The following is a 51,417-nucleotide window of genomic DNA, read 5'->3' on the forward strand; positions in this document are numbered from 1 at the left end:
GTAGCTGTTAGCTAGGAGTAGAGTTGTTCTTCGCAAAGGAAAAGATGTCCAAAGATCCAAAGGCAGAAGCATACTGCAAGAACTAAAAGTAGGCAAAATTAGCCAAAGGACAAGGTGGGACCAAGCTTTGTAGGTTATTTTTGTATTTGTTATAAGGGCGATAGGAAATTCTTTTAAAATGACAATCTAAAATTGATGTTGGCAATTTTTAGTAAGCTCAGACACTGAGACTGAGAAATTTTGGGAAGACCATAGTTGATCAAGGAATATACTTTGAAATTATGACATGATTTTGTAGTTTTCTCAAGTATTAAAGACAATGCTATTTTATTTCATTTTTTAATTTTATGTGATATTTGTATACATTTAGTGAAAACCTATCAATGTTTTTAAACACCTAAAGCTCATCTTAACACATGGCACCATCACATCATCCTCTTAGGTGTTCAGGCCAAAAATTTCCCAGTCTTTGTTTCTCCTCCTTCTCTCATTCAATCCCCAAATCCTGGCCAGTAAGTATTTCTAATGTGTCTATACCATTATCCAACCTAGGCAGCCATAATCTCTCACTTGTGCTATTATAATGGGTCTGCCTGTATCCATTGTTGCTCTACACCTACCCCCCCCCCCCCCGCCTCCATCCATTCCTGATGTTAGCATTCAAAAAAAGTTAAAAAAAATTTTGTTTTTTGTTTCATTTCCATATTTAAAATCCTTCAGGAAATTTCTGTTATTCTTAGGATACTTAAAAAAAGCAAGCAAAAATCCAGCATAATATGCCTCTGCTTCATCAGATTCTGGTCCACCTTCAGCTTTCCTCTCCCCTCATTTGCTCTGGCCACCTTAGCCTGTTTCAGGTCTATGGAGGGGCTGCTGCTTACTAATGCAGAGCCTTCATATGTGGATTTTTCTTCTGCTAGGAACTGAATTTCATCTGTGTTAAAGGAGGCTTCTGTTAACGTGTACCCTTTTCCATTATTTCCCCTCAAACTTGCTCTCATAATAACCTTGGACTCTGTAGTAATTGATTACAGGGTGTTTTACCAATCTGCAAGTTTTTTGGCGACTGTATGTATGTGTACTGGTAAATCCCTTCTTTTTCGTTTCATATAAGAAGTACTTAACAGCACTTGATGGATAATTAGGTGCTAGAGATGTTTAAAATTGGCTAAGACCTCCTTTCTCCTTTGAGGGGGCTCTGCTATCTGTCAGCTTTTAGCCTAATCCTGTGTTCTTTAACCTGTTCATCTGAATTCATTGTCCATGAGACATTTTACCTCAGGTTTTTAGTGTTTTTGTGACTTCTGTGACTTTAACGGGAATGCAGCCTAACATTTGCACTTGGTTGTTCATCAATCTTCAGATTGACAACAGGAAAACTTTATTCCCAGTTTCAGTAAGCTCTGTGGGAGCCAATCCAAGGCCCTCACCAACCCAACTAATCTGTAATAATGGTCTGTGCATACAAAAGGGCAACAACAGTTTACTCAAGGTAAACTGACAGCCCATTCTTACTGGGAATTGTTCTATCATGGGGAATAATTACAGTTCCCTGCCAGTGGGTATGGATGCCTTTAGTCGGTCAGTACACCCTGTATTAAAAATTTTTCAGAAGGTTCTTCAGGATACCAGAAACCATGTATGAGCTGGTTTGAGTTGTGGCCACCCCACTGTCCCCACCAATGGGGCAAAGGATGGGAAGTAGAGGGAGAGGTTTCTCTTCACAAACCAGATTTTTTCAGAATTCTGAGCATGGGTGCATTTCTAACATTAAGCTCGTTAAGCTATGTACAATTGAAATGTTAACTGACTAAATTAATGTAGCTATTACTGAGACCAGAGTTTATATGGTATGACCCCTTTAACTGCAAGGAATAAGTTCCAAGATCCCTCTGGATGCCTGAAACTGAATAGTACTGAACCCTGTATGTACTGGTTTTTTCTATACATACATATCTGTGATAAATTTTAATTTATAAATTAGGTGAAGTAGGAAATTAACGACAGCAATAATAGAATTGGACAATTAATATACTGCAATAAAAGTTATGTGAATGTCTCTCAAAGTAACTTGTACTCATCCTTGTGATGATGTGAGGTGGTAAAATGCCTACATGATGAGATAAATGAGGTGAATGACAAAGGCATTGTTATGTAGCCTTAGGCTACTGTTGACCTCAGGATACTTTAAAAGGCAGACCATCTGCTTCCAAATCCTAGTTGACTGGATAACCAACATGAAAAGCAAAATTGCAGGTGATTGGGGGGGGGGGGGGCACTACTGTATGGATATGTCCACTGGTGCCTTTAGGAAAACCCACATGGGAAGCGAAATCATAATCATTGTGTATGTAGCCTACTCTCAAAAGGTTCAGAAAGAATGCTACATATGTAGACAGAGAAAATGATAAATTGTGGCAAAGTGTTAAAAAATGAGAGTAAAAAGGAAGTCTTTAAACTATTTTTGTATTTCTGTAGGTTTAAAATAATTTCAAAACGTTAATAAAATTGCCTCTGTAGGCCTGCTAGGTTACCTGTATGAGTGTGTTAGAGTTTTCAGCCACATATACTTGGCAAAAGGAGAAAAAATCACAGGCGAACATGCAGTAACTATTAAAGCCACTTTGTGAGAAAGAACCAGTCACTAGAAGTATTGTGGTCCCATTTATAATCCTGGGCCTGTTGAGATAAGGATCTTAGTCTGAGATACATGGTTAACTGCTCTTGATCCCATGCTCAGAAGCAAGTGTGTGAGGGGTATAAAAACAAAGGTGAGGTGTTTTTTAAGTTTATTATTTATTTTGAGAGAGCATGAGCAGGGGAGGGGCGGGGGGGGGGAGAGAGAATCCCGTTGCAGGGTCAAACTGATGAAACAATGAGACCACCTGAGCCAAAACCCAAGCGTTGGACGCTTAACTGACCAAGCCACCCAGGGGCCCCAAGAGAGGTTTTTGTTTGTTTGTTTTGTAATTTAGGATAGAGGGAAGACAAGCTTTCTGAAAAGGAGACCCTGGAATAGGAAAAAAAAGTAAAGGAGAGGTAACTGATGGAGCAGAGTTCCTGAATGGCAGAGCACAGCACAGGTAAGTGAGTTGGTAATGGGTAGAAGCAGAGGCAAGTCTTACTGTGAAATGATAGAAGGAGGTAATGCACAAAGAAATACTCATGAGCAAGATGCACTGAGATGAGGTTATTAACACTTGTAAAGCCTCTCTCCATGAAGTAGGAAGTAATGCCAACTTCTGAGAAATATGGGTCGTGAGTAAGATTGGTCTTGAGAAGTGGAATGAGAAAATGCTGTTGTATAGTATGTGTTTGGTGAGTGAATAAATAGATGGTTCATGGTTGAAGTTCTGAATGTGACTAGTAAAAGGGAGGCAAGGGAGTTGAGATTGGTGAGTATAGTTGATGCATTCTGGCTTCTGGGCTGTGTAGGAAAGGTGAAGCTAGGTCACCATTATATGTAAAGAACAGGGAGATAACAAAGAATTTGTTTTCCAGTGAGGTTCAAGTAGATATAGTGGAGGAAGGAATAAAACAAAAAGTATTTTAGACCGTGCCTAATGCTAGGGATGTTTGGAAGTAACTAGAATGGGTGGAGGTAGAGGTGAAGGTGATTGGAACTGAGGGTGGTGATCAATGTGGCTGGAAGTATCCTTTACATGGAAGATACTGTGGGTGATGGCAGAAGATCAAGGATGGAGAAGGAAATGGTAGTTGTGTCATGGATATTATATCTTGTACTTTAAACTATGCTTGAGTTCCACTAGAGCAGCTGGCATGTGTACAAAGAAGATAATGAAAACTTGGTAAATAGTTATTTCCTCATTCTGAGTTTTTAGTCAATACCTGAATCACTTAGGTATTAGAAAACATTAAGTGTGAAAGGGCCATTTAAAAAAGTACAGTAAGATTGATTGTTAAAATGTGAAAATTAGGAAATTCTCACTTTAAATTTTTTTTTCAACGTTTTTTTAAATTTATTTTTGGGACAGAGAGAGACAGAGCATGAACGGGGGAGGGGCAGAGAGAGAGGGAGACACAGAATCGGAAACAGGCTCCAGGCTCCGAGCCATCAGCCCAGAGCCTGACGCGGGGCTCGAACTCACGGACCGCGAGATCGTGACCTGGCTGAAGTCGGACGCTTAACCGACTGCGCCACCCAGGCGCCCCAGGAAATTCTCACTTTACCTGCACGTGGGGGAATGGTAAATCCATTGGATCTGTGCCTGAGAAAAGCAAGAGGCAAGGAAAATGGAAGTTGAGTTAGGCCAAGGTCTGAGTCCATAAATTCATCCCTGTAAAGCATTAGATGATATGCTTTTGTACAGACACAAGGGGGCAGAATTAGATCTCTAGTATTTGTTTCTCTGCATGACCATCTGCACTTTAAATAGGTAAACGATTCTCAAGCACAAGGATACCTCTTTGGACTTCTGTCTGTAAAATTCATTTATTCACCAAATGCTGAGTACATATGGTCTGAGTCTATGCTAAATGCTAGAGGTGTAACAATGAATAGGGTGGAACCAACAGAAATGTTAAAGAAGGTGGGAATGGAATGATTAGATTTGTTTTCAAACAACTAGCAGTAATGTAGAAGAACGTTTGGAGTGGGAAAACCTCGATGAAAGACTGCTTAAGGAGCTCTTTTCAATAGCTCAAACCAGAAGTCAGAAGGGCCTTTAGAAAAACAACAGGGATTCAGTGGAGAGGCTGGATTCAATCAATTTCTGAGGTAGATTAGACAAAATTTGGGTACCATGTACATGAGGATGGACTGTAAGGAGAGGGAAAAGTCTGGTATGATGAGATTTCCGCCCCCCTCCCCACCACCCCGTGTGAGAATTAGGAGATAGAGGAATAGGGATAGTTGGGGAAGACAATGAGTTCAGTTTGAGACTTAGCAGCCTAGAGCTGCACTGTCCAATATAGTAGCTACTAGGCACATGTGGGTATTGATCACTTGAAATGTGGCTAGTAAAACTGAGGAACTGAATTTTAAGTGGTGTTTAGTGAGGCTCATGGCTGCCATATTGGCCAATATAGGTAGAGAACATTTCCATCATCACAGAAAATTCTTTTGGGACACCCTGGGGGACATCTGGACAGATGAAGATTTCCAGTGGGTACCTGGAAATAGGAGTGTGAATCTTGGAGGAGAGATGGGGACTAGGGAGGTGATTTAGGAGTTACTGGGAAACTAGGGTGGGTGTACTAGAGAGGTTGTAGAAGTGGATGAGTTCTCTCAGAGAGTAGAAAAACAAGAAAAGCAGGCATAAGTGAAAATTCTAGAGAATACAACATTAAGGAGGCTGGCAAAAGAAGAAAAGGTTTTCAAAAGAGACCAAGAAGTATATGTACCCTGTAGTCCCATATACGTGTCTCTTCAATTTTATGTTGTATATCTTGTATCAGAGGCAGTGCCCTGCATGCAGTAGGGTATAAACAGAATTTCCAAGAGGTTAATTTTATTTTTAAGGTCTTGGGAGTTACCTTCATGTGGTCATTGAATCAGGGAATTCTGTTCTGGGTGGGGCAGATTAGGCCACCTCCAAAGATATCTAATACCATTTTTAGAATACAGGACTAGGAAGTATAATCTTTTGACCTTACTCTACCCATCACCCTCCTTCTCTATACTTCCCTTCATGCTCAGCTATGATTTTCTGGATTATGTTTAAATCATTCCCTTACAATAACCTCTTTCTAGCCCTTCTGTCTTCGTTCACTTAGTTTAGGGGTGAGCAACTTTTTCCTGTAAAGGGCCAGATGTACTCTATGTTGTATAGTCTTTTTTTTTTTTTTTTTTTTTTTTTTGTAACTCTTTGAAGATGTTAAAACAATTTTCAGCTTGTGGCCTCTTTAAAAACAAGTCACATGCCAAATCTGTCCTGCAATAGTTTGCTAACCTGTTACCTAGCAAGACCTCCATCTGGATGAACCCAGCTCTTCGGTTGTGCCTACATGCATCCTCCTGAGTGTTTTTGAAGAAAATTAGGAACTGCAGGTTGGTGTCAACATAAGAACACAATCCCAAGTGGACAAGTTTCTTTAGTGTTCTTGCTCATTGGTATAATGGGTATAGTTCACACCTTTTACTTTCTCAAACCTTCCACTTGTCTCTACCGCAGGCTTTCCATAGTGGCTGGGCAGTTCTGACCAGTGCCAGGTTTGGGCAAACACAAACCCTATCTGCTCACCAAAACAATACCCCTCTAGCATGTTAGTAGAGACATTGCCCACCCATTTGGTCTTGACTGGTTTGTTCGTCTGTCCTCAGCCAACTGGGTGGCCTGCTGATCCAGGATGGCCTCATCTGGGATTATTGGACTCTGTGTAGTCATCTTCCAGCACATTAGCCTGAGCTTGTTTACCTGGTGGTCACAGGGGTCCGAGAGAGAGAGAGAAGTGTGGAGTCTCAAGACCTGGGCTCAGAATTGACATCATCATTTCCTCTTTTTTTTTTTTTTTTTTCTCCCTATAGTAAGTCCTAAGACCAAACTGATTCTAGGGGAAGGAAAAGAGACCAGTATTGATGGGAGGAGCTACAAAGTTACATTGTAAGAGGTATAAGTATTGGGAAAAGTGAAGAATTGTAACTTTTGCATCCAACCTACCATAGCATCCAGGTTTGCTCCACTCAATGGAGAAAGCCCTCTTCATCTAGGCTTTTAGTCCTCACACTTATGTGTGCATCTGTAGCATGTGGAAGGTTTGTTAAAACATATTGCTGGGGCCCACACCTTCAAAATGTCTGGGATGCCAAGAATTTGCTTTTCTAACAGGTTTCCAGGTGGTTCTGATGTTACTGGCTGGCAGACCACAGTTGGAGAACCACTGTTCTGGGACATACACCCTCTGCATGTGCTGTGGATTTCACTTACCTCACTTTAACAGGAATTTTGATTTTTTAAATTATCCTCTTTTTTCCTGTATCTCCTGCTTTTTAGTTCCTTAGCTACATGTTACTTAGTTACTTTGCTACTCAGAACGAGGTCTGTGGACCAGCAATATCAGCATCAGCAGTGTCAGCTTCTTAGAAATGCAGAATCTCAGACTTACTAGGTCAGAATCAGTACTTTAATAAGACCTGTGAGTGATTCTTGTGCTTTCGTGTTTGAGAAGCACTGCCTGTGGATCATTCTCATCAGCAAGCGAGTATGTTCTTGATTTCCTCCTACAAGCCTTCCTGTCTTCCAACGTCCCATGCTAATAGATGGCACCCCCATTCATGCAGCTGCTCAGGCTAAAGAGGAATTTTCCTTGACTTGTTTCTCACATATCCCACATTCAGTTCATGGCCACACTTTACCACTTCCACAGCTTTGCTCCTAATCCAGGATGCCATGATCTCTCACTTGGACTAGTGCTGGTGCCAGCTTCTTACCTGGTCAGTAGGCTTCCACCTGTCTCCCTGCAGCTTGTTTTCTTCCAGTCAACCACAGTGAGCCTTTAAAAACAGGTCTTGTTATAACCCCCAAATCCTGCAATGGTTCTGCATCATATTTAAAATCAAAACCCAAACTGGGGTGTCTGGGTGATTCAGTTGGCTGAGCATCCAACTCTTGGTTTCAGCTTACGTTGTGATCTTGCAGTTTGTGGGATCAAGCCTCGCTGACAGCTTGGAGCTTGCTTGGGATTCTCTTTCTCCTCCTCTCTCAGCCCTTCCCCTGCTTGTGCTCTCTCTCCCCAAATAAATAAAAAAATCAAAACCAAAGTCATTGTGATCTGTCAGGCTGTATGTGAACTGCCTTGGCCACCTCTCTCCTCTCTTTCCCCAGCCCACTTTATTCTAGTGACTCTTCTCCCCTTCTTTTCTTTTGCAGACCTGGTTCACCCCTGTTTGTTTGTACTATGTGGTTTTTGTTTTGTTTTGTTTTGTTTTTCTCTTTGCACTTTGTTTTAGAATGCTCTTCACCCAAATGGCATGCTATCTCACTTCACTTAGGTCTTCCTTGAGTCACTCATCTAATATAAGCAGCCCTCATTACTGTTTATTCCCTTATCTTGCTTTATTTCTCCTTCCTGAACTTGTTGTTACCTAACATCTTTCTTTCACGGTAGAATACGATACGTTTTAAACCTGTCTTCTTCGGGGCGCCTGGGTGGCTCAGTCGGTTAAGCATCCGACTTCAGCTCAGGTCACAATCTCAGAGTCTGTGAGTTCGAGCCCTGCGTCGGGCTCTGGGCTGATGGCTCAGAGCCTGGAGCCTGCTTCTGATTCTGTGTCTCCCTCTCTCTCTGCCCCTCCCCCGTTCATGCTCTGTCTCTCTCTGTCTCAAAAATAAATAAACGTTAAAAAAAATAAAATAAACCTGTCTTCTTCATTTTAGTCTTGGTGCTACCATTCTCCTAGTTGCTCAAGCCAATGCCTGGAATGTAGCCTTGATTTTTTTCCCCCTCTTCCTTTTCCACTTCCTTCACTCAATCCTATGTCTAAAGTATATCTGGAACTTTTCATTTCTTATACTCTGCATTGCCACTGTCCTCATCTTTCCTCTCATCCTCTCTTGAGTCAGCTCCCATCGATCTACCCATTCCACATAGGAGCCAGAGAGAAAGTCTTTTAAAAAATGTCATCAAATTATGTTACTCCTTGCTTAAAATCCTGCAATGTGTTCCCATTGTACTTTATTCTTTGCCTTACAAGGCCCTTTCACCAATTCAGTAACACTCCATGCCATTTATCCCTTGTTCAAGAAATTCCTGATACAAATCACTTTTTCTCTTTGACTCATTTGTGCTTTCTGTCCCTTTGTATGGAATTCCCCCCCTTCCTATTTTTTTGAATAATTCATTCCTTCTCATTCTTAAGGACTCAGCTGAAGTGTGACCTACCTAGAAAGACCTACCACTGCATTAAAACAGTTTTTTTCAATCTCCTTTATTTTCTATCTCATGACTCTATTTGCTTTCTTAATATTTCACATTTGCTTGAAAGACACCTTTAAGAAAATGAAATGGTAAGTCACAGACTAGGAGAAAATATTTGAAGTACATATATTTGACAATGGGCTTATATCTAGAATAAATAACTTATAAGTTCATAATATAAAGAAAACCCAATCAGGCAAAGGATGGAAACAAATGCCTCACAAAGGAAGATATGTAAATGGCCAACAGGTACATGCAAATGTGCTCACATCATTAACTATTTGAGGAGTTAAAACTACAATAATACACTATTTCACATTGACCAAGATGGCAAATTGACCCATGTGTAGCCACTGGAGCTCTCTGACTCTACTGGTGGGAATGCAAAATAGTACATACAGTTTGGGAAACAGGTGGGAGATACCTGTTAGGTTAAACATGCAGGTAGGACCTACACAACCTGGGGGAAGCAGTTAACACTCATACACATTTTCCAAAACTCAGTGAATCATACATTTAAAATCTGTGCATTTATTGAATCTAAACTTTACTGCTATAAAAGCAAAATGAAAAAAAAAAAAAAAGTTCCCAGGGATCCTCCTCCGTCCCTCTGGGCGAGCGAGCACTTGCAGGTTGGCTAACGTCAGGAAAATGCGGTCAGGGAGGCGGGGACCTGGGGCAGCCCAGCTTCCGCGAGCCGCCAAGCCCTGGCCCGTTCGCCGCTAGTTGTGGTTTCGGTTTCCATTTCCCTTCTGCAGTTTAGGTTCCCCGGCGGCTCCGCCTCTCCGCTGGGCCAGTACACCCTCTCAGAAAATCCCTCCTGGCCGGCCGCTGGGCTTTAAAGGGAGTGGGGCACCGGTGAGGTAGGACCTCGCGGGGAGCTGAGCCACCGGGATGACGGCGGAGGAGAGGAGGAATCTGCGCGCCTTCCAGGACTATGTCATCAAGATTCTGGATCCTACCTATATCCTGAGCTACATGTCGCCCTGGTTTAAGGACGGTGAGTGGTCCCCAGCGGCCTGAGTCCCTTGAAGCAAGGAAACAGTTTAGGACTTGTTTTTCCCGTGCTTTTTCCTTTCTTTTAATCAATACAAGTAGCCTGCTAGGAACCCGGGTGTTGAGGCAAGATCCCTAAAGCATTTTTAAAAATTATTTTATTTTTTAAATTTTATTTAAATCTAAGTTAACATAGTGCACTAATGATTTCAGGAGTAGAATTTTTTTTTTATATTTTTTAATTAATTTATTTTTTTAATGTTTATTTATTTATTTATTTTTTTAATATATGAAATTTACTGGCAAATTGGTTTCCATACAACACCCAGTGCTCATCCCAAAAGGTGCCCTCCTTAATACCTATCACCCACCCTACCCTCCCTCCCACCCCCCATCAACCCTCAGTTTGTTCTCAGTTTTTAACAGTCTCTTATGCTTTGGCTCTCTCCCACTCTAACCTCTTTTTTTTTTTTTTTTTTTTTCCTTCCCCTCCCCCATGGGTTTCTGTTAAGTTTCTCAGGATCCACATAAGAGTGAAACCATATGGGATCTGTCTTTCTCTGTATGGCTTATTTCACTTAGCCAAACACTCTCCAGTTCCATCCACGTTGCTACAAAAGGCCATATTTCATTTTTTCTCATTGCCACGTAGTATTCCATTGTGTATATAAACCACAATTTCTTTATCCATTCATCAGTTGATGGACATTTAGGCTCTTTCCATAATTTGGCTATTGTTGAGAGTGCTGCTATAAACATTGGGGTACAAGTGTCCCTATGCATCAGTACTCCTGTATCCCTTGGATAAATTCCTAGCAGTGCTACTGCTGGTCATGGGGTAGGTCTATTTTTAATTTTCTGAGGAACCTCCACACTGCTTTCCAGAGGGCTGCACCAATTTGCATTCCCACCAACAGTGCAAGAGGGTTCCCGTTTCTCTACATCCTCTCCAGCATCTATAGTCTCCTGATTTGTTCATTTTGGCCACTCTGACTGGCGTGAGGTGATATCTGAGTGTGGTTTTGATTTGTATTTCCCTGATAAGGAGCGATGTTGAACATCTTTTCATGTGCCTGTTAGCCATCCGGATGTCTTCTTTAGAGAAGTGTCTATTCATGTTTTCTGCCCATTTCTCCACTGGGTTATTTGTTTTTCGGGGGTGGAGTTTGGTGAGCTCTTTATAGATTTTGGATATTAGCCCTTTGTCCGATATGTCATTTGCAAATATCTTTTCCCATTCCGTTGGTTGCCTTTTCGTTTTGTTGGTTGTTTCCTTTGCTGTGCAGAAGCTTTTTATCTTCATAAGGTCCCAGTAATTCACTTTTGCTTTTAATTCCCTTGCCTTTGGGGATGTGTTGAGTAAGAGATTGCTACGGCTGAGGTCAGAGAGGTCTTTTCCTGCTTTCTCCTCTAAGGTTTTGATGGTTTCCTGTCTCACATTCAGGTCCTTTATCCATTTTGAGTTTATTTTTGTGAATGGTGTGAGAAAGTGGTCTAGTTTCAACCTTCTGCATGTTGCTGTCCAGTTCTCCCAGCACCATTTGTTAAAGAGACTGTCTTTTTTCCATTGGATATTCTTTCCTGCTTTGTCAAAGATGAGTTGGCCATACGTTTGTGGGTCTAGTTCTGGGGTTTCTATTCTATTCCATTGGTCTATGTGTCTGTTTTTGTGCCAATACCATGCTGTCTTGATGATGACAGCTTTGTAGTAGAGGCTAAAGTCTGGGATTGTGATGCCTCCTGCTTTGGTCTTCTTCTTCAAAATTACTTTGGCTATTCAGGGCCTTTTGTGGTTCCATATGAATTTTAGGATTGCTTGTTCTAGTTTCAAGAAGAATGCTGGTGCAATTTTGATTGGGATTGCATTGAATGTGTAGATAGCTTTGGGTAGTATTGACATTTTGACAATATTTATTCTTCCAATCCATGAGCAGGGAATGTCTTTCCATTTCTTTATATCTTCTTCAATACCTTCATAAGCTTTCTATAGTTTTCAGCATACAGATCTTTTACATCTTTGGTTAGATTTATTCCTAGGTATTTTATGCTTCTTGGTGCAATTGTGAATGGGATCAGTTTCTTTATTTGTCTCTGTTGCTTCATTGTTAGTGTATAAGAATGCAACTGATTTCTGTACATTGATTTTGTATCCTGCAACTTTGCTGAATTCATGTATCAGTTCTAGCAGACTTTTGGTGGAGTCTATCGGATTTTCCATGTATAATATCATGTCATCTGCAAAAAGCGAAAGCTTGACCTCATCTTTGCCAATTTTGATGCCTTTGATTTCCTTTTGTTGTCTGATTGCTGAAGCTAGAACTTCCAGCACTGTGTTAAACAACAGCGGTGAGAGTGGGCATCCCTGTCGTGTTCCTGATCTCAGGGAAAAAGCTCTCAGTTTTTCCCCGTTGAGGATGATGTTAGCTGTGGGCTTTTCATAAATGGCTTTTATGATCTTTAAGTATGTTCCTTCTATCCCGACTTTCTCAAGGGTTTTTATTAAGAAAGGGTGCTGGATTTTGTCAAAGGCCTTTTCTGCATCGATTGACAGGATCATATGGTTCTTCTCTTTTTTTTTGTTAACGTGATGTATCATGTTGATTGATTTGCGAATGTTGAACCAGCCCTGCATCCCAGGAATGAATCCCACTTGATCATGGTGAATAATTCTTTTTATATGCTGTTGAATTCGATTTGCTAGTATCTTATTGAGAATTTTTGCATCCATATTCATCAGGGATATTGGCCTGTAGTTCTCTTTTTTTACTGGGTCTCTGGTTTAGGAATCAAAGTAATACTGGCTTCATAGAATGAGTCTGGAAGTTTTCCTTCCCTTTCTATTTCTTGGAATAGCTTGAGAAGGATAGGTATTATCTCTGCTTTAAACGTCTGGTAGAACTCCCCTGGGAAGCCATCTGGTCCTGGACTCTTATTTGTTGGGAGATTTTTGATAACCGATTCAATTTCTTCGCTGGTTATGGGTCTGTTCAAGCTTTCTATTTCCTCCTGATTGAGTTTTGGAAGCGTGTGGGTGTTTAGGAATTTGTCCATTTCTTCCAGGTTGTCCAATTTGTTGGCATATAATTTTTCATAGTATTCCCTGATAGTTGTTTGTATCTCTGAAGGATTGGTTGTAATAATTCCATTTTCATTCATGATTTTATCTGTTTGGGTCATCTCCCTTTTCTTTTTGAGAAGCCTGGCTAGAGGATTGTCAATTTTGTTAATTTTTTCAAAAAACCAACTCTTGGTTTCATTGATCTGCTCTACAGTTTTTTTAGATTTTATATTGTTTATTTCTGCTCTGATCTTTATTATTTCTCTTCTTCTGCTGGGTTTAGGCTGCCTTTGCTGTTCTGCTTCTGTTTCCTTTAGGTGTGCTGTTAGATTTTGTATTTGGGATTTTTCTTGTTTCTTGAGATAGGCCTGGATTGCAATGTATTTTCAGGAGTAGAATTTGATGATTCACTTACATATAACACCCAGTGCTCATCCCAACAAGTGCCCTCATTAATGCCCATCACTGATTTAGCCCATCCTCCCACCCAACACCCCTCCAGCAACCCTCAGTTTGGTCTCCGTATTTAAGAGTCTCTTACGGTTTGCCTTCTTCTCTGTTTTTATCTTATTTTTCCTTCCCTTGTCCTAGGTTCATCTGTTTTGCTTCTTAAATTGCCATCGCATTTTAGACTAGAAATTGCTAGGAGGAGCCTTTGGAAGTTCAGGTGGGGAACTGAGTCCCAGAAAAGTGCTATGACTTGTGTAGGGGTGCATGTCTAGTCAGGTTCAAAGCTGGATAAACCAATCATTGTCCACTTCATGTATTTCCTTTAATGGTTATGTCTAATGTGTCTTCAGCTTTGTACCAACATCGAGATTAAAGAATAAGATTTAGGTCCTTCTTTAAAATACTATGCAGCTCAAGATTTTGGGGGTGGGAGACTGGTGAGGACAGATGTACACTAATGATTACAAAATGCTATGAGAGCTCCAAGGTAATTGACCCTTACTCTTGCTGTGTCTTATTTGCAATGACTGGAAGCTTGAGAGGAGCAAGACTCTCTGGACTGAATGGCTGCAGGCTTCAATTCAGGTGTTTCTGTCTAGCTTTTGAGACACATGATGACGGATGAATGCCATATTGTAAATTTGAATCCAAGTGCCCTGTGCTGGAGATGAGCAGAGGCTTTAAGAAAAGAGGAAAAGGGAGGTGGTGCCTAGAAGGAGTTGAGATGAGAGAAGGGATCTGGCAACTCCTTTTCAGGCTCCAACTGCTGAAATATCTTTCCTGATGTGAGGCAGTTTTGGGAGATTACCTGAAAGCAGACAGGTAATTTGAAGGCTAATTTCTCTGTAAAACCAAGGGTTGTGGAGTGAGGAGTGAAAGAATACCATTAACAAAAGTGGCTTCTGCTTTCTAGTTGTGCTCAGGGAGAAGTAACAAAGTAACATTCTAATGAGCCACAGAGTTGCTTGGGCCTCTGAAGAACATAAGCCCCTGCAAGAATCTCTTCTAGAAATCTTGGAATGAATGGAACACTAACAAACTATTGTGAATCCCATTCTTTCTTGCACTCATGTGTCCATTCAATGAACAACTCATATGTTAGGCAATATGCTAGCATTGGAGAGAATTTACACACTTACTACACGTATTATCTAATAGGAAGCATCATGCTAGGAACTGAAAAATCAGTGGTGAGTGTGATAGAAATGATCCTGACCTAACAGAAATAAGAGTGTGTATGCGAAGGCAGGTTGCTAACTACACCATAAATGATGAAATGTGGTAAGTACTCTGATGGAAAACCATAGTGTGCTTTGGGAGCACATAGACAGCATAGTTTTTAATATATATAGTGGTTTTAATTTATAGTTATAGTGTAATCACAAAGTACCAAACGGGAAATAGAAAAAGCTAGCTGCAGAACGCTATAGTATTGTCTTATTTTTGAATGTTAAAGAAACAATAGAAGTTTCGTTTCCAGCTTCTTACCAAGGGCAACTGATACCATTTGGTTGGTTTATATTTTTCCTGTTCATTTCTTTATACTTTATAATGTGCACATGTATCCATAAACTTTTTTTCTTTCTTCTCATCTTTTTCAGTTTTCCGTTAGATTGATAAAGTTTCTCTATCCCCTATTTTTTTTTCTTGGATGCTTTGGAATCTCTGAATTCTATTGGTTAACCTTAATTGTGACAAGTATACTCGATCAGGATTCAGTTAGGGAGCTGAGACATGAGTGTTGTAGCTGAATATAAACTTTCTGCCTCATTTTTCCCACCTAGAAGTGGGAGCTTATCCACACTCTCCTTACGCCCAAAAATTCATTCCCCATGCACACATAAATACACCAATATGTTTAAATTACACCAGCAATATCCAATATCTCTTTTACCATAATCTTTGTCTCCACATGTTGGATATTGTACACTAGTTGAATCTTGGGAAAGGAGAATTGAAGCCATGTTTCTTCTGGAGAGCTTACATGGTCACTAGGGTGCTGCGGGGCTTTACTTATTTACTGGTTGTCCAGGATGTTTCAAGGCAGACTAGGTTGTGGGCTACAAGTTTTTTTGCAATATCGCTTTGGAGTAGAAGGCTAACCCTTATCTTGGAGGGGCCCTCCGTGAGCAGTATTCTGAGTATTTACCCATTCCTTCAGTAACATTTTCTGGACCATACATGAGCCAGATGCTTTGTTGATGATTAGAATACAAAGATGAAGACAAAAATGGATACAACATGTCCATGATCACTGTCAATGGGAAAAGATAGACACTCAGACAGTTACTGTGTACTATGCAGTGCCAGTGCTCTAGTCAGAGGCATGTAAAGAGACCAAGAAAGCACAGAAAAGAGATCAAGAAATTCTACCTTGAGAAGCTGGCTATGGCATCACAGAGTGGCCAGGATGGCAAAGGTAGTAGGAAAGTACCAAAAATAGAATTTTCCCTGCATTGAACTCCCAGTGCTTTTGAGGAAGCAGGAGATATCAGGACTAGGTAGCAGCAGGATGGACCTGACCTTGTGCAGAGTGAAGCTAACCTGCCCAGGATGCAGCAAGACAGTTTCCCTGGGAAGGTTTCAGCTGTGACTGGGACTTATCTGGACCTTCATGCGGGAGAGGCCAGTTGTGGCTGGTGGAATGTCTAAGGAAAGAATGAAGGGCAAGGAGGCCTGGGAGTAAGAACCCACCTCTAAGGATAGAGTCTAAGAACAGGATTAACTATCCCAAAGGATAGGGTACAGTTGTGTGCCCAGGGAAGTTGGGGTAGGCAACAAGATTGTGTTGTCCCTAAAAAAGGTATGTTGAAGTCTTAACCTCTACTACCTCAGAATGTGAACTTATTTGGAAATAGGATCTTTATAGAGGTAATCAGTTAAGGTTGAGGACGTGCTGGCGTAGGGTGGGATCCTAATCAATGTGGTTGGTGTCTTCATAAGAAGATAGCCATGTGAAAATACAGAGAGACAAAGAGAATGTCATGTGAAGATAGAGGCAGAGATTGGAGTGATGTGGCCACAAGACAGACAAACAGAGGGGAGAATAACATGAAGAAAGAGGCAAAGATTTGATGTGGCCACAAACCACGGAATGCTAGGAGCTGGAAGGGAAGTGGGATGTATTGTCCCTTAGAGCCTTCAGAGGAAGTGTGCTCCTGCCAGCATCTTGATTTCAGACTTTTGGTCTCTAGAACTGTAAGAGAATAAGTTTCTATTGTTTGAAGGCCACCAGTTAATGCTAATTTGTTATCGCAGCCACAGAAAACTAATATGGATAGATAAACTAAAAAACAGAAGTGTTGGCAAGGATGTGTTAAAAAATTGGAATCCTCATAAATTTCTGGTGGGAATGTAAAACAGTATAGCTCCTTTGGAGAGCAGTTTGATAATTCCTTACACTGTTAAATGGAGTTACCATATGACCCAGCAATCTCACACATAGGTATAAACTCAAGAGAAATGAATACATATGTGTACGTAAACACTTGTACATGACTGTTCATTGCATTGTTATTCAGAATAGCCAAAACGTGGAAACAACCTAAATGATCATTAACTGATGAATGGATGGACAACAGGTGGTGTATCCATACAATAGTATATTATTCAGCAATAAAAAGGAATGAATGATACAAGCTACAGCATGGATGAATCTTGAAAACGTTATGCTTAAGTGGAAGAACCCACTTACAAAGACCACATATTGTATGATTTCATTCATATGAAATCTCCAAAGTAGGCAAATCTGTAGAGACCCAAGTAGATTAGTGGTTACCAAGGGGTTAAGGGGAAGGGAGATGGGAGTGGCTGGTACAAGATTTCTTTTTACTAGTCAGAGTGTACTAAAATTAGATAGAGATGGCTCCACAACTCTAAAAACCATTGAATTTTGCACATTGAAAGTGTTAACTTTACTGTTCCAAGACAGAGACCTTGGCAGAGAAGGAGGCTATCCCTTCCTTTCTTCATTCATTCAGTGTCTATTATGTGCTGGGTCCTCTTTTAATCTCTGAGGATACAGTGGTTAACCAGTCAGGCAACTGGTTTACTTCTTGGAATTTACATTCCACTGACAATAGGGGGAAAAAAAGGGACACTATCAAGTGTCAGGTCATTTGAAGGCAACCATTTGGTCACCACCCCAGACATGGAGTTAGTGTGTCAAGTTAGCAAGACCACCAGCAGTTGGGTGGATAGTTTTCTGCTACCTGGTCTCATTGTGTTTCTGTTTAGCTTCTCTTGTGTGCCATATTTCATGCCATTCAAGCAAAAGCCTAGAAAGAGGACCATGAAAACATCACTCCATTTCTAACTCTTTCTGAGTCCAGTGTAATTAAAGATGCCATGGAGTGGTCCTATCCTCACACGCTTTTAGTCCTACAGTTAATTCAGACTTTTGAACAAGAGATTATCAAAATGTTGGAAGAAGACTTTGTTCTGACCATCTAATCCAGTGCTATAATGACTTCTTTGTTGTGGGGATGCTTTCTCAGAGATTGTTAAGAAACTCCCTTTTTAAGGGATTGCTTTAGAGCATGTTCCCAGACTTCCATACCAAACTAGAAGAAGTTTCTGGAGAGGATGGGTGGGTGGGCTTAGTTGGTGAAGAATGGCCATACTCTGCCTGAACAGAGGGTTTGCTGCCTTCTTGCCTTCCATTGCTGTGATTTGTTAAAATCACCATCCCCTTTTGATTAGGTCTGACAACCCTTTGCAGGTTTTTCTTCCAGTGATTAGTGATTCTGCAGTTTGATGAGTCACTCTCGCTTCTGTTTATAGATGAGGTGCAGTATATTCGGGCTGAGAAAAACAATAAGGGCACGATGGAGGCTGCCTCACTTTTTCTTAAGTTCCTATTGGAGCTCCAGGAAGAAGGCTGGTTCCGTGGCTTTTTGGATGCCCTTGCTCATGCAGGTTAGTTCATTATTCTTACAAATCAGAGTATGTTACTTGACTGTTTCAAAATGCTGTAAAAGTGAAACACTATTAATTTTGAGCTATCCCCATGTACTTCCTGTTTCTTAATCTGAGGCAATGTAAGGGATTATTTTCAGTCAGATAATATAATTGCCTACCTGAAATATCCACAGGGAGCTACAGAGTGATTATTGGGAGAGTTTATTATTGGGCAAGTATATTAGGTATAAGATGAAAATACAAAAATTAGTTGCATTTCTGCACCATACACAAAAATAAACCCAAATTGGATTAAAAACTTAAATGCAAGACCCAAAAGCAGAAAATTCCTAGAAGAAAACATAGGAAGTAATTTCTTTGACATCAGCCACAGAAACATTTTTCTAGATTTGTCTCCTTTGGCAAGCGAAATAAAAGCAAAATTAAACTATTAGGACTACTACAAATAAAAAGCTTTTTTTACACAGCAAAGGAAACCATCAACAAAACAAGAAAACAACCTACTGAATGGGAGAAGTTACTTGCAAATGACATATCCAATAAGAGGTTAATATCCAAAATATATGAAGAACTTCTATAACTCAACACCAAAACCCCCAAACAATTCAGTTAAAAAGTGGGCAGCAGATGTGAGTAGACATTTTTCCAAAGATAGCCAGATGGCCAACAGACACATGGAAAGATGCTCAACATCACTCATTATCAGAGAAATGCAAATCAGACCACAATGAGATAGTCCCTCACATCTGTCAGATTGGCCAAAATAAAAAACACAAGAAATAATAATTATTGGTGAAGATATGGAGAAAAAAGAACCCTTGTGCACTGTTAGTGGGAATGCAAACTGGTTCAGCCACTGTGGAAAACAGTATGGAGGTATCCCAAACATTAAAAATAGAATTACTGTATGATCCTATAATTCCACTACTAAGTATTTACCCAAGGAAAACAAAAACACTAATTCAAAGGGATATATGCACCACTATGTTAATTGCAGCATTATTTACAATAGCCAAGATATGGAAGCAAGTGTCCATTCATAGATGAATGGGTAAAGATGTAGTATATATACTATGGAATATTACCCAGCCATAAAAAAAGAATGAAATCTTGCCATTTGCAACATGTATGGATCTATAGGGTGTAATGCTAAGTGGAGTAAGTCAGGCAGAGAAAGACAAATAGCATATGATTTCACTCATAGGGGGAATTTAAGAAAGAAAACGAACAAAGAAAAAGATAAAAAATAGACTCCTAGATATAGAGAACAAACTGGTTGTTGCTAGAGGGGAAGTGGTTATGGGGAGGTGGGTGAAACAGATAAAGGGGATCGAGAGTACACTTACCGTGATAAGCACTGAGTGAGTAATGTATAGAATTGTTGAATCACTATGTTGTGCACCTGAAACTAATTTAACATTATGATAATTTTACTGAAATAAAAATAAAGCATAAAAATTGGTTGCATTTCTACGCACCAGAAGCAAATAGAAAATGTAGTCCAAAATGGATATCACTTACAATAGTCACAAAAGTTGTAATGTATTTAGGAAAAAAACCTAGCAAAAGATATGTAAGGTCTGAATGGAGAAAATGATAAAGTGTTATTGAAAGATATTAAAGAAGTCCTATTGAAGTGGAGATATATACCCATGCACATTGAGAGGAAGACTTGATACCATAAAAATATCAGCTCTCTCAACATTGATATTTATATTCAGTACAATTGTTATTCCTTCTCAGCCTTTTGACTAAAATCAAGTGTTATATTCAATACAACTTTAGTAAAAATACTACATGCTTTTTCATGCACTTGACAAATTTCTAAATGATTCTAAAATGTAAATGGAAGAAATATGATCTAAGAATAGGACATTCCTAAAGAAGACTTAAATAGGCTGGGGTTTCCTCTTCTAGATAACAAGATTTATTTTAGAGCCATAGGCATTGAGACAGCTTAACGTTGATCCTGGCATTGACCAACTGACCAATGAAATAGAATAGAGAGCCTTCAATTAAATTCCTATATTTATGAAAACCTGATATATTTGAGACCACTTGAAAGGGAGGACCATTAGGAATGGAGGGACTTTTAATAAATTGCAGTGTGCCATTATAGACAGAATGATGTTAAAAACCAAATAAACCCTAACTTACATACCCATGTAAAACAAATTTGTATTCCTTAGCTCATTCCATTCACACATACACACAAAATGAATTCACCAGAATTAAAGACTTAATTCCAAAAGGCAAAAATTTAACAATTGTAGAAAAGAATATAGAATAATAATTTATGACCTTGGGGTATAGCAGGATTTATGAAACGATACATTAAAGCATTATCCATAAAAGACAAATTGACAAATCTGATTACATTAAAAACATCTCTTTATCACAACACTAAAGAAAGTGAAAAAACAAATCACAAACTGGAGAGGATTAATAGATGAGATTAATAGATTCTAGATTAATATCTAGAATGTGTTAAAAAGGCTTTAAAATTATAAAAAGAAAGAAAACATCCACAGGGCAAAAGTGTGAACCAACATTACAAAGAATAGGAAGTAGAAAAGGTTAATGAACATAAGAAAAGATTCTCGGGGCGCCTGGGTGGCTCAGTCGGTTGAGCGTCCGACTTCGGTTCAGGTCACGATCTCGCGCTCCGCGAGTTCGAGCCCCGTGTCGGGCTCTGGGCTGATGGCTCAGAGCCTGGATCCTGCTTCCGATTCTGTGTTTCCCTCTCTCTCTCTGCCCCTCCCCCGTTCATGCTGTGTCTCTCTCTGTCTCAAAAATAAATAAACGTTAAAAAAAAAAAAAATTAAAAAAAAAAAAAAAGAAAAGATTCTCAGCCCAATAGCAATTAGGGAATTGTGAATTAGGATAGCATTTTATTAACTACTAGATAGCAAAATTTAGGAAGTCCAACAAAGTTAAGACTTGGAGAGGATATTTAATCATGGGAAATCTTAAATGTCCCTATACAGAGTATAAATTAATACAAATATTTTGAAAAACAATTTGGCATCATCTTGTATGGGTCAACTCTCTTGTATCCCTCTATCCAAGAGTTTCACTCTTAAGTATGTGCCCTAGAAAAACTCACACATAGATTCCAGAATACATATACAAGAATGGTGGTAGAACTCTTGTAATAACAAAAGCAACCAACCAACCAACCAACCAAAACTGGAAGCAACCCCAATGTCTTTCAGGAAGAAAATAGATAAATAAATTCTACAATATTGACACTTGGCCCATTATACCTCAGTGAAAATGTATGAACACAGCTACACATGACAACACAGGTGAAGCTTAGAAATGTAATATTAAACTTTTTAAAAAGCAGTGAAAATTACATTTAGTAGGATATAATTATGAAGTTCCAAACAAGCCAAACTAAACATACATTAAGGAGTTAAACATATGCTAGGCAACTATTCAAAAAAAAATGAAGGGAGTGTTACATCAAATACAGGATGGTAGTCTCTTTGCAGGGAGGGGAAGGGAGGGGTAAAAAGAAGTACACCCCCACAAAAGTCTTAGGAAACTCTAGTTGTTAAATTGGATAGTGGGTTCCCAAGTGTTCATTTTGTTGCAAGGTTCTTCCAAATAAAGAGAATGTGGGCTTTAGAGTGTGAAGCCTGGTGATTCTGTTTGAGAACCTTAGATTGAAGCATTCCTAGGTTACTACAGTTGGAGATGTTTTTCCTCCCTCAAATTTCCCTTTATACTTAATATTTTCTTTTCTTGGAGTAATGTAGAAGGTTAAGTTCCTTAGGGGCAGGAATTAAGATTTATGTTTCTTTTTGCCCACTTTGCTACTTTGCACTGGGAAGATAATGATTGTATGATGTTTTGACTCCTTGGAAGATACAGAGGTTGTAGGTGAGATCCGTGGCACACTGTGGAAGGGAGATTTTATACTGAGACCGAATGTGAGACTTCACATTATCCTTAGCACTTTCTCCTAAGAGATAATAAATGTTGCAGGACCTAAAATGTTGGGTGCCTAAAATGAATATTGAGTTTTCTTTTTGAAAGATCATTAATTATTCAGGTGGTTCACAGATACCTTTTGGGTTCTCTCACTGTACATTCAAACATGATTGTATGATGTAAATCTTCAAATATCTTTTAGTTGGTTTCATAAAAGCCCCTATTTTCTTCTTTTCAGGTTATTCTGGACTTTATGAAGCCATTGAAAGTTGGGATTTCCAAACCATTGAAAGGTTGGAGGAGTATAGGTCACTGTTAAAGCGTTTACAACCAGAATTTAAAACTACAGTTAATCCAAAAGATATCCTTCCTGAAGTATCTAAATGTTTAATTAGTCAGGAATGTGAAGAAATTATGCAGGTAATTTAATTACTATATTTAATATAATTAATTAAGTCGAATTAATTTAATATTAAATACTGAATTTTGGGGAAGTAATTTGAACATGGGAAATGTATTCTGTTTTCTCCACTGATTTAGACCCAAGAAAGATCATTGAAATCCACAAAAGTCCTCAATTCTAAGGCATAATTACCTAGAATAGTATTTTTAGTGGTGAACTGAATAATTTTTAATGTCACAGGTTTTTCAGGTTTGTCCTATTCAGTTAAAATTATTATTTTTGCGAATAATATTTTATGCAACTTTAAATTTGAACAGTTTAGCAAATAAAAAGAAAACCTATAGAGTCTAGTGGTTAAGCGTTCAGGCTTTGGACACAAATTTTGTTAGAATCCTAGTTCAACCATCTACTTGTGGTGTGATCTTAGGCAAGTTGCTTATTTTCTCTAAACCTCTTTTTTTATGTATAAAATGGAAATAATGATAGTATCTTATTAGCATGATACTTTTGTAAGGATTAAATGAGATTATATATATATATTTTATATTTTGTAAAATATTTTATATTATATATATTATATATTGTATATATATTTATATTATATATTATATATTTTTATATATTTATATTGTATATACATTTATAATTATATATATTTATATATATTTATATTATATATATTATATATATTTATAATATATATACATATTATATATATATTTATATTATATATATACATATTATATATATATATGCTTATATATGCCTAGCATATAATCATAGATGCTCAATACATTTTAGTAACAATTAATAATAAAAATCATATAGGTCCCATTACCCTGAAAAAACCATTTGTTAATATTCTGTTATATTCTTCCAAATATCTCTTTATGCTAGTGTACCCTTATTTTGAATGGTTGTCAAATGGATTGTTTCCTAACATTGCTGCTGCTGATAGATACAAGGTCTCCAAGGAGGTGAGAACACCTGGCTTGACATAGTGATGCCACGTGTAAAGACAAGGACAAAGGAAAGGGTGTCTTAAAAGGCACTATGTTGGATGGGGCAAAAATGGTCATGAATCAGACCTACTGAACCGTATTATACAATGGTTTTTAAATTAGTGCTTGAATTGATGTTTCTTCAGATTTCCTTTCCATAAAAGGAAAACTTTTGAAATGATTGATTAACTTCAGTTGTCTTGCTTAGGTTTGTTCCAACAAGGGGCTGATGGCAGGTGCAGAGAAAATGGTTGAATGCTTTCTCAGATCGGACAAGGAAAACTGGCCCAAAACTTTGAAACTTGCTTTGGACAAAGAAGAGAGCAAGTTCAGTGAACTGTGGACTGTGGACAAAGGTAGGATATTCCAGGGAAGAGCTCTGAAGGGTAGGAGGATCTGAAAACATGCTCCATCTTTCTCGTGGTTCTACTTAGGGCCTCTTTCATTCCTACATTTCTCACTCACTGTCAGAGGCATTTTGCCCTTCAGAGACCCATGGCTACATCTCAAGAGAGAGAGAGAGAGAGAGAGAGAGAGAGAGAGAGCGAGAGAGAGCAGCAGTGAGTTGAGTTCTGGGAGGTAAGTGGCTACTTCCCTGCAGAAGTAATTTGGTTGTGTCTAACCCCTAAAATGGACCAGGGCAAACTGCTCTCATCCAGAATTAGCCCATCTGGTCCAAAGGATTTGGGGAAGGCAGAGTCTGAACTCACTCTCTGGGTTTAAATTATCAGAGAAATAGCTTTAAAATTATAAGAATGAAAGGTTTGAACGCCAAGACTTGCCCCCTTTTCAGAGTAAGAATCATAATACACATAGCCTGGTTGTCTTGCCTGGGAGCCATCAGGAACTAAGCCAGAACAGGACTGAAGAAAAGAGTGTGTTGTGATGAAATATCTGTGTTGTGATGAAACCATCATTTGGTTTCCTGAAGCTAACATCTTCTCAGAGCATTGTTTCAAAGTCTGAGTTTTCTAAACCATCTGAGTGTCTGGTCTTCGCTTTTCCTAGGTTTCTTTAAATCACAAGTTGTTCTGGAAAATGTCTATATAAATACACATCTGATTTCTTGGGTTAGGTCAAGAATGGAAGACATAAATACTTGCTAAATGTTGCTTCTCTAGTGTGCATGAGAATCTTCCGGGGATTTTGTTAAAGTGCACATTCTGATTTAGTAGGGACTCGAGAGCCTGCATTCCCAACAAGCTCTGGAAGTTGCTGGCCCATGTTCTACACTTTGAATAATAAAGTCCTAAATGACTTTGGAGTTCAGACTCCAAATTGAGACATCAAACTCTAAAAGATTCTTTTGATTGTTTTAGAAGGTGAAGCAAGTGGTTATGCAAAATCTTAACAGAAGTTGAAAATTTTACTATTATGACCTCTTTGTAGGACTTGTGCTGTCAAGACAATAATCAGATCAGATGAAGATTCTGAGGTGTTTTTTGGTCTCATACAGGTGCAAAGAATATTGACGTGAAAGTTCTTGAGGATGATGAAATGGAAACTTCTGACATACAGATTTTCTACAAGGAAGAATCTGAATGCCAGAATCTTAGTCAGAATTCATGTCCATCTTCAGGTACCCAGCATTGTTCTTTTCCATAATGGTGTTCTTTAGGTATTTTGTGTAGGGACATGTCTTCCAGTGCCAAAAGCCATAGTCTTTTTTTTTTTTTTTTTTTTTTTTTAAATTTTCATTTTTGGGAGAGTGCAAGATGGGGAGGGGCAGAGAGAGGGGGACAGAGGATCCGAAGCCGGCTCTGCACTGACAGCAGTGAGCCTGATGTGGGGCTCGAACTCACAAACTGGGAGATCATGACCTGAAGTGAAGTTGGACGCTTAACCGACTGAACCACCCAGGCACCCCAGGGAAGAAATTCTGATTAATATTGAGTAGTGTTAGAAGAAAAGTGTGATTTGGGGCTAACGCTACTGTAAGAAGAAAATTTACAGATTACTTTTGCAACCAAGTGATACCAGTTTTTTTGTCATTTCTGAATAAAATCAACAAATGTAAGTTGCTTTAAATTTTTCTGATATGTAAAGGTCCTTAGCCTTTTAGAAATCTTCATTTTCTTTAAAATAGGTTGGAGTCAGTAGATAATTTCTAAGATCTTTTCTGGCAGTAACATTCTATATGCTTATCTGTTAGTGAGAAAAAGCCTCTGGTTATTCCTTGGAACTTCTGGTTCTGTTGAGAGAAGATACTATGTGAAAGCCTGCAGAATAATAAAGCATGATTGCTCATCAATATGAAATTGGTTTGAGAATTCAATGTTTACAGTTTGTTGCTTTTCAGAGACCTTGGAGGGATTTGTTGTTTTGTTCCATATAGCATTTCCTTTAACCAGTGGCCATCTGCTTGCTCTGAATTAGGCCATTCTTGCTTTAGTTTTCTCCTTACTAGATTTTGAGATTGTTTAAGAAAGAAATCTTTGTGGCTTTAAAGAAAAAAACAAAACAAAACTCTCACCATTGGCACTTTGTCATTGATAGAGGATTCTGTACTTCACATCAATGGAGAAGCTAGAATGGTTAGCAAGAGGCAAGGATTCTAAATTTTCTCAAATGAGGCCCTTCTTGCAAAGTCATAATTCCTGTCTATTTGATGATAGATAGCTATTTCTTTGATTCCTCAGAGCAGTAACTATTTGGAAATTTTGTTCCTTTTGTGTTACAGAAGTCTCTCATATTTACACCCCAGTGAAGCCAAGAAATTACCAACTAGAGCTTGCTTTGCCTGCTAAGGAAGGAAAAAACACAATAATATGTGCTCCTACTGGTAAGTTGATTGCCACTGCTTACGTGGTTTGTTTCTGTGTTTGCTTCCTTTTTTTTTTCATTTATTGAATACTGGGACAAAATGGGCAAGTGTCAATATTTTCCTTGCTCCATATGTCTTTTGAGAAGACTGTCCCAGTAATGGAGTCTCCAGGTATTTTAAGGAACTTGAGGAAGAAAAAAAAAATGCCCCCCTTTTTAGCTTGCTTTATGCCTTGACTATTTATTTGCATGTTACCTAGGAAGTAACTTGATATTTTCATGTCCTGGTGTAAATTCTGCTGCAGTTAACCCATCCACATTCTCAGTTTACCAATCAGTGCAGTGGTTTGAGGGGAGCCAACAGTAATTACCTTTCTACAGAAATATTTTAGTATACTATTAGTTACACATTTTCTTTTTCTTTTTATGTTAAAAGGTTGTGGAAAAACCTTTGTTTCACTTCTTATATGTGAGCATCATCTTAAAAAATTTCCGCAAGGACAAAAGGGGAAGGTTGTCTTTTTTGCTGTTCAACTCCCAGTGTATGAACAGCAGAAATCTGTGTTCTCAAACTATTTTGAAAGACTTGGGTAGGTATAACAGTTGGTCTTGTTTTTCTCCTCTAGTTTCATGTAACTGGTGTGTTTTTAGCTTTGTTTAGTTTTTGGAAAGCCATGATTCAAAAATTGATAGTAGATTGAGCCTTTATATAATCTATATACAATTCATTTTTCATGGATTCAAGTCTATTTTGTTAGGTACACTTGAAATCCTAAACTCCTTTGGCTAGCTCTTACAGAGTGAGTAAATGACCTGAGATAAATTTTACATTTAAATGGCACATTTAATTTTTTAATGATTTCATAGCTTATTTAACATTACTCTTTAAGTAGTATTTTCTTTCTTAATGACTTGAAAGAATTAATACATGCTAGCAACAATTATAACTAGCTTGCATTTGTTGATCATTTACTATGTGTAAGGCTCTGTGCTAAGCACTTGTCTCCAGATTCCTTTTGGAATTAGGAGAGCTTAATCAGTTGATGCTCTGATCTAGTGTTTTATATCTTTGTGGTTCCTCATTCACATTGTGGTTGGTAATAGGGAATTTCTGTCATTTCCCAGGTACAAAGTTGCAGGTGTTTCTGGAGCAACATCTGAGAATGTCTCAGTGAAACAGATTGTTGAGAACAATGACATCATCATTTTAACTCCACAGATTCTTGTGAATAGTCTTAAAAATGGGACTATTCCATCACTCTCTGTCTTTACTTTGATGATATTTGATGAATGTCACAATACTGGTAAACACCATCCTTATAATATGATCATGTTTAATTATCTAGATCAGAAACTTGGAGGATCTTCAGACCTACTGCCTCAGGTATCTCCAGATTCAGATGGATTCCTCAGAAGAGCTATAACCTTGCTAAATCCTATTTACTTACTCTTAAGACCAAATTAAGGATGTTCTTTTCAGGTGCTAAGTCCAGATTGTATAGCCCATTGATTAATTTTGATTGATTGATTGATTGATTGATTGATTCACTTAACAAACATGCCTCAGGCACCCCCCCCCCCCCCCCGCCCTGTGTTATCCATTGTGCTAGGCACTGGGGATACAAATATAAAAAGACATAGTCCTTGCTCTCAAACAGTTTAATTTCATGGGAAGCCAAACATGTAAAAATTATGTCATAACGTATGGCGATGGCACACTATAGAGATGGGTACAAGCTGTAGTAAGAACAGAAGTGAAGACTCATGTGCTGTGAAAGTAAGGCAACACCCAAAAGAAGTTAGGCAAAAGCTAACAAGAAGGTACAAATTAGATAGCTTGATGGTCTTCAGGAAAGTCTGCTATGTGTCCAAAGGCAGAGGTATGAGAGAGCATGGTGTGCCCGAGAGTCGAGAATTGTGAAGCTCTTCAATATTGTTTGAGTATAGAATGTGAAGTAGTAAATAGCAGTAGGTGAGGCAGAATGGGGATAGAGGGAATGATTGATAGAACAGGATGTCAGGGGAGACCAGAGGGTATGGGGTAAGTAGGCAGATATATGCATTAGTCCAGGAGAGTAGATAGGACACCATTTTTGGTGTCATCAGAGGTGAGGGTGTGAAAGGAGTCAAGACAGAGAGTAGTTCATAGATGGGGACAGGAAAGGTGGGGAATCCCTGGCATTTAATCTCTCTTTTCTCTTAAATGTAGGAGAGGCAGAGAGATTATTTGCTGGGAATAATCAAGATGGGAATGGAGGAGGGAGCTCGGGGTGCATGGAAAGGATTTGAAATGGGAATTGCTTGGTTACACTGGGGATCCAGATAAGGTTGGAAACCATGAATTTATAGCATGGTATACTAGTGTCACATCATATAAAGTTCTCTAGCCCTAATAACTACCTCTTTAGGAAGCACAGGTTAAAAGAAATTCAGCATGTACCCATAGACAAAATTCAGTAGCAATCACATTTTTAAAAATTTATTGTTTAATGTTTATTCACTTTTGAGAGAGAGACCAGGGGAGGGGTCGAGAGAGGGGGGGGGAGAGAGAGAGAGTGAGAGACAGACAGACAGACAGACAGACATAGAATCCAAAGCAGGCTCCAGGCTCTGAGTTGTCAGCACAGAGCCCGATGCGGAGCTTGAACTCAACAGCAGTGAGATCATGACCTGAACCCCAGTCAGATACCCAACCAACTGAGCCATCTAGGTGCCCCCAGCAATCACATTTCTTAAAGCTTCTTCTAGAAAAAAATTGGTGGTTAACTAGATTTCTTGCTAATGAGTCAGTTATTCAGTATTTACTGAGTGGCTATTCAAGTAGAACTTAAATTGTTAGGTGACCATTAAGCTAAATTTTTTATAAATCTTGTTACTGAATTCACACAACTACCATTTTAAATAGCTGTTGTTTCCCAACTTTTAGAGACAGCTGAAGATACTTGTTCAGGGACATGCAGCCAGTGTGACATGGTTGAGTTTAGAATGGAGTTGTGTCTGATTCCAGTCCCTTTCCTTTCAGTATGTTGTTCTACACATTATGGGGGGCACAAGAGTAGAGAAGAGAAGTCCTTCCTTGAAAGGGTTTCCACTCTTGGTTTCTTTGCTGATTCATGTTTACCGGATGAGTTCCGACTTTTGCATTAATCAGTGCTTTGCCTAATGGGGACCTTTCCATTTGCAATGTCATGGAAAATATCAGAAAAAATAAATACTGTTCTTGCTCTTTATGGGAAATTAGTAAAAACAAAACAAAACAAAAAATAAAACCTGACTTTAACAGGAAAGAGTTGTATGCAGGATTGTGGAAATGGCATGCAGTTTCCCAGGCATCTGATGATTTGCAATGCTCCTCACAGGTCATTGGGCTGACTGCCTCGGTTGGCATTGGGGATGCCAAAAGCACAGCAGAAGCCGTGGAATATATCTGCAGACTGTGTGCTTCTCTTGACACATCAGTGATAGCAACAGTCAAAGACAACTTGGAGGAACTGGAAGAAATTGTTTATAAGCCCCAAAAGTGTAAGTGGAATCCCATAGCGTGCCCTTTAGGACTTTGTTACCCTCCGCGTTTCCTAGTTCAGAGCCATTTGGATGAATACTGAGTTTTTACCTTTTCCGTTTAGTGGAAAATATTTAACCTCAAACTTGGGAAATAATTACATTTCACAGCTGTCTCCTTAGCTGAGCTGTATCCCCAGGCAGTGGACAAACCTCAGGAGGGGACTGTCCTAAAACAAACATTCTTACTCTTCAGTTTGATAAAATTCTTTTTTTTTTTGGTTTTGTGTTTTTGATAAAGTTCTTATAAAGATACTAACAATGAGGCATGATGAGAAAAATCACAGCATGTAGGGACGCCTGGGTGGCTCAGTTGGTTAAGCATCCAACTTCGGCTTAGGTCATGATCTCACAGTCTGTGAGTTCGAGCCCCGCATCAGGCTCTGTGCTGACAGCTCAGAGCCTGGAGCTTGCTTTTGATTCTGTGTCTCCCTCTCTCTCTGCCCCTGCCCCATTCATGCTCTGTCTCTCTCTATCAAAAAATGAATAAACGTTAAAAAAATTTTGTTTTAAAAATTAAAATCACAGCATGTAAATGGCTAAGAGCTGGGCTCAGCCCTTCCCTGTGTTGCATGCCTGAGGAGGAGACTGTGTGGTCATTTATTATTTGAGTATGGATGTGATGATTTGGGTTGAAAGGAAATTAATCTGAATTCATTGTATTTTTCCTCAGCAGATCAGTATTTGATTTTTTAAAAAAGATTTGAGTAGCAAATGTTTATTAAATTACAATGCTATACCGACCCAACAAGGAAGAGAGGAAGAGGAGACATATATACCTTTCTCTTTGCTTTGGGGATAGTGTATGACTGTATAAGGCAGAACAAACAGACATGAGATAGCCAGAGAGGGGCAGTTAAGTTCCCTTCTGGGAACTGCCTGTAAGGATTTTAGGGAAGGCACCTAATCTAAACTTTTTAGTATCAAGTACAAATTTCTTTAAAATCCAGTCCCTCTGCCCTCTGTGCTTCATCTCCTCCCCCTCCCATAAGCCCAACCTTGTCACATTCCTCTGGGCTCCTCAAGTGCATCGTGTGCTTTCTCCTTTCCTCTTCCCCTATTTACCCCACAACATTTCCTCCTTTGGAAGGATTAGAGATTCTTTTTCTTGTGCTCCATGATACCTTGCACATAGTTATTGTTATAGCACTGTACTGTGCTATATTACTGTGCAAATTACTGTTGTTATTTGGCTACACATATTTCTCCCCTAAGAACACAGACCTCTCTGGACCACAGAGTGTGTTCCTTTCAACTGTTTATCACCAGAACATGGCATATGGTAGGCAGGGAATAAGTTTCTGCTGAAACAATGCAATAATGAATTTTAGGAACAATGTGAACACTTCTGAGGGTTGGGTGGGAAAGGAGAAGATCAAAGAAGAGAGACTGAAAAAGTGTTGTATTTGCAGATATAAGATTGATACCAGCCTTGTCAAAGTAGAGTTGAGTAATAAGAAAACCAGAGTGAGAAGTCAGATTAGACCCAGACCATGAAAAATGAAGATGTTAGAATCTGTGCATTAAGCATTAGGGAGCTATTGCAAGGTTTCTGAAGATTTGATATATCATTTAGACTACCTGCCTGTGAGCTTGGGGCCTTAGATCTTACAGAAGAAATAACAGAGGCAGAGAAAGGTGTGCAGATGCCTACTTTGAAGTATGATGTGTTCTTCCTGAAAAATACTCACTTTACTCTGATGGCTCTAGTTTTCAGGAAAGTGGAATCACGGACCACTGACAGATTTAAATGCATCATCTCTCAGCTGATGAGGGAAACAGAGAGTCTGGCAAAGAGTATCTTTGACGAAATCGGTACCATAACTCTCGGTGAGATAAATCTCATTTTGCGTTCTCTCCACTTAGGAATAGCCATGTATTATTCCCTAGTGTCTTTTTGCATTCTCTTCAGTTCAGACAGTGTCAAGACTATATCAAGAGGTTAGCCTTCTTGATTATAGGTTATTGAGGAACCTTAAAATTCCTTCTTTAGTCTCGTTTTTTTTTTAATCCAAAGTAAATCTGTGTTGACTTACATACCTGAAAAATACCATATTTCAATCAATTCATGACTTTCTTAATCTCTGCAATTAGCTTTCTGTTCTTCCTACTTATATGAAAATATAAATTCCCTATTTATATGAAACCACCATTTCCCTGATGGATCAGATTGAAACAGGAGGTGACCTTTGATTCTTTGTTCTTCTGAGACTTTCTCACGAAGTCACCCAAGTTCTCTTCTTCTCTTTTGTTCTTTCATTCATTCACCAGATATTCATTGTGCTAGCTAATGGGAATAACAAGGTTAAAGACATAGTCCCAACCTTGGGGAATTCACAGTCAAATAATGAGAATCAGATGCAGGGGGCTTCCACACAGCAGGGCAGAGGTACACACTGGGTGCCGTGGGAGCGCGTTGGGAACTTTGGCCTAGAGTGGGCTGCAGGGAAAGCTCTCTGGGATGGGATGATGCCTGAGACAATCTTGAAGCTTGAGGCCAAGTTAAGAAAGAGACAAGTGAGATTGAAAAGGTGTCAGGCATTGAAGGAAGAGAATGTTTTAGGAACTGCAAGCATCTCATGGTGCTCGTAATACATGAGTAGTAGAAAGGAGTGAGTAGAAAGAGGCAGGGGCCAGACAGGGAAAGACTTGGTAGGACTGAGTTTGACTTTCTCCTAAAAGCAGTGCAAAGCACCTGAAGATTTTAAACTGATGGATGAGGTGATAAGGATACCAGTGAACAAAGAGGGCCAAACAGAGGCAGTCAAGACAGGTTGGTAGAGGGAGGAGGCTTGTGCAGAGCCCTGCAAACAGGAAGTATTCAGATTTCATGGCCAGCTGGCTTCGGATGGGAGTGGGGGTGACTTCCACTGGGCTTCTGGCTTGTGCACTTGGAGGTACACCGGTGGGTAGTGCTGCTTCCACCACTAGGAGCAGCTCTGGAGATGCTGAATTTGTGAGTTCACCTTTTTCACACTTACTTTACTTTTTTTTCTCTTCTCTTTTTCTTTCACAGCTTGCTTTAGGACTTAATCTCACAGCTGGCTGGCTGGCTTACCCACCCCTACTCATTTCTCCATTCAACCCGCCATTACCTGGTTGGTCTTTCTGAAATACCAGTTTGATCGTGTCAGTATCCTGCTTGAATCTCTCTGCCTTACAAGCAAAGGCCTCTAAGCCTCTGACCTGCCAGTCTGATCCCTGCCTGCACACTCTGGTTCTACTTATCTCTCCAGTTTTATCTGCCACTCCTTCCATACTTGAATCCTTTGATTTAGCAGTTCCTTAAACATGCTCATTCACTCATCATTCACCTGGTCCTAGGCCATATGCCAGGTGATGGGAATATAGCATGGACCCTGAGATACAGCTCCTACCCTTGTGGTATTTCCAGTGTAATGTGTAAGGCCAAAATTAGATAAGTAATAATAAAACAACAGGATAGGGGTAGGTGGGTGGTGGTGGTAAGGTGTGTTTCAGGCAGAGGAAACAGTGTGTGCAACAGCCAGGAAAGTGGAGCAAGTATGTGGATTTCCACTAGTCTTGTCAACTACTGGAGATAAGAATCAGAAACAGGCAGGGGTGCCTGGGTGGCTCAGTCAGTTAAGTGTCTGACCTCAGCTCAGCTCATGGTCTCACAGTTTGTGAGTTCGAGTCCCGTGTCAGGTTCTGTGCTGACAGCTCAGAGCCTGGGGCCTGCTTCAGATTCTGTCTCCCTCTGTCTCTGCCCCTCCCCTGCTCACACTCGGTCCATCTCAAAAATAAATAAATATTTTTAAAAATTAAAAAAAAAAAAGAATTAGAAGTAGTCAGAGACTAGATCACAGAGGATCCTGGGAGCCAGGTAGGATCTGGCCAGAGGAATCCCCTAAAGCCTTTTAAGCAGTGGGGTAGCATAGTGTCTCATCTGCAGTTTTGCGAACCCACTCTAGCTGCTGAGTGGGCAGTAGATTGGAGGGAACAAAGCAAGAAGTAGGGAGATGAGTTAAGAGGCTGTCACATTATCCAGGAACATTATGATGTGATTAAACTGGGGAAGTAGCAGAAGGGCAGAGAGACATGAATTTCTACCTTCTTATTCCTCCCACCTCTAATTCTCTACCTCCACCTTTTCCCCAGTCCATATCCTATCAGCAGTTCATTTCCACATTGCTTAACTCATTTTCACACCCACCCATGTTCAAGAAATACTTGTTAATTCATCTGGCCACCTTGTTTATAGTTGGGGCTGGGAAAGAAGCATGTAAGTGCTACTTGTCTGAGTAGCCTCCTTTGTTCCTCCTGTTAAACATGAAAGGGTGAGAGGAGCAATTTAACTCAGAAATATAGCTCTTGCCTGTGAGTTTTATTATACTGTGCTCTTAACAGGGAGACCTGGAGATTCAATCCCGGAATAACTCACAGACTGAGCCGCTTGAGATCAGGCTTCGGTCTTCTACATCCTTTTACCCCCCAGGACCCTGCACAGAGCCTGGACCACAGCATATGCTCAATGCTTAGACCAAGCAACTGAGATGAGGCATAGCTTAGGAGATGCACACATACAGAAGCATCCATGACAAGCTCTTTGCTCAGCCCTGTGAGTGATGCTGTGGAGATCAGATGGCTTCAGTTTACAGCAAGGCAGAATAGACTGTGTTGAGTTCTTTCTCTCCTGCTTTTAAATATCCTCCTGATGAAGCTCATGAGACCTGTTATTTTTATTCACTACTTCATTTTTAAAAGCAAAGTTAGATATCTTCATGTCCATTGTTTTACTTCTGGGCTTCTTTGGTTGTTAGCTCACAAAGCTGGTAAGATTTGGGTATCAGACACACCTGGATTTGCATTCCTGCACTCCCCCATGTACTAGCTATGTCACTTTGGATAAACTACTTTGCTTTTCTGAGCTTTGGTTTCCTCACCTGTAAAATGTAACCTCTACCTTACAGATTTGTGAAAATGAAATAAGGAGTACTTTGATTTCTTGGTGCAGAGTATTCAGTAAGCAATCATATGCAAACACAGATATACTGCTGCTGAAAACTATTTCAGGAGGAATATTCTGTTTACAGAGAGTAAGAAAAAAATTAGGTGGGGGGGCACCTGGGTGGCTCAGTTGGTTAAGTGTCCAACTTTGGCTCAGGTCATAACCTCGCGGTTCGTGAGTTCAAGCCCTGTGTAGGGCTCTGTGCTGACAGCTCATAGCCTGGAGCCTGCTTCAGATTCTGTGTGTCCCTCGCTCTCTGCCCCTCCCCTACTCATGCTCTCTCTCTCTCAAAAATAAATAAACATTTAAAAAAACTTAAAATACATTTTTAATAAAAAAAAGAAAATTAGAGGGTGAGGCATGCTTAGAACTTTAAATGGCTGATCATATGGCATAATGAAAACTTTTTTCTTCTTCCAGAAGGTATATCTCAAATTCAAAATAGGGAATTTGGAACGCAGAAATATGAACAATGGATCGTTACTGTTCAGAAAGCATGCACGGTGTTTCAGTTGCCTGACAAAGATGAAGAGAGCAGGATTTGTAAAGCACTGTTTTTGTACACTTCCCATTTGCGGGTATGTGGCTTCTTTGCAAAAGTGTATTTTAGTTTTAGCACCTCACTGGGAGCTTTGCTCTGGTAGCTGAGAGAACATCAACTTTTCACCCTGTTTCAAGAGCTCACTTAGGAACTTTCCAAAAGGTTCTTATGAAGCAAACTTTAAAGTTACCCCATTTAGCATCTTCTCTGCCTACTGAAACTTAACACTAGTAGAAACAGGATGGAAACAAAGGCTGGGATTCTATGTCATGCCTCTAGCATTGCTATGATTGACATGATTGAAAGAAATTGGGGGATGATGACCATTATTGTAGATATGTGATTGGTGACAGTCATCTTGAAAGTTCATTAGGTGACTCCTGCTACCTTATCTTGAGCATATGTTTTCTTACCTTTGGCAAAGCCACAGGCTCAGAAATCCAGAGTCTTTGGTTGCTTACTGGTTAACCAAGAAGTTGAGAAACAACCATCACCTCTGCTCATCATGCCATTGAAAGTATTTAAAAATGCACTCAGTCTGTATGCATTTTTGGAATTTAATGAATTTAGTTGAATATTTGGTGTAGGTGGTCAGCACCATCATTCTGAACAGGTGCAGTTGCAATTCAGTGATGGCTTTGGATGTATGAAGAGATTAAGTCGAATGTCTGAATCATGAGGCAAGTTGATGTGGAAATTGATTTGCTCTTGTTCTTGTTCTTTAATCTTTGACATGGATTTTTCTTGTAATTTCCTCTTTCTCTTCCAAGGTGGAATTCTAAATTCAAAATGATCCTAATTAATGTATGATTCTAGCTAATTCAGATTTTAAAACAATATTTGGTTCAAAGGTTTTATTGCAGTTCCATTGGAGCCATTCATCTTAAAAAACTAAGTTGGAATAGATTTGAGAAAAGTTTATTTTGCCCCTCCCCTACTCACGCTAAGTACAGCTAATTGAATTTTAGTACAGTGAATGCATTAGGCATTGGAGACACACTGAAACCCAGTTTTCATTTTCAACAGAAATATAATGATGCCCTCATTATCAATGAGCATGCGCGAATGAAAGATGCTCTGGATTACTTGAAAGACTTCTTCACCAACGTCCGAGCGGCAGGATTTGATGAGATTGAGCAAGATCTCACTCGGAGATTTGAAGGTGGGTGGTGTTTCTAGAGGAGGAAGCCGTTGGAACCTGGTGACTCCAGTGGCAGCATACTTACGTTGCGTTATATTTAGTGTGCAGTGATGCTCAGGGAGTTGATCAAGAAGATCTTATGTAGATAGGACTATGAATCATCAGTGAAATGTGGTACTTAAGGAAAAAAATCCGTTGCTTAACATTATTTCTTTTTTTTTTTTTTTTTTTTTTTTTTACATTTTTAATTTATTTTTGGGACAGAGAGAGACAGAGCATGAACAGGGGAGGGGCAGAGAGAGAGGGAGACACAGAATCGGAAACAGGCTCCAGGCTCCGAGCCATCAGCCCAGAGCCTGACACGGGGCTCGAACTCACGGACCGCGAGATCGTGACCTGGCTGAAGTCGGACGCTTAACCGACTGCACCACCCAGGCGCCCCTAACATTATTTCTTCTTGTTAAGAAGTAAAATAGGGGGCGCTTGGGTGGCTCAGCGGTCAAGCGTCTGACTTCTGCTCAGGTCATGATCTCACGGTCCGTGAGTTCGTGCCCCGCGTCGGGCTCTGTGCTGACGGCTCAGAGCCTGGAGCCTGCTTCAGATTCTGTGTCTCCCTCTCTCTGACCCTCCCCCATTCATGCTCTGTCTCTCTCTGTCTCAAAAATAAATAAACATTAAAAAAAAGAAGTAAAATAGGATTTGCGAAGTATACATCCCATAGAAATTATAATAGGTAGTAGCATTTTTTTTTGGTTTAACTTTTAGTAATTTTACAAAGGTTTAAAAATAAAAAAAAGTGTTCAGTGGTAATCAGCATACTATAATTTGTATGTACTTCTATACAGAAGAAAACCAAAATCGCCCATAATCCTACTGCTCTCATATTTAGAAAAATATAGGAAAATTTTAAATGAAAAGTAAGTCCTTCTCCCTCTCTCTTATTTTGGCTTATAGGAAAGTATTTAGTATACATATGTGTAGCTCAGTTGTGTGCTGCTAAACATTGGGCAACCAGCTCTCTGGGGCAAAAATAAATATGCATTTATTGCTACATTTAATGTTACATTAAAGCAGTGGTTATTGCTCTTAAAATTCTGGTCAAGGATTGAGAGATTAACTACTTGAACTCTAGCTAATGGTCACAGTGTGTTCTAAATTCTAGAATTTGTAAGCCATTTATAGAATGTTCCCCTTTTGCAGAAAAGCTGCAGAAACTGGAAAGCGTTTCTATGGATCCCAGCAATGAGAACCCAAAACTCAAAGATCTCTGCTTCATCTTGCAAGAGGAGTACCACTTAAACCCAGAGAGTAGAACCATCCTCTTTGTGAAAACCAGAGCACTTGTGGATGTAAGCTTCTTTCTTCTTGTGGATTACACATCGACCTAGCACCGTTTTATTGAAAAGATTGTCCTTTCCTCACTGCTCTGTAATCAGGCACCTGTATATGTGTGGGCTGTTTCTGGGCTATTCTGTTCTGATTATCTCTTTGTTTATCCTTAAATTAATACCTCACTGTTTTGACCAATAGTTTCTAGTAAGTCTTCGTACCTGTAGAGCAAGGACTTCATATTTTTTATTTTTATTTTTATTTATTTTTATTTAAAAAAAAAATTTTTTTTTTTCCAACGTTTTTTTTTTAATTTATTTTTGGGACAGAGAGAGACAGAGCATGAACGGGGGAGGGGCAGAGAGAGAGGGAGACACAGAGTCGCAAACAGGCTCCAGGCTCCGAGCCGTCAGCCCAGAGCCTGACGCGGGTCTCGAACTCACGGGCCGCGAGATCGTGACCTGGGTGAAGTCGGACGCTTAACCGACTGCGCCACCCAGGCGCCCCCTGGACTTCATATTTTTTAAAAATTTTTGGTCAATTTAAAAAACCATAACCATGCTCTGGGCATGTAGTGGTATCTTCCTAGAGTAAATGTTCATTTTACTATATTTGCATCTCAACTAATGCAGTTGAACATTTCTCCATAAACTGATTAGACATCCATATATCTTCTTTGGTGAAGTGTCTCTGCACATCTTTTGCCCATTTTAAAATAGGATCTGATTGGGTTGTTAACATATTATTGTTGAGTGAAAGTTTTTAAAGTATATTCTGACAAAAAAGTCCTCTGTGAGAAATGTGATTTGTATATGTTTTCTTTTGGTCTTTTAATTCTCTTAACAGTATCTTTTATAGATTGAAACTTTTAACTTTTTACAAAGCCTAGTTTATCAATTTTTTCTTTTTGTGGCTTGTGCTTTTGGTATTGTACATAAGAACTCTTTGTTTACCCAAGATCACAAAGATTTTCTTTGTTATCTTCTCGAAGGTTTATAGTTCTGCATTTTACATTTAGGTCTACAATCTATTTTGAGTTATGGGTTGAGATGCTTTTTTTTTCTTTTTTTATGTGGATAGCTAATTATTGCAGCTCTATATGTTGAAAGATCGTCCTTTTTCCATTGAATTGCCTTTGTAACTTAAAAAAAAAATCAGTTGACTGTATTTATACAGGTCTATTCTGGATTCTTGATTCTGTTCCATTCATCTATATCCATCTATCCTTTAACCCATCCCATACTGTCTTGATTAGCTTTATATAGTGTGAGTCCTCCAACTTTTTTCCTTTTTTTGGAATTGTTTTAGCTATCTTCCTTTGCTTTTCCATTTATATTTTAGAATAAGCTCATTCACATGTATGAAAAAATCTGCTGGAATTTTGAATGGGATTGCATTGAATCAACAGATAAAATTGGGGAGAAGTAACATCTTAAAAATATGGAGTCTTCGAATCCATGACCATATTATCTCTCTTTCTTCGTTTATATAGGGCTTCTGTATTAGTATCTGTATTATTGCTGATAAAAAATTACCTCAAAACTTAGTGACTGGTAGTAACAAACATCTATTATCTTATAATACCTATGGATCAGGAGTCTAGAAACCACTCAACTGGATGTTTCCGGCTCAGGCTCTCCCAAGGCTGTAGTCATCTTAAGGCTTTACTTGAGAGGCTCAACTTCCAACCCTAGCCTACATGGCTACCAGCGGGCCTCAGAATCTGTGCTTCTGAGCTCACTCATGTGGGCCTTTTCACAGGGTTGCCTCCGAGAATGACAGCAGGCCTCCTCTAGAGTGAGTGATCGGAGAGAGACTGAGAGAGTGAGCCTAATGTGGAAGTCGTAATCATTTTATAAGATCAACTTGGAAGTGATCATGTCTGCCATGTTTTTATTCATTAGAAGCACGTCAGTGAGTCCAGTTCATACTCGAGGGGATTACACAAGAATCTGAAGACCAGGGCTAGAGATCATTGGGAACCATCTGATGGGCTACCTACCACATCTTTGGTTTCTTTTATCACTGTTTCATTGTTTTCACATATAGATTCTGCACGTGTTTTGTTAGACTTACACCTAAGTGTCAGGTTTTTAATGCTGTTGTATTGTACTTAGTTGCTTGTTGCTGGTGAACAGAAATACAACTGACTTCTGTATATTGATCCTTTGTCCTGAGATCTTGCTAAATTCACTATTAGTTCTACACATTCACTATTCTGAGCATTGCTTTTCTTCATTTAAAAAATATCTTACAGATATTTTTTTGTGTATATTTTGTGTCAGATCACAAAGGTCTTAACCACTACAGTTAATTATTGCATAGAATTCAGTGCCAAAAAGCATTTATTCTCAGGTTTGTCAGAAAACTGTTCACTAACTTAAAGGTTTTTTTTTCTTCTTGCAGTATTTCAGTATTAATACAGATTTTATACAAATAGTGTCCAACTGATAATTGCTTTTGATTTTCAGGCTTTGAAGAAATGGATTGAAGAAAATTCTGAACTCAGCTTTCTAAAACCTGGCATATTGACTGGACGGGGCAAAACAAATCAGAACACAGGTACTTATATATAATGAATTAGAGTTAGTATACTATATATATAAGAATATTTATAATATATTCAAATTCTTTTCTAATACTTATATCAGTCTGGAGAAGTAAAACCAGTAGGAGGTTGTACACACATACATATATACATATATGTGTTGTTTATGTGTGAAACACATATGTTCATAGGCATTTGGGAGTTAGCATACATAGTTGGACTGGCAAAGGAAGTCTGAAATCCATAGAGCAGGTGGTCAGGAGCAGGCCTGACCTCCACAGGCATGAACTGTTTCGAGTCTCTGAGCTCAGGGACTGATGCCGAAGTCCTCTTTCAAAGGGCTGATTGTGGGTCAGGCCAACCAAGGATGAAACGTTTTTCACAACTTAAATGTCAAGTGATTAGGAACTTTTTTTTTTTAATGTTTATTTATTTTTTGAGAGAGAGAGAGACAGAGCAAGAGCAGGGGAGGAGCAGAGAGAGAAGGAGACACAGAATCCGAAGCAGGGTCCAGGCTCTGAGCTGTCAGCACAGAGCCCGACGTGGGGCTCGAACTCACAGACTGTGAGATCATGACCTGAGCCGAAGTCAGACACTTAACTGACTGAGCCACCCAGGCACCCCTGATTAGGGACTTTAATTACATCTGCTAATTCCCCTTACAAAAACACCTAGATCTGTTACTAGGTACTATAGTTCAGCCTAGCCAAGTTGACACATCAGAAAGCCATCACAATGCTCAAATGCCAAAAACTTGTAGACATTTATTCTTCCCATATATCCGGTGGGAAAAACCAGTTGTTTTTTATAATATTGTTTGAGCATGTCACTCTTTTTCTCCAATTCTCAACCAGTAGATTAAGATCAGCTGGAAATAGAAATGTTCTGTTTTTATTTTATTGTTTTTTAAACTATTGATGCTTTTATGTGTATATTTTATAATAAAAAAAAAAAGGTCAGGGGCATCTGGGTAGCTCAGCAGTTGAGCGTCTGACTCTTGATTTCGGCTCAGGTCATGATCTCACATTGTGTGAGTTTGAGCCCCGAGTCGAGCTCTGTGCTGACAGCGTGGATACTGCTTGGGATTCTCTCTTCCTCTCTCTGACCCTCCCCTGCTCACTTCTTTGCTCTCTCTCAAAATAATTAAATAAACTTAAAAAAAAAAAAAAAAGAAAAAGCTCAAGCAGACAATCCTGATATCTAGCTAGGGTGGTTAAAGCATGAAAGGATGCCTCTGTTATTATCCAAGAAGATCTAGTGTGACCAGCCCCCACGTGACATTCTTGCAGCTGTGCTCCCCACCCCTCAGTGACCAGCAGGGACTGGTCTTCACTTCTTTCCTCCTGTTTAGTTTTGTTTATAATAAGCAGTTCCCATCCTGTCAGTCCTCACTCATCACTCTTGCACTTATACAAAGTTTAAACTTCATGAATCTGAAAAGTAAATGCAGATTTTGAAAATTTAGCTTACCAAATGAAGTCCAACGCCAAATTATGGCACTTGGAATTTAAAGTTCTCTGCAATTTGACTCCTACATGAGTTGATTTTCAAACTTTGTTATTTCTTCACAAATAGGCACTCAAAATATTTTCTTGTTTATTCATTTATCCATCCATCATCTATCTATCCATCATCCGTCCATCCACATTTGTTTGGAAATGGTACTCTGTACCAGTCATTGTGCTTATCCAAGTGGCCTTCCCCAACCTCCTAAGACTAGTTGAGGTGTCTCTCCTTCCCATCCCTTAGATCCACTCTGCCTCCATTTCACTGCTCATCACATTGAATTATAGCTTCCTATTTATATTCTTCTTCTATGAGATCCTTATAGGTAAAAATGGACCTTTTAACCATTATATTTTTAGCTGACAAACTATAATTGCTGAGTAAATGTTTGATGAAGAAATGGGTGAACGTTTTGGCCTTAAAATATATCTGCAGATTTTGGCTGCCAACTTTTATGAATTCTATTAATTCAGAGGTGGAGACCATTGAAATTCTTTTTCTTCATAGTATATCCATGACTGAGAACTGCACACTCTTAGGGTCTCAGACTTAAATTCAGGCCTGGTTCTGCCACTAACTAGGCTGTCACTTTATCAAACTTCCAAAGTCTTAAGGTCTTCATCTGTAAAGGGGAGTTAGAACACTTTCCACATCAACCAAAAAGGGCTTTGTGAAGTTCCAGTGAATAAGTAGTTGTGAAACTGTTTTTTCAGCTGTAAAGTCCTGGACACATTCAAAGGCATTATGATTAGTTGTTGATAATTCCCCACCCCTTCCCCCCCAAAAACAAATCAGATGACATGACTGTTATCTCACACAGCTAGTTAGTCCCCCAGCTAGGATTTGAACTCAGGCAGTCTTGTGGCAGAGTCCAAATTGTTAAACACCACCATTATGTCCTCTAAAACAAGGATAAGAATAGGCCCTAGTGCCTAGGGTTGTTTTGACATCATGGATATAAAGCACTTACTTTAGTATTTGACCATGTAGTGAGCATTCCATCACTAGTGGCTATTTTTCAAGGGTAAAGTTCCCTCTTTTGGTGACTTCTAAAATGCCCTTTGACTCTGATGCAGGGATGACACTCCCAGCACAGAAGTGTGCATTGGATGCATTCAGAACTAATGGAGATAAAAAGATTCTGATCGCGACTTCAGTTGCTGATGAAGGCATTGACATTGCTGAGTGCAATTTGGTCATCCTGTATGAGTATGTGGGCAATGTCATCAAAATGATCCAAACTAGAGGTAAGAAGAGCTTTGATGCCATTACTAAGTGACTGCCAGCTTGTCTGATTTGTGAGTGTGTCTGTCATTTAGAAACTTACGTTCGACCAGTCATTGTGCTTCTGGCCTCTTTTACTGACCCTTGTTTGGCACAGTGGACTTTGATATCATTGGCCCTAACAGTGACTTACTTGATCAGGATTGGGGAGTACAATTTTGCCCACTAATATATATCCCATTTTGATTCTTGTGCACAATGAGTACTGTTTAATTGACCTACATTGACTGACATTTATGGAAACAGAATTCCCACTTGGACTGTATATGTATAGCCAACATGTGGACCTCTCATGGTGGTGCTTGTGGTACTGATGGATCCCTGTATTCTAGAAGAAAAACTCCATGGGATTTTTCTGTCTTACCTCAACTAGGTGATCTCCTAAGTAGCCTCTCTTCCTTTTTTCAATTTCCATAACAACAGCGGCCACTTTACTTCCTGAAAAACAGCTTTGGGCATATTACTCCCCTGCATAGGAACTCTAATAGGTCCCAATTTACATGATGTTAAAAAGGTCAAAATCCAGGACCAATTTATCTTTCCGACCTATTTCCCGTTCTTCGCCTTTATTTCATTATCCACTTCTGCCAGCCTGACTTCATCATTGTCTCGTTGTTGAAGAAAGTGCTCATGTACTGCTACTGATAATCTTCATTTTACCTCTTAACCTCTTCCCCTGATTCCGTATCACCTGTCTCTAATTCCCCCAGCTGGCAATAGTTTTTGGAATGCACATAGTCCTTTACAGTGATCTTTCTTATAGCACTTATTATTGCCATCCATATTCTGATGACTGTGAACATATCTATTTTCCCATTTCCCTGAAGGCTTTGAGGGAGGATGTGTTATTTGTCTTAGAGTGCTCGCTCACAGTGTCATCCTGTGGGTTCATATTGGATTGTCTTCAAGGCAGTGTCTCTGATAACATGGCTTCTAATCACCCTGCACCATGGGGACCCCAAGGAAGCCAGTCTAGTGTGGGCTCTTAGTTTAACATGTAGTTTAATATTCAGGTATATACCTGCATTGGAGCCCATGCTCTAACAGCTCACCTTTCCTGTGAAAGTGGAGTTCAGTGAACCAAATTTGAATTTTAAGAATACCCTTTTGTTGACTTATTCTCAGATTTACCAGGGTTTTAAGTCAAAGGCACCAAATATTTGTTTTCTGATAGGCAGAGGAAGAGCAAGAGGTAGCAAGTGCTTCCTTCTGACTAGTAATGCTGTTGTAATTGAAAAAGAAAAAATAAATATATACAAAGAAAAAATGATGAATGACTCCATTTCAATGCTTCAGACATGGAATGAAGCAGTATTTAAAGAAAAGGTAAGTCTTTTAATCTGTGTTACTCTTTCAGAATCTGACTGTAATAAAATATGAGCATAGTTGGTACCTTTTATCATATTGCTCTGAGTGTTGCATTAGAACAATAAGTTTATGCTTAAAATTTTGTCCTGCAGTGAACATCGGAGTCATTCTGATTTAAGTCTCAGTGAGATTAAAATACAAATTATTAGTGTTGATACTTGAAGTTTGGTTTTTAGTTAGAAAGGACAAACTGAGTTAGAATGACCCTTAAGTTGGGAGCTCATCTTGAGGACTACATCATAACAGGCAAGACCCTGCCCTCCCCTGTCTTTTCCTCAGGCCCCTCTCTCTGATATCTGGAGTCTTCTGAGAAGAGCTCCCAGTGCACTATGCACGTGGTAAAATGCCTGTTGTGGCTGTGGATAGTAATGTGCACTTTGGAGTGGCATTATCTGTTCAGTTCAGCCTCTTGGTAGTAACCTTCATTTGATTGTAATTTCCTTTATAACCCAGAAGCATGGAACCAGATTGGGGAAAATCAGGAAACATATGCACATGCACACACACATGCACACATGTATGCGCACCCCCACACTTTCTCTAGACCCCTTGTGGAAACTTTGATCCCAGAATCGCTGCCACTTAGGCGATATGTGACCTCAGGCATTAACTCTGTCTCTTAAATCATCGGTCTCCACATTCATAAAGTTAGGAAAGTAATGGTATTTAATTCACAGGGCAGTTTGGGGGATAAAATGGGGTATGTGCATCGCTCAGCACAGTGCCTGGTACAAAGTAAGTGCTCAAAAAACGAGAGTTGTTATGGACAGAGGCATATGGGAGGTAGACTTGACCTTCACAAAGATGAACTTTACATTTCAGTAGACTGACTCCATAATGTCCATATTTTTAAAAAGTTATAATCTCTTTTATCAAGAAAGTTTTAAGAAGTAGTGGTCTAACACTTATTTTAGGACATAAAATCTTAACTTTGTTAATGTTTCCTCATTTTTAAAAAAATGTCTTCCTAAAGCTTAGAGACTAAAATATTTAAAAATACTTCTTCCACAGTTTCATTGAGAATGGCAGGGAAATTTTTTAGTTCCTCTTAATTTTTCTTCTGAATTTTACTGAAGATAAGGGCTTTTCACTGTGCCACCTTCCCATTTTGTAGCATATGGGAATGTTGGCAATAAAAGTTTTAAAACCATAATAGCTTTCATCCCCATGTCCTAATTTTTGTCTCTTCCATTGGGTGACAAGCTGCTTAGATTCCTTTGTGGCAGAAGAAATAGAGTAAAAATCTTCCAGGGGAGATGGAGGCTGGGCCAGACACAGACATTCTTTTGTAGTCAGTGTGCCAGGACAGGAGTGGGATGAGAACAAAACAGGTTAAGTATCAACATGTTGAGTTAGACTGTTGAATCACATTTGGGATTCCCCTCACAGCCATAGAGAACAGGCAGAAATGGTAAAGGATGAGAGGGAGTTTGGGACAAGTGTGGCCAGGACCTGTTGGTAGCTGGTAATTGTGTTGGGGGTGTGTGTGGGAGTTCTGGCTCCCCACAGGGTCTCCCAGACATCACAGGCAAGGGGGTCTACCATTTGGCAGGGCTGAAAGTCATGGCTCCCCTCTTGGCCTTCTCTGACACCATGGGGTGAGAGTGTCAAGGTTCTTCATTACAGCTCTGCAAGTGGAAATTTTGGTGCCCCACTCAGTCTTTGATGGCATGGGTAGGGATGAGGCCACCCTAAAAATAGGTTAGTTATTTGCATATATATATATATTTAGGGGCACTTGGGTGGCTCAGTCAGTGTCTGACTCTGGCTCAGGTCATGATCTCATGGTTCATGAGTTTGAGCCCTGCGTCAGGCTGTGTGTTGACAACTCTGAGCCTGGAGCCTAGTTGGGATTCTGTGTCGTCTCCTCTCTCTCTGCCCCTCCCCTACTCACACTCTCTCTGTGTCAAAAATAAACTTAAAAAAATTTTTTTTAAGTTTATTTTTGAGAGAGAGAGAGAGAGTGTGCGTGCACAAATTGGGGAAGGGCGGAGAGGAAAGAGGGAATCCCAAGCAGGCCTCACGCCATCAGCACGCAAAGCCCAATGCAGGGCCCAAACTCACGAACTGTGAGATCATGACCTGAGCCAAGATCAAGAGTCGGACACTTAACCGACTAGGGGTGCCACCCAGGTGCGCCCCTAGGCCGTAGTTAGTTATTCTGTGATGTTTGGAGTAGAACAGTTAATGTCTGAAAGTTTTTTGGCTTGCTAGGCTGTGCCTTTCCAGGTCCTTTGGCTAGAGAGAGTAGGCTTCTGTTGAGATATTTTTTATTTGTGCCCGTAGGCATTTCTGCTTGCTTGTTTCTTCAGCCCCAAGTCTGGATATATGAGGTGAAAAGAAAACCCAGGGAGTCACCACCATGTTGTTCTACCATGTGTTTCCTAGCTGCCTGCCATCCTCTCTTCAACCTTTGGAATCTTCTTAGGTTTATTTTCTCCATCATGTCCAGGTTCTTAGTTATACTTAGCCATGTCCTGAGGTTTGAAATAGAATGCAGACATACTATATATACATTTCACTTTACTGTAATTCAACAATACTCTCCTATGGTTGGAAGAGGAGAGAAAAAAATTTTTTTAGATGATGGGGACTCTTCTGCCTGCTGTTCCATTTAATGGGTCTCTGCCCTAGAAGTGGGTGTAGTCATGCCTGAAACAGTATATATCATATGTTTATTTGTGAGGGATTTAAAAAATTTTGCCAACCACTAAAGTAGAAAGCATGGTTCAGATGACTATTTTATGGACATCCTTAGTATTTTATGAGCATCTTTGATGAAAAAATTAAAAGACTAATTGGAGGTCACAGTTAAACACTAACAAAGAATTAGGAGAACCATTAAAATAATCTATGGGATTTTTTTTTAAATAAACAGTCAGGTACTGTATGTTCATGGAAGTTGTATATAAATGAATGATTACATACACGTATATGTGTATATATATACCTCCTAGTTGTACACAAATTACACTGATGATGTGGGGTTTTTGTTTGTTTGTTTGTTTGTTTTTTGTGTGTGTTTTTTTGCATGTAGGTTCTCCAGATACAGATTCAAGAAAAAGTCATCAGGGATAGTCAAGGAAAAGTAGAACCTGTACCTGATAAGGAAAATAAAAAACTGCTCTGCAGAAAGTGCAAAGCCTTTGCATGTTACACTGTTGATATCAGAGTGGTGGAGGTAAGCAGCCTTTTTAACAAAGAGCACTGGGTCATTTTTTAGCACTAATTAAAGCTTACTCTTGGTGAGATATTTATAGTCAGACATTATTATTTTTATTGTTTTCATGACCATGGTCAATGTATTTTTAAAAAGCTAAACACGTTTTAATAGGAAATCCTTAACAATAAAGAAGAAAAAGAAGCCACTTAACTAAATATTACATAGCCATTAAAAATGGTTATGCTAAATGAATGGGGTATCTTGGATTCGATCCTAGAGCAGATAAAGAATATTATTATAAAAAGTAGTAAAATCTGTAGTTAATAGTAATGTTCCAATCCTAATTTCTTAGTTTTGACAAATGTACTATGGGGTGTGAGAATTCAGGGAAGCTGGGTGAAGGGTCTACAGGAATCTTCTGGATAATCTTGGAAATTTTTCTGTAAATCTAAAATAATTCCGAAGTAAAGTTTATTAAACAAAATGATCATGAAGCTTATGTATAATGAAAAACTTCTTACAAACTAATGAAGTGGGAAAAATAACAAGGATACAAAATTGGAAATATGCTAGGACTATAGCAGTGTGACATAATAGCAATAATACCACCATCACTACCAGCAACAAAAAAATAAATTTAACTTTGTATAGAAAAAAAGACTAGGGGAAATATCTAAAAGGCATTACTATTTTGCAGTGAGATTCTGTGATATTTTCTACTATTTTATGTTTTCTAAACTTTCTTTTTGGGATAAAATCACTTTTATAACGAAAACAAAATAACTCATTTTAAAAAACAGGTTAGTGGGGCGCCTGGGTGGCGCAGTCGGTTAAGCGTCCGACTTCAACCAGGTCACGATCTCGCGGTCCGTGAGTTCGAGCCCCGCGTCAGGCTCTGGGTTGATGGCTCGGAGCCTGGAGCCTGTTTCCGATTCTGTGTCTCCCTCTCTCTCTGCCCTTTCCCCGTTCATGCTCTGTCTCTCTCTGTCCCAAAAATAAATAAAAAACGTTGAAAAAAAAAAAATTTAAAAAAAAAAAAAAAAAAACAGGTTAGTCTTCTGAATTTTTTTCCCTAATACTTTTGGATAAAACTTTGGATACAAAAATGTCTAAAGACAAAAGTTGGATAGAACTCCATTGCTGCTGATAAAGGGGAGGCTTGTTCAGATGATGAGTTTTCAGGGTTCTCTTTGGGCTTCAGAAAGCTGAAGTCTCTAATCAGTCCCTCTGAGCAAGAAGCATATTAGGGGTGATACTAGCAAGTTCCCATGCCTTTAGGAGTCTGCTTCTTTAGCTATAAAAGGTCCTTTCAGCTCCAATTTGAGTGATTTTTCTGTTGAAATGGTGCTTTATGACTTTTCCCGAGGGGCTGGTGTGTTGGGGTCTGCATTTGTTCTGTACAGTGTGGCCTTTCTGAGGTTTACTCTAAAGTTGACTACAGGCAGAGCCTCTGAACCCTTTAGTCCCCAGCCCTCTTCAGATCCACATTGACCCTTTGCTCTTCTCTGTATCCTTTGGATTTTGCCTGCCAGGTGAATTCAATAAATACTCCCTTTTGTTTCTGAATCAATAAAGGGTATCTATTTTCAGAAGCTCAGTTCCCTGGAAACTTCTTAGTCCTCCTCTTCATGAGATGGCCCCTGTCACTTCACTTGTACCCTGACCCCCACCCTCATCTCCACCCGTGTAACTGGGAGTCAGGCTGCGTGGATTCTGGTCTGGCCTTCAGGTGAATGCGTATTTCCTTCTTACCCCATCTGTAAAATGAGTGGGATCCTACGTGCTCTTCATCTCAGATTAGGGTGGAGCTTTTTTAAATCACGGTTTTGTACTGGTTTTAATGTTGTTATTCAATCCCTTCATCCGTAGGATTGCCACTACACTGTGGTTGGAGATGCTTTCAGGAAGTGCTTTGTGAGTAAACTACACCCCAAACCAAAGAGCTTTGGATATTTTGAGAAGAGAGCAAAGATCTTCTGTGCCAGACCAAACTGCAGCCATGACTGGGGAATCCATGTGAAGTATAAGATATTTGAGATTCCAGTTATAAAAATAGAAAGTTTTGTGGTGGAGGATATTGCAACTGGAGCTCAGAAACTATATGCAAAGTGGAAGGACTTTCATTTTGAGAAGATACCATTTGATGCTAAGGAAATGTCCAAATGACCTGGGTGCCTCATTCTTTAGCTACAGGGGATGGATGACCGACCCTGACTGAAGAAATTAGCCCCAGTGGGTACAATCATGGATTGCTTGTACCATTGTGAAGGTATTTGCCCAAGGCTTGTATTGAACTAAATGTTTAAGGCTTTCTGTAGGCCAATAAAGCTCTTAAGTACTTGGGAAAAATTAAAAAGCCTTAACTTCTTTTCCTATCCTTCCCCTTGCAACTGACCCCCAATGAATATCCAGTAGCCACTGGGTACACATTAGAATGAATGAATGAATGAAAGAAATAAATGTTGAAAGTTTTTTCCATACTTCCCTTTCTTTCCTTAACCTACTACTGTAAACTGACTCTTGCCCTTAATCTACTGACATTGTTCTTGTTAATACCAGTGCCCAATCCATCGGGCACTTCTTAGGCCTTCTCTCTCTTTGATCTCTTTGCTGCTTTTGGCCCTGTTGAGTACTCCTTTCCTGGAACCCCCTCTTGGCTCCTATTTCTGTTAGCTCTGTCCCAGTCTGTGCTGTAGATTCCTCTATGCTTATCTCTTAAATGCTGATAATTCTAAGGGTTCGATAAATATTCATATACATAGATATAGTAGTTACTCATATTTTCTATGTACCAGTGTGTGGCATGTAATCTTAAAATTCTGTAGGACAACTTTTAGTAATGGGATTATGTAGAGGATACAGTACTTCTTGAGAAATTGATTTGTTTTTATAGTTTATTGTACATCTTGCCCTATTAATTTGTTTCCTTAACCCGTGCTGTTGTTCCCTTTGAATAGTCATCTCAAGCCATTTTGTAATAATAGTTGATGGTCAACACTTTGGACTCTGTTCTCAGGTTCCTTGGATGAAACTGAGGAGATAAATTTGGCTGTCCTATCCACTTAAAAAATCAGACTATGTATTCAAGTGGCATTCTTGTGTCATTAAACAAGGTTGGCTGATGCCCTGAGAGTTGTTTGCGGTTTTCCAGACATGGGCACAACTGCCTGAGTTTTGCTGTTTCCATGTAGGCCACGGTATTTTGTGTTCAAGGCAGGGTAGGCTCTGTAATAACTTAAGTATTCTCTAAAACAGATTCAGATTAGTTGTTTGTAATTCACCAGGACCATAAATGGCTTAAACAAACCTTCAAACATCACAAAATGCTAATAATATGTTCAACATCTGTGATTATATAACCCTTTTCATGTAGCACCTGTTTATATCTGAAGGCTATTTGGTGTCCAAGAGACCACCCAAATCAACCCTGAAGTTCAATGGGATAACATGCTTCAGCCACCTCATTCTCCATTTGATCTGGTAAGCAGTTGTGCTGGCCAAGAGTCAGCAAACTTGCCAGTTACATAACTCCTCTTTGGCTTAATTTCTTTCATCTGTAAAACAAGGATAATACACCTACCTGGAAGGGTTAGTGGAGTT

General features: G+C 39.4%; 1 protein-coding gene across 4 annotated transcripts; it reads left to right on the forward strand.

Annotated features, from left to right (window-relative positions):
- Positions 1 to 9,637: 9,637 nt before the first annotated feature.
- On the forward strand, positions 9,638 to 50,817 carry RIGI (RNA sensor RIG-I). Of its 4 annotated transcripts, XM_058695142.1 has the most exons (18): positions 9,638 to 9,877; positions 18,164 to 18,298; positions 22,479 to 22,660; positions 23,853 to 24,000; positions 25,101 to 25,223; positions 26,325 to 26,426; positions 26,844 to 26,997; positions 27,533 to 27,791; positions 29,767 to 29,929; positions 31,679 to 31,798; positions 35,358 to 35,515; positions 36,505 to 36,640; positions 37,820 to 37,968; positions 40,420 to 40,510; positions 43,079 to 43,249; positions 44,461 to 44,612; positions 47,692 to 47,835; positions 49,687 to 50,817. In XM_058695142.1, exons 1-18 carry the CDS (start codon positions 9,772 to 9,774, stop codon positions 49,981 to 49,983), a joined length of 2,790 nt encoding a protein of 929 aa, XP_058551125.1. In that variant the 5' UTR covers positions 9,638 to 9,771; the 3' UTR covers positions 49,984 to 50,817. The 4 variants fall into 4 exon arrangements, with proteins under 4 accessions (XP_058551125.1, XP_058551126.1, XP_058551127.1 ...); XM_058695143.1 differs by lacking the exon at positions 25,101 to 25,223 and having other exon boundaries at positions 9,648 to 9,877; XM_058695144.1 differs by lacking the exon at positions 18,164 to 18,298 and having other exon boundaries at positions 9,648 to 9,877.
- Positions 50,818 to 51,417: the final 600 nt, after the last annotated feature.

The sequence above is a fragment of the Neofelis nebulosa genome, chromosome 12 (assembly GCF_028018385.1).
Source record: "Neofelis nebulosa isolate mNeoNeb1 chromosome 12, mNeoNeb1.pri, whole genome shotgun sequence".
In the NCBI taxonomy this organism is placed as follows: domain Eukaryota; kingdom Metazoa; phylum Chordata; class Mammalia; order Carnivora; family Felidae; genus Neofelis; species Neofelis nebulosa.

Coding starts and splice junctions, on each gene's coding strand:
- RIGI (XM_058695142.1), top strand. CDS start 9,772: ATGACGGCGGAGGAGAGGAGGAATCTGCGCGCCTTCCAGGACTATGTC. Junction 24,001..25,100: donor ACTGTGGACTGTGGACAAAG/GTAGGATATTCC, acceptor GGTCTCATACAG/GTGCAAAGAATATTGACGTG. Junction 29,930..31,678: donor TGTTTATAAGCCCCAAAAGT/GTAAGTGGAATC, acceptor TGATGGCTCTAG/TTTTCAGGAAAGTGGAATCA.